This window comes from Lactuca sativa, chromosome 5 (genome assembly GCF_002870075.4).
Source record: "Lactuca sativa cultivar Salinas chromosome 5, Lsat_Salinas_v11, whole genome shotgun sequence".
NCBI lineage: Eukaryota > Viridiplantae > Streptophyta > Magnoliopsida > Asterales > Asteraceae > Lactuca > Lactuca sativa.
Genome location: NC_056627.2, coordinates 112,278,072 through 112,350,160, shown reverse-complemented (window position 1 = coordinate 112,350,160; position 72,089 = coordinate 112,278,072). Strand labels below are relative to the sequence as shown.

Here is a 72,089-nt window from a genome sequence, read left to right as displayed (position 1 = left end):
TGTATCTTAATTATGAATTTCGGGACGAAATTCCCTCTAATGTGACAACCCGAAGTTCGTACCATTATTTTTAATCCTTTTCGTAATCCTTTTCGTGAATCCATTCGTCGTTTTCAAAAATTCGTTTCCGTTTATGTTATTAAATTAAGTCATTAATTTAAGATTGCTATTATGACTTAATGGGTGTCCCAAAGCGTTTAGAACTCATATTAACACCCCATTCTAGTAATCGGAAGATTTTTAGAATTGACCATATCGGGTTACGACAACTTGATCGGGTGCGACCAAAAGCCACGACTAACGTCGATATCGGGTAGAATTCCACCGTATCCAAATCTTAGTCCCCTTTTAAAGAGTATTAAGCTTCCATTTGAAGCTTTTGCTCTCTCTCACTACTCTCTCTCTCTCTCTCTAACCTCTTGTGACAACCCAAGTTGTCCCATTACATTTCCCCGTTACCGTTAACGGAATATTCCACTGTATAAAAGTTCCGTTAATTAGAGGGCGTCAATTTAATAAACATTCCATTTGGTTACATTTAACATGCCGTTAAGTTGTGATAAAAGGAAATGAAAACACAGGACACACATTTCCATTTATTTGGAAAATGTTAAGTTTTATTATTACGACCACTAAATCGGGTGCGACCAAAAGCCCCGTTTAACGGCAGTATCGGGTAAAATTCCACTAAGCCCCGACTATGAACCCTATATAAGGGTGAGTGGAGTCCATTGGAGACTTTTTACACTCTCTCTCTATACTCTCTCTCTAGACCCGTTTTCGCCCCGAATCCGCAACCAAACGCTTCCAAATTGTAAGTCCGCCTACCCTAGCTTGTTCTAAACATTACTAGCTGTAGTTATAGCCCAAAAACCATCCAAGAAGGCATGGGATAAGGAGTTTACGGCCCAGGAACACTCTAGGGCCGTAAACCCCTAAAATGGTGCCAAACATGCCTTTAAACTTGCCCTTAAACTTGGAAACTAATTAGGGATCTAGCCTAGGAGTGTTTAAACATCAAAACACAATGCTTGAGGGCATAAAAGAGATTTTAAGGCCCAAGCACATGCTTAGGCCTTAAACCCCTCTAAACCATGTCAAAATGCCCCAAAAACACTCCCAAACCACCCTTAGGCTTCATGCATAGATTAGGGACTTAGTATTTGGGGTTTGGATCAATTAAACACATTAAAATGAAGGATAAAAAGGAGTTTACGGCCCAGGTCTATACCAAGGCCGTAAACACCCCAAATCATGCCCAAAGTGTGGTTTTGCTTCCCCAAATGGCCTTAGACATTTACCATAAAATACTAGGAAGGATTTAAGGGCTTAAACACAAGAAATGGAGGGACTAAAAGGAGTTTATGGCCCAAGCAAGTGTCTAGGCCGTAAACTCCCAAAAACACATCCAAATGATAGTTTTAATCCCCCAAAATAGCACCACACTCCATTAGAAATTGCTAGAAAGGTAATAGGGGCTTGAAACTTCACAAAACTCTAAGGGTGAGAGTTTACGGCCGTAAACTCCCTTAGGAGTGTCCCTAGGCCGTAAACTCCAAGTTAATGCCCTTAGAAGCCTTAAAACCACTCATGCCTTTTATGAAAAGTACTTAGAATAATTCCATGATGCAAGTAGAAGCCTTAAACACCCTAGAACCCATCACCATGAGTTTACGGCTGTAAACTCATGGTGAGATGTCACTGGGCCATAAACTATGTGATAAGGGTTTACTCTCGGATAGCAAGCTCCATTCCTTAGCCATACACAACTTTAGACGCTACCCGGGACACCCAAACACTTAACCAAAGTGTTTTTCGCTCCTGTGAGCGCGTATATTTGTATTAAATATGCTAATTGTATGTGAACATATGTTAAATATGTCATTGTGTGTGTTCAAGTCCTTGCGTGACACCGAACGCCCAACCGGCACCTTCGTCGGACCTACTTACACCAGGTGAGTTCATACCCCTGAATGAACCTTTTAAATGTTTTTACATGTTTTATAGGGGGGGATACAAGTTAAACATGCCAGTTATCATATCAATCACATGTGATTGATAACCCGCATGCACAAGATTTTACCACTGTACACTGTTTTACCGAGTAGGACACTATAAATGGCTTTCAAAAAGGGTTTTTCACTTGTTCAAGTTCTTACTATTATTGTTTTATCAAAGTTCCATTTTCAAACTGATTTATGAAATATTCCCAAAGATTTTTAAAGGTTTTCACACTTATTTTACCAAAGAATACAAATGCGATTTTTCTGAGTAATAAGGTTTTTCCAAGGTTTTCATGAATACTTTTACTTGTTAGTTACTGCTGCTTCACTTATACTTATTTTTAAACTCCAACTCAATAACGCTTTCACTTTGTGATGTGTTTATACTTGGTATTGCCTCTATTTCGCTTATACTTGTAGTCGCTTATACTTGATAGACACTCTTACTTCACTTATCGTCGTCTCCACTTCGTGATACACTTACACTTGGTACACTTATACCTCATGATTCGATTATCCCACCCTGTACGCTTATACTTCACGACTCGGATGTCCCACTGTACGCTTATACTTCACGACTCGGATGTTCCACTGTACGCTTATACTTCACGACTCGGATGTTCCACTGTACACTTATACTTCACTGTATGATACCAATTGATACACACTCAAGCGTAGTTAGATGTATGTTTATGCTTGTATAGATGCATATAAATAATGATTGAAGGACTTAGGAAGGCTTGTCCGCCCTATTTCCTTTTCTTCGTTGAGATGTGGTCTGGTGGGATCAGATGTCCATCTGAAGGTCGTTCGATTCATTAGTTATATATTATGTACACGAGCATAGACATACGGGTTTTCTTCAGTCAATTCAGTTAAGAGTCTCTACCTCTAGGTCAGCACTTACATTAGAAACCCACTACCCACTGTTTGGAAGTCATTACCCATTATTTGGGATGCATCTTCGGGACACGGCCTTCTCTGTCGTCTAGTTGGTAACCAGAGTCTCCTGTAGGGAGAGCGGACATTGTGTGTATAGATCTATACGGGATTGACACCCCCGCACCCTGACTGCTAGCTACAGTCCACGGCTCACCAAGCCAGGGGGTGACAAATGTCACATTATATAGACGCTTGTAGGGCGTCTGGTACTCTAGTGTCGGTTAGTATGGTTACGAGTATCCCGGGTTACCTTATAATTCATGGCCTTAAGGTAACGGTATTTCGCCAGCAATTCACACTGTATGCTGGTAGCTCATTTTCAGAGTCACACTGTAGACCTTACAAGACGTATCTTTCATTTGATACCGTCTGGGGTCTGTCTCCTCTGTTTTGACCTTACAAGACGTATCCTTCATTTGATGCTGTCTGAGGTCTGTATCCACTGTATTCACAGAATCCACTGTATTCACTATATTCATTGTATTCACTGTGTTCACTATTTTAGACCTTGCTAGACGTATCTTTCATTTGATATTGTCTGCGGGCTGTATTCACTGTTTTAGACCTTACTAGTTGTACCTTTCATTTGGTACCTTCTGGGGTCTGTGTCTCCACTTGTTAGACTGAACCAGGCGTGTCGTTTGTTTGATACTTTCCTGGAGTCTATGGTTCCTTGCCTTAGTCAGCAGTCCTCACTGCTGAGGCATATGATATTCCCTGATGTCGTTTGCTTTCCTTAATAATCAAATTCAGTATTTTGATAATGATAGCAACTTAGGGAAAACTACTTTTTACCACACAACACTGACCAGCCTTGGTAGAAGGTTGCTTTATTAAAAGAAAATATAGGATTTTCTGGAAAGAACTCTAATACACAGTAAACACTTAAACTATTACTTATTTAAGTTATTTGAATAAAACGTCACTAAATGCTTATGAACTCACCAGCATTTGTAAAAATGTTGATACTCGCTTTTCAAATAACTTGTATTCTCAGGTTAGCATTAGACAGGTACACCTCGGAGCAGTTGACGAAGATAGCTTATTACCTTGCTGTACTTATTATATTTGTCTGTATTACTTTGATGTATTGTAATGTAACTATGTAAAAAATATTACTATTAATGCAATGTTTTGTTGTATTTCGATTACTATATGCATGTGTTGTGATACTTGACATGACGTCATCCACCCCATAACGTTTCCGCCGTTCCGGTTTTGGGGTGTGACAGATTGGTATCAGAACATTGTTTATAGTGAGCTAAGTATATCAATTCATAAAAGATATACAACCTATAAACACAATGGGATAAAACACTCTGACCAAGAATTATACTTTAAAATATAACCATATTTTACCAAAGTATAATAACATCCAAAATCTAAACACTCAAACAAACGTATCACAAGAAGAACAATAATAAAAGTCTTCGGATGTTGAGCCCTACAGTCAAACTTGGGCAGTTATGTAATCGTAAGTTGGGATAAATGTAACCTAATCAACTACATTTATCCGAGATGCGATGAACGTGTGCTCGGGAGTGATAGTGGTGTGCAACAGGTCTGAAACTTACAAACTAGGAATGCTAGAGCCAAACGTAAAGTTAAAATACTATAGGAGTATTTTGGAACGCTAAAAGATTCACAATAAACCCAGAATCATATTCAGAAGATAAGAATCAAACAAGAATTAAAATACCATAGGGGTATTTTAGAATACATAAGCAACCTTGCGTGAATAACTAAAAAGATCCTTATTGATATACCTACAACTACAGAGAGTATACTCCCAGAGTTATATATAATAAGGATCCCATAGGCTAAGAATGTGTGGTTTCGCTCTATTTCCTTTTCCTCGTTGGGATGTGGTTCTAGAGTAGTATCACATATTCGAAGGCCTATCGGATTTAAGCTATATATGATTTGTATACCCTGTGTAATCATAGCAGGACTCGATATGGATCATCCAGTGAAATGTTAATAATCTCTTAGGATTCTTTAGACATTTCCATTCTCGCGTGAACCCTGTAGAAAATCCTACCCACTTCAGTGCTTGACAGAAGAGTTGATTCCGACCCTGAAAAGGTTCATTGAGAAGATTTCCTGTTCGTAAATAAATGAACTGGGTCGAGACTATTGAATTCACCAGGTGCCTATATTCTTTTAGGGACATTCGGTGAGGAATTCACCTAAACCTTGGAGATTCCCAGTCATCCATCATGAAGTGATGACACCCACAGTTGGAATCAGAAGGAAGGCGGAGTAGAAATTCAATATGTCCATACGAGAAGAGAACCCTAGGAAACTACCCAAAGGAAACCAACGCCGATTCCAGTCAAAGATACGAGGCAGACAAAGGTAGCCAGTACATGAAACCCGAGAATTGTCTTTTCCTCGTATTCATCACGATAGTTCACCCTTAAAATAATACAATTTAGTGAGTTAGTGGTTACACTACTCACACTATGTGTTAGGTAAATCGTCGTTTCCCATTTCCAAATACATGATTAGGGCGGATCCCCGCATCTTTACTGAGAGAATTTTAGCCATCTGCCCTTGTGAGCCTCTCTTTCCGCAGTTTCGTTCCGAACTGTTCTCAAATATCTCCAGGCCGGTGAGTGAAACCTTCTCTAGTATAAAGGTAACTTAGTAGGAACGACTCGCATCTTATGGCCTTTTTCCGATACTCATACACTCACTTCGATTACCAGGACTACATCATAGGGATGTAGGTCGGCACTCAGACAACCAGTACCCGAGGCACGAGAAATATTTATGCCTAATACGTTCAGGACAGAAATGTCCAGGGTTAACTATCGTCCCTCATTATCTTGTATTCATTTCCATGTAGGAAAAACCATGCCACCGAAGAAGCGTAACCAAACCACAAGCAAGAAACCTGCTCTCTTATTCGATGAAGCTACGTTCCAAGCTGCAGTCTCAGCAGCCGTAGCAGCTGTCATGGCTCACCTGAATGCTAACACTGCCAATGTTAGCAAGGGCCCTGTCGGGATTTCCAATCCTGGCGATGGACAGCAGCAACCAACACTTTCATACCCAGTCATCCAAGAACCTCAATCGAACCCACTAAAGAGGAAACTCAAGATTGAGTAGGGAAGTACCTCGGCTCAAGGACCTTCCGAAGGGCGACGAGCTGAGACGGCCAATGCTCCTGTAAATCCTTCCCTCCCGACTCCAAGAAAACCATACCTAGGAGACCTTCCCCACTGCAGCAAGTGCAACTACCATCATCATGGTGCCTGCCGGGAACTCTATTGTGCTAGGTGCCACATGTTGGGGCATACTGCTCGCGTCTGCAGAACCCCAGTTGAGTTCATTACATCAACCACCAATGTGGCGACCCGTACAGTTTGCCACCTATGTGGTAAAATGGGACACTTCAAAAGGGATTGCCCAACTGAAAGAAACAACAAAGACACTGAAGGAGCCTGACACTACTGCTTAGGGAGAAGCAGCAAGGAACTCGTTAGATTTTTGGTACGTCTCTCGATCTCGGATAACTAAACTAAGAACAACAAAAGACTAATTCAAGTGTAAATTCTTCCCAGTAAGGCGAAAGTCGCAGCACTGTTATAAAATTTAAAATTTGTTAGGTAAAACTATAATGGCTAAACATATACGTTACGGCCATGTATATTTAAGATGGACAGACCTAGAGTGAGTGAATGCCGCCTCATTTCCTGTTCCTCGTTTGGTTGTGGATTTAGGGCGGGGTCGCTCAGTCAATAGTCCTCCCCACCTTAAATATACATGACTAGTATATGTGAGGCGATTATAGAAATGCCTCGTGAGAATCCGTTCATGAAAAGATACTCTATTTGGAAACACTTAGGGCTCTCTATAGTTCCGCGTCGACTCTATTGGTCCAAGTATCCGCGGTAGTGATACATAGGACGAAACCCCGAGACGCCTAGAACTTGTGTGCCTGTTCGGCACATGACTCTATCGATCTTCACTTTATATCAGATCGAAGTGTGCCAACTTTGACGACCCTATCAATCATGGTTTGACTTCGTTCAACCATGTGTTCACCTTTAGTGTTGTGTAAAAGAACTTTCTCCGTAGCCATGTCGGCAAATAAAGGTTCATCAGAACCTAAACCTAACACAAATAATCAAACCTAATGCGATCCGTCAATCGTCCCTCTTATCCCAAAACCTTCCGAAGTACCCAAGGGAAGGTACCGCACACTGTTGACCGACCCCTCGTAGTCAGATAAACACCGAAGCAAAAGGCACTGCAGATACTCTAAGAAGACGACCACCATCCGAAGCATACTCCGTAGAATCCCCCGGGAGACCCTATACCCACTAGATTTGACCTAGACCGAGAAAACTCAGAACCTTCGGAGGAGTAGTTGTAGATTATGCTCGCGTTACTCAGGCACTTCGTCCGCCCAGTTATAGACGAGCAGTGCCTATCATCCTCCACCCTCTCGTATGGAGGAAATCGTCGTCGCCCTTTAGACGATAGACTTCATTCTCTGAAGTGAACACTAGGATACCGAGAACCACAGGATAACCTTCGCAGCCAAGAATACTTGGTAAAGTGTGAACGTGGTTGCGTTAAGCCTCGTAACCCTGATCCCGAAGAGATTATAGACTCGACACCAGCCTTGGTGTTAGTCGAGGGGTTATGCAGGAGCATGCACTTTCCACACCAGAATAAACCGAAGTCTTAGAGATTCATTGGACTATTAGGTGTTCCACGAATACTATCTCACGTAGAGATAGTAGAACCACCTCCCGAGATAGTCCAACACCCGTTAGTGCATGTCCATTTTGCACAAACTTGAGATAGACACTCTACAGCAAACCGATAACCATAGTCACGCAACCCACTCGACGACCTAGAAAGTCTATATCAGCCAGTTGACAGAAAACATAAAACCAAAGACCACTTGAGATTTCTAAGAACCAACCTGAAGGACTACACTACCAATACGAGAGAGAACGTTAGGAACTTCGGAATGGCGATCACGCCAGTGATGATCTTGCCATAGACGTACACTATGTTCTTAGTACTGAGAAGCTCTACCCATTCCGAGAGCGTAGGACCATCCGAGAATCCTCATGGAGTCATGGTCCAACCCCTTTCAAGCCGTTACTACCCTCGGATATACCACAGGATTCACACCCGATCGATCCACTTCGTAGACTGGATATGTGATTCCCGACAACACTCTTCGTGCCTTAATCATCTTGATAGAATCCATTGAGATCTCTAACCCTATAGATACACAAGTTGGAAACCCACTAGCTACACTAGACGGAATCCGCATCCCGTACGTGAGGGTCTGTTGGAATGACAAACACAGACCAGAGATCACATGGGAATGCGAGGACAACCGTATAGGAAGTACTCTCTTACCTATACATGGCCATTCATACCTACTTCCTTCATTAGACCTGAATTTCGGGACAAAATTCCCTCTAACGGGGGGATGATGTGACAACCGAAATTGTCCCGTTACATTTCCCCGTTACCGTTAATGGAATATTCCACTGTATAAAAGTTCCGTTAATTAGAGGGCGTCAATTTAATAAACATTCCATTTGCTTACATTTAACATGCGATTAAGTCGTGATAAAAGGAAATGAAAACAAAGGACACACATTTCCATTTATTTGGAAAATGTTAAGTTTTATTATTACAACCACTAAATCGAGTGCGACCAAAAGCCTCGTTTAACGGTAGTATCGGGTAAAATTCCGCTGAGCCCCGACTATGAACCCTATATAAGGGTGAGTGGAGTCCATTGGAGACTTTTTACACTCTCTCTCTAGACCCGTTTTCGCCCAGAATTTGCAACCAAATGCTTCCAAATTGTAAGTCCGCTTACCCTAGCTTGTTCTAAACATTACTAGCTGTAGTTATAGCCCAAAAACCATCCAAGAAGGCATGGGATAAGGAGTTTACGGCCCAGGAACACTCTAGGGCCGTAAACCCCTAAAATGGTGCCAAACATGCCTTTAAACTTACCCTTAAGCTTGGAAACTAATTAGGGATCTAGCCTAGGAGTGTTTAAACATCAAAACACAATGATTGAGGGCATAAAAGAGAGTTTACGGCCCAAGCACATGCTTAGGCCGTAAACCCCTCTAAACCATGTCAAAATGCCCCAAAAACACTCCCAAACCACCCTTAGGCTTCATGCATAATTTAGGGACTTAGTATTTGGGGTTTGGATCAATTAAACACATTAAAATGAAGGATAAAAAGGAGTTTACGGCCCAGGTCTATACCAAGGCCGTAAACACCCCAAATCATGCCCAAAGTGTGGTTTTGCTTCCCCAAATGGCCTTAGACATTTACCATAAAATACTAGGAAGGATTTAAGGGCTTAAACACAAGAAATGGAGGGACTAAAAGGAGTTTACGGCCCAAGCAAGTGTCTAGGCCGTAAACTCCCCAAAACACACCCAAATGATAGTTTTAATCCCCCAAAATAGCATCACATTCCATTAGAAATTGCTAGAAAGGTAATAGGGGCTTGAAACTTCACAAAACTCTAAGGGTGAGAGTTTACGGCCGTAAACTCCCTTAGGAGTGTCCCTAGGCCGTAAACTCCAAGTTAATGCCCTTAGAAGCCTTAAAACCACTCATGCCTTTTATGAAAAGTACTTAGAATAATTCCATGATGCAAGTAGAAGCCTTAAACACCCTAGAACCCATCACCATGAGTTTACGGCCGTAAACTCATGGTGAGATGTCACTGGGCCATAAACTATGTGATAAGGGTTTACTCTCGGATAGCAAGCTCCATTCCTTAGCCATACACACCTTTAGACGCTACCCGGGACACCCAAACACTTAACCAAAGTGTTTTTTGCTCCTGTGAGTGCGTATATTTGTATTAAATATACTAATTGTATGTGAACATATGTTATCATATGTTAAATAGGTCATTGTGTGTGTTCAAGTCCTTGCGTGACACCGAACGCCCAACCGGCACCTTCGTCGGACCTACTTACACCAGGTGAGTTCATACCCCTGAATGAACCTTTTAAATGTTTTTACATGTTTTATAGGGGGGAATACAAGTTAAACATGCCAGTTATCATATCAATCACATGTGATTGATAACCCGCATGCACAAGATTTTACCACTGTACACTGTTTTACCGAGTAGGACACTATAAATGGCTTTCAAAAAGGGTTTTTTCACTTGTTCAAGTTCTTACTTTTATTGCTTTATCAAAGCTCCATTTTCAAACTGATTTATGAAAGATTCCCAAAGATTTTTAAAGGTTTTCACACTTATTTTACCAAAGAATACAAATGTGATTTTCCTGAGTAATAAGGTTTTTCCAAGGCTTTCATGAATACTTTTACTTGTTAGTTACTGCTGCTTCACTTATACTTATTTTTAAACTCCAACTCAATAACGCTTTCACTTTGTGATGCGTTTATACTTGGTATTGCCTCTATTTCGCTTATACTTGTAGTCGCTTATACTTGATAGTCGCTCTTACTTCACTTATCGTCGTCTCCACTTCGTGATACACTTACACTTGGTACACTTATACCTCACGATTCGATTATCCCACCCTGTACGCTTATACTTCACGACTCGGATGTCCCACTGTACGCTTATACTTCACGACTCGGATGTTCCACTGTACGCTTATACTTCACGACTCGGATGTTCCACTGTACACTTATACTTCACTGTATGATAGCACTTGATACACACTCAAGCGTAGTTAGATGTATGTTTATGCTTGTATAGATGCATATAAATAATGATTGAAGGACTTAGGAAGGCTTGTCCGTCCTATTTCCTTTTCTTCGTTGAGATGTGGTCTGGTGGGATCGGATGTCCATCTGAAGGTCGTTCGATTCATTAGTTATATATTATGTACACGAGCATAGACATACGGGTTTTCTTCAGTCAATTCAGTTAAGAGTCTCTACCTCTAGGTCAGCACTTACATTAGAAACCCACTACCCACTGTTTGGAAGTCATTACCCACTATTTGGGATGCATCTTCGGGACACGGCCTTCTCTGTCGTCTAGTTGGTAACCAGAGTCTCCTGTAGGGAGAGCGGACATTATGTGTATAGATCTATACGGGATTGACACCCCCGCACCCTGACTGCTAGCTACAGTCCACGACTCACCAAGCTAGGGGTGACAAATGTCACATTATATAGACGCTTGTAGGGCGTCTGGTACTCTAGTGTCGGTTAGTATGGTTACGAGTATCCCGGGTTACCTTATAATTCATGGCCTTAAGGTAACGGTATTTCGCCAGCAATTCACACTGTATGCTGGTAGCTCATTTTCAGAGTCACACTATAGACCTTACAAGACGTATCTTTCATTTGATACCGTCTGGGGTCTGTCTCCTCTGTTTTGACCTTACAAGACGTATCCTTCATTTGATGCTGTCTGAGGTCTGTATCCACTGTATTCACAGAATCCACTGTATTCACTATATTCATTGTATTCACTGTGTTCACTATTTTAGACCTTGCTAGACGTATCTTTCATTTGATATTGTCTGCGGGCTGTATTCACTGTTTTAGACCTTACTAGTTGTACCTTTCATTTGGTACCTTCTGGGGTCTGTGTCTCCACTTGTTAGACTGAACCAGGCGTGTCGTTTGTTTGATACTTTCCTGGAGTCTATGGTTCCTTGCCTTAGTCAGCAGTCCTCACTGCTGAGGCATATGATATTCCCTGATGTCGTTTGCTTTCCTTAATAATCAAATTCAGTATTTTGATAATGATAGCAACTTAGGGAAAACTACTTTTTACCACACAACACTGACCAGCCTTGGTAGAAGGTTGCTTTATTAAAAGAAAATATAGGATTTTCTGGAAAGAACTCTAATACACAGTAAACACTTAAACTATTACTTATTTAAGTTATTTGAATGAAACGTCACTAAATGCTTATGAACTCACCAGCATTTGTAAAAATGCTGATACTCGCTTTTCAAATAACTTGTATTCTCAGGTTAGCATTAGACAGGTACACCTCGGAGCAGTTGACGAAGATAGCTTATTACCTTGCTGTACTTATTATATTTGTTTGTATTACTTTGATGTATTGTAATGTAACCATGTAAAAATTATTACTATTAATGCAATGTTTTGTTGTACTTCGATTACTATATGCATGTGTTGTGATACTTGACATGACGTCATCCACCCCAGAACGTTTCCACCGTTCCGGTTTTGGGGTGTGACACCTCTCTCCTCAATCCAACTTAAGGTCCAAAATCATCCAATTTCAAGACCCAAAACATCAAGGTAATCATCCTAAGTTGTTGTTCAACCTTTTCAGATTTTAAATTCGAGTTGAATCTATGGTTAAGGACCATATTCATGAGTTTACGGCCCTAGAACATGCTTGGGCCGTAAACACATATAAAGAGGATTTTTGAGCCTTAAAACCCCTCCAAACCAACTTTGGGGCTTAGACATGACTTAATGGCTTACCAAATCGGACTTAGAACACCTTGAACATCATTTTTGAGGAGTAAACATGAGTTTACTACCCAAGAACATGCTTGGGCCGTAAACTCATCTTCATGGGGAGTAAACTCAAAATCAAGTGTTTAAATGCCACTTAAACACACCAATAGCCTTGGATTAAATTCTAGAACCAACCACAATCGATTTAGGGACCTTAAACATGATGAAAAACACTCCTTTGAGTGTTCACGGCCGTAAACCCCCCAAGAATGGGTTCCTGGGCCGTGAACTTACATACACAAGTCATATGATGCCCTAAACTCATTCTAAGGCTTGTATAATTGGTTTGAATCACTTGTGACTGAATTAGGACCACCAAAACACTTTGTGAATGGGCACACAAGAGCTTACGGCCGTAAACACATAGTTTACTGTCGTAAACTCCTCTAATGGTCCTTAAAATGTTTAAAATACTTTCCAATGCCTTAAAGCCAAACCTAGATTTAACCCCCAAGTGTTTCAAGGCCATTTAGCATCCAAAAACACCACTCATGATTTCACGGACGTGAACTCATGTGGGTGTGGTGTTTAGGGCCGAAAACTCTTCTAAGAGTTTACTCTTGAAGAGTAAACTCCATTCCTAAGCCATACATGTCCGTAGATGTCACCCGGGTCACTCCAAACACTTGATTTGAAGTGTTTTCGCGCATTGGAATGTATTATCATATCTAATTAGTGGTTTAAAGTCTAATTAGATACATTTGCATATCATTTGATATTACATAGGAACCTCATGCGTTATCAAGCCCCGAACCGACACTTAGCATCCAAACCGTCACGTTTTCTTATCTGGTGAGTTCATACCCCTACCCTTTTTCAATGTTTTTCACTATTTTCAGGGGGAATACAAGCAAAGTACAAGGGAATACTTGTACTCAAAACTTGTTTTTCATGTGTTGTGTTTCATATTACATATGCTTTTAACACTGATAATCGTAACAGACAACCACTTGAACTTACAGAACGCTTATACACAATATTTGTGAAATACATTATAAACTGTTATGTTTTATATTTCACAAATGGTTTTCCACAGTAAATCAGTTAAAAGCATGACATTTGAACTTTGAACATGAAACTTAGTACACTTTTTTGTCCTCGGTAACACTCCACAGAGATACGCGAGTGGAGGATTCATTGTTTGTAATAGGATCTTTCTGTATTATTACTAGTAAATTTGTTATTCCTATAAATTGGAGACACATCCTCAGTGAACACTCCATAGAGATACGTGAGTGGAGGACCGCACCCGTAACTAGAATCTCTTGGATAGGGAGCGTGACTTGAGTGTATAGATCTATTCGGGGCTGACTACCCCGCACCTGGTTGCTAGCTACAGACGAACCGAAAAGGTTCAAGGGTGACGAAAGTCATAAGGTGATTTGGACTATTTATTGCCATTTCTAGTGTATCGTATGGTTATGGAACTCGCAATTTAGATAACAAAGATTTACTAAATAGTAATAATGAATAAAGTAACTAGTTTACTTGGTACATATTAGTTTTATATACGTGTTAAAACTAATACATTTCATAAGGTCAACCAGGTTTTGGTATACATCTTTTACATTACAATTCGGATTGGTAACCAACATTTAGGAAAATATGGGATTTTCCTGGGATAACATTTATACATAACCAGAACGTGAAACTATTCAGACAACCAAACTTTACAATTCACAAGGGTAAACACATTTTCAGTATACATCTTTTACATTACACTTTGGATTCGATAACCAACTTTTAAGAAAATATGGGATTTTCTTGGTGTGTAACTTTTTCAGAAAACAGAAAGGAACTTGTACATTTTCAAAAAACAAAACCGCTTATGAACTCACCAGCGTTATGCTGATTTTCAAATTGCTTGTATTCTCAGGTCCGCATTAGACAGGTACCCGATGTTTCCTTTTGGCGAAGACGGAGTGCGTTGAAGACACGTCTTACTTTTGTTCATATATACTATGTATCACACTTGTACAACTTTACTTTTAAACAAATGTAAACTTTTATATGTAATGTAATGGTTGTTTACTTTACTTACTATGTGCATTGGATTTGATACTCAACGTGGAGTCCGCCCCGGAAATGTTTCCGCCTTCGGTTTTCGGGGTGTGACATGAGGATGATAGGTCGTGCTCATGTCTAGTTTAGTTCCAAGAGCCTTCTGGAGAGACTGCCAAAATCTGGAGGTAAACCTGCTATCTCGATCAGAGATAATGGACGCAGGTACACCGTGTAGTCGACCTACCTCCTGGATGTAGATCCGTGCGAGTCTTTCCATCTTGAACGATTCTTTAATCGGAATAAAGTGAGTGGATTTTGTCAAACGATTGATAATTACCCAAATGGTATCGTACCCACTCGGAGATTTGGGTAACTTGGTGATGAAATCCATGGTAATCATCTCCCATTTCCATTCAGGTATTTCGGGCTGTTGGAGCAGACCCGAGGGTTTCTGGTACTCGACTTTCACTTTGGCGCAAGTCAGACACTTGCCCATGAATGTAGCGATCTCGGCTTTCATGTTTGGCCACCAATATTGTTTCTTGAGATCCAAGTACATCTTGTCCGAACCTGGGTGAACAGAGTATCTAGTCTTGTGCGCTTCTTCCATGACAATCTCCCTGAATCCTCCGAACTTTGGAATCCAGATTCGGTCCATGGCACAGTAGACTCTATCACCTCTGATCTTAAGTTTCTTATCCATTCCCCTCAAGTCTTCTCTTGACACGTTCTCGGGTTTGAGGGCTTCTAATTGGGCGTCTCAGATTTGCATAGATAAATGGGAATGGATTGTCATCATCAACGTCTTCACTTTGCGGCTCGAACTTTCCTTTCGGGTAAGGGCATCTACTACCACATTGGCCTTGCCGGGATGGTAGCGGATTTCACACTCATAGTCACTGAGTAGCTCTACCCATCGCCGTTGCCTCATGTTTAAGTCTTTCTGATCGAAGATGTGCTGCAGGCTCTTATGGTCAGTGAAAATCGTACACTTGGTTCCGTAGAAATAATGTCTCCAAATCTTCAGTGCAAAGACTACAACACCTAACTCCAGGTCGTGCGTGGTATAGTTGACCTCGTGTGCCTTCAGCTGTCTCGAGGCATAAGCAATTACTTTTCCTCTTTGCATAAGCACACAGCCTAAGCCCTGATTAGACGCATCACAATAGACAACGAAGTCCTCTGTCCCTTCAGGTAGGGACAGAACAGGCGCGCTGCACAAGGCTTGCTTTAATGTCTAGAACGCTGTTTCTTGCTTTTCACTCCATCAAAAGGGTACACCTTTCTGTGTCAGAGTGGTTAGAGGTTTGACGATTTTGGAAAATTTTTGAATGAATCTCCGATAATAGCCGGCGAGACCCAAGAATTGACGGATTTTTGTGGGTGTCTTTGGTGCCAACCAATTCTCTATTGCTTTGATCTTGGAAGGATCCACGTGAATACCCTCCTTGCTTACCACATAACCGAGGAAAGTTACCTTCCGAATCCAGAATTCACACTTGGAAAACTTCGCATACAACTTCTCGGATCTAAGAGTCTCCAACACTAACCTCAAGTGTTGTTTGTGATCTTCTTCGCTTCAGGAGGAATTCCCGGTAGCTCTTTGGGAAAGACATCAGGAAAGTTACAGACTTCGAGGATGCTCGTGAGGTCTTTAACTTCCTGTTTTTCATTGATTACATGGGCTAGGAATGCTTGGCACTCGTTCCGCGGAAGCTTTTGAGCTTTGATGCAGGAAATGATGCGAAGATTGGAGCTAGGCTTATCGCCATAGATCATGAGAGTCTGACTAGAGGGGAGGTTGAGACGGATGGCTTTTTCGTAACAAAGGATATCAACATGATTAGGACTCAACCGATCCATGCCAATGATGACATCAAAGCTCTTTATGGAGACTGGCATAAGGTCAATGGGAAAAGAATGGTCGTTCAAGGTAAGAGTACAACCTATGAAGATATCGTTAGCGTTTTCTTTCTCACCGTTAGCCATCTCGACGGTAAACGTTTCGGTTATTGGTTGGGGATTAGGTTTAAGTTTATGCTTGAACGAATGACTAACAAAACTTCTTTCGACACCCGAATCGAAAAGAATACTAGCATAAGAGTTGTCGAAAAGGAACATACCCGAAACAACGGTGGGATCAGCAACTGCCTCCTCTTGTCCCATGGCTAGGACTCTCCCAGTGTTATTAGCTGTCGTCTTCTTGGGGCAGTTCCTCTTGAAAATGCCTGACTTCTCCATAATTGTAGCAGGCTTGACCAACACCTGCTCCAGAAGATTGATTCGCGGATTGGGCTGGTGCTTTGCAGAATCGGACCGTATGCCCCTTTTTACCACAGTTTATACATGTCAGCTCACGGCAGGGGCCAGGGTTGTGGTGGTATTTGCACTTGTCACACTGGGGAAGGTTACCAGCATACCTACTAGTGGGTGTTTGAGCTGTGTATCCCACAGCAGAAGTAGCTGCAACACGGGTAGTAGCAGCATGGACTGCTACAGTCTGCTATTTCTTTGAGGATCCTTGAGAAGATTGACCCTTCTTCTTCTTCCAAAACTTCCTTTTCTCACCACTCCTCTTGGTCGGTTAAGTAGTAGTGGTTGCCTCCTCGTGGTCATCACTGTGGTCAATCAGAGTCTAGGCTAAGCTTTTGGCACTGTCATATGTATCCGGCCTCACAAATAAGACATTTCCCTTGGTCGGTTGGGTCAGCCCCCAGATAAATCTCTCGATCTTTTTACACTCCGGGGTAACCAATCCCGGGCAGAGTAGTGCTAGGTCATTGAATCTAGAAGTGTAGGCGGCGATATCGGAACCTTTCATCTCCAGGTTCCAGAGCTCATGCTTCGACTTCTGTATTTCTCCCCGAGGGCAGTACTCAGCTAGAAGAACTTCTTTCATGTCTTCCCATCCCATAGCATTGGCTACAGGTAGAGTTAAGGATTTGACTCGGCCGTTCCACCAAGTCAAAACTTTACTTTGTCAGATTCCGAACAGGCACAGATTTCAAAGGTAGATTCGATTTTCTTGAACCATCTAGTGAGGGAAATGACACCTCCAGTGCCATCAAAGGACGTGGGTTTCGCGTTCATGAAATCTTTATAGGAACCCTCTTTTCGGTGTCCCTGGCTATCTTTTTGGTTTTGAGGCTGGGGACCACCTCCTGAACCATCGGGGTTCATTTGCGACATAGCAGCTGCCACCGCAGCAGTAATAGCTGCCTAGAACATCACAGGGTCAAATTGAGGAGGAGGTGGTGGCGGAGGAGGATTGTTGTTCTTTGAACTGGGTCTTTTTCTTGGAGGCATCTTGATCTATAAAGATTAGGAATGAGAGGATGGTAAGTCCTCTGAATTGAATCAAGAGATATGACAGATATTGAATTCTATTAAGCGATAAAGCAGGTATGAGTTATCAAAGCAGATAAATTATCGCTAAAAGAATGATAGAGGAGCAACGTTGGAATGAGGATTTCTCTAACGAAGCTGGCACTAGAAATACTCCCATAGTATTTCATGATTCACTACGACGACGGCTCATTTTTTGGGTATTGGGTAAGTTTTAGGCATGTCGCATACTATAGTCACTCCCAAGCACATGTTGGCCGTGTCTCGAATGAATATAGTTGGCCAGGCTATATTGACCCTAGACACGACTACATAACTGCCCAGGTTTAACCGCAGCATACAACACCCATTTACTTATGTTTTGTTCAACTTGTAGTTACAGATCTCGATGGTTAGGTATACTTATATACTTTTTGAAAATACTTATATTTTAAAGTATACTTTTAGTTCAGAGCACTTAGGCCCCTTAGTGTTTATAGTTTTATACCATGTAAGGTTTGGTATACTTAGTTCACTATAAACATGGGCTCTGATACCAATCTGTCACACCCCAAAACCCAAGGCAGAAACGTTTAAGGGGCGGACTCCACGTTGAGTATCAAATCCAATGTACATAGTAAGCGAAGTAAAAAACCATTACATTACATATAAATATTTTACATTTGTTTTAAAGTAAAAAGTATTACAAGTGTGATATATATATATATATATATATATATATATATATATATATATATATATATATATATATATATATATATATATATATATATATATATATATATATATATATATAGACAAAAGTAAGACGTGTCTTCTACGCAATCCGTCTTCGCCAAAAGGAATCACCGGGTACCTGTCTAATGCGGACCTGAGAATACAAGCAATTTGAAAATCAGCATAAAGCTGGTGAGTTCTTAAGCGGTTTTGTTTTCTGAAAATGTATTGTTTTTCCTTTATGTTTTTGAAAAGTTACGCACCAAGAAAATCCCATATTTTCTTAAAAGTTGGTTACTAATCTGAAATGTAATGTAAAAGATGTACACTGAAAACATGGTTACTCATGTGAATTGTAAGGTTTAGTTATCCGGTTTGTTACACAAATCTGGTTATGTACAAATGTTACCCCAGGAAAATCCCATATTTTCCTGAAAGTTGGTTACCAATCTGTAATGTGAAAGTTGTATACTGAAAATCTGGTTGTCCTTGTGAAATGTATTAGTTTTAACATGTATATAAAACTAATATGTACAAGTAAAATAGATACTTTATTCATTATTACTATCAAGTAAATCTCTGTTATCCAAATTGCGAGTTCCATAACCATACGATAGACTAGATATGGCAATAAGTAGTCCACATCACCTTATGACTTTCGTCACCCTTGAACCTTTTGGTTCGGCTGTGGCTAGCAGCCAGGTGTGGGGTAGTCAGCCCCGTATAGATCTATACACTCAAGTCACGCTCCCTATCTAAGAGATTCTGGTTACGGGTGCGGTCCTCCACTCGCGTATCTCTGTGGAGTGTTCTTCGAGGATGTGTCTCCAATTTATAGGAATAACAAATTTACTAGTAATAATACAGAAAGATACTATTACAAACAATGATCCTCCACTCGCATATCTCTGTAGAGTGTTACCGAGGACAAAACAGTGTACTAAGTTTCATGTTCAAAGTTCAAATGTTATGCTTTTAACTGATATAATGTGGAAAACCATTTGTGAAAATATAAAATACAACATTTTATAACGTTTTTCACAAATAATACGGTAATGTGTTCTGCAAGTTCAAACGGTTATCTGTTATGATTATCAGTGTTAAAAGCATATGTAATATGGAACACAACACATGTAAAAACAAGTTTTAAGTACATGTATTCTTTGTACTTTGCTTGTATTCTCCCCCTGAAAATAGTGAAAAACATTGAAAAAGGGTAGGGGAATGAAGTCACCAGGCGAGAAAACGTGACAGTTTGAGTGCTAAGCGTGAGTTCGGGGCTTGATAACGCGCGAGGTTCCTATGTAATATGGAATGATACACAAATATATTTAATTAGACTTCAAACCACTAATTAGATAAGAATATACACTCTGAGGAGCAAAAACACTTCAATTCAAGTGTTAGGAGTGATTCAGGTGGCATCTAAGGGTGTTTAGGGTTTAAGTATGGAGTTTACTCTTCAAGAGTAAACTCCTTGAAGATTTTACGGTCCATTGACCATATCCCCATGAGTTAACGGCCATAAGCTCATGGGTGGTGGGTTCTTGGGTGCCAAATGGTCATACAATGCACACGGGAAGGTTCTAGGGTTGATTTCATGGCTTAGGAAGTGTTCGGGACTTGAAATGGCTTTGGAAAATGAGTTTACGGTCTAAGGAGATGTTCTTGGGGAGTTTACTACCTTAAACTCATGAGTTTACAACCGTAAACTCATGTTTGTACATAATTCACGGCTTTTGGTAGTTGTAAGTCAATCACATGTGATTCTAGACCAACATACAAGCCATACAAGGTGTTAAGGGCACTTTAACACCCATTGAAAGAGTTTATGGTCTAAGGAGATGATTTTACGGTCTAAGAATGTTCTTGGACTGTAAACTCTAGTTTGTTCCATTTGTGCATGTTTTGGTGCATTTTTTGAAGGGTTACAAGGTTCTATGCACTCATGGAAGTTCATTGGAGGTGTTTAAGGGCATTTTGACACTTAAACATGAGTTTATGGCCCATGAATGAGGGTTTACGGTCTAAGAACATGCTTGGGCTGTAAACTCATGTCCATACATCAAATGATACAATTTTGGGGTCCTAAGCTCATGCATGCAAGTTTCTAAGTCGAATCTAAGCCCTAGAAGTGTTTTGGAGGGGTTTTGAGGCTTCAAAACCCTCATAAGAGGTGTTCACGGTTTTGGGAGGGTCCCCAAACCGTAAACACATGTTCATATGTGTTTTGGGTGATTCCAACATGAATTTGCATACTATACAAGTTAAACAACAAGTTTAGGATGGATTCCTTACCAAATGATGCTTGAAATGAGGTCTTTGGGCCAATTTCGAGTTCTAGAGAGAGAGTGTAGTGAGAGAAAGTTTTTAGAGAGAGAGAGTAAAAGCCTCAAAATGATGTCACTCAATCCCTTATATAGGGGTTGAGTTTGTGGCCCGGAGGAATTCTACCCGATACTAACGTTAGACGCGACTTTTGGTTGTACCCGATAAATTTTGTTGTAACTCAACTTGGATGAAACTAATAATTTTCCAAATAAATATGGAAAATATTTTAATGTTTATAACTCATCCCGACACTTATGGAACCGAATTAAAAGTCGCGATTAACTTAATTTAACTCAAAAGTTAACGTATCAGATTGAATTTAACGGTTTTACTTAACGGGAATGGTTTTAGTGACGAAATAAATTACAAGTTGTCATAGAACAAATCCATACAAGGGAAAACAAAAAACAAAGTAAAAACATGAAGAAATTCTTGAACTACCCACCTCGATCTGATTATTGGTAGCAACTATGTGAAGATCATAATGACGATCACTGATGACCGTTTGTTGAATAAGATCGGGCCTCTCTCCAAAACACTTCTGGCAGGCAGTAAAATAGTTGAAGAACTATGAGAAATTTGTCTATATTAATCAGAACCGAGTAGTATGTGTTCTTGGAGAGATTAATTAAGTTGGAATACTCTCGTCATTCATCAGGACTTGTTGGATCACTTTGTTGTGTTGGATAGGCTGCATCAAGAAGAAATGTAAACACAAAAACCCTTCCCCTTCGTGGAAATGACATGTCTTTGGTAGTAACAACAACAAGAAGCAATTTAGAACAAGTGTACCCAAAACTACATTTACAAATTACAAGCATAATAATTATCTTAATTTTAGATCAATTCTTGTTGATTGAAAACCAAAATTGAAAAGAAGAAAGTTTATTTTACCAAAAACCATACCAGGATTGAAAGATTTCAGTAGATGATAGTAATGGGCTTTTGGTTTTATATGTCAACAATGGGACAGAAATTAGGAGAAAAGGGAATAATTTACCAAAAGACGACAACAACCATCGCAGGAGTCCATTCCTCTCCTTCGTCATCATCATCATCATCACCATCGAGAGAGAGAGAGAGAGAGAGCGAGAGAGAGAGAGAGAGAGAGAAAGAGAAGAGGGAAACTAATGAGTGGTGCGATGTTGTTAGCTGGATTAGTGTTTCAAAAGTTCGATCTTCATTACCATTTCCTTGAGCAGAGACATAGGTACAACATCCTCTCTTTAAAAAAAAGACATAGGTACAACATCTAAACTTTTTTTTTTTTTTTGTCATTGATCAGGTGGCAATTGTGGTTTAGATAAAAGAAACAGAAGGGGGGGGGGAGAGAGAGAGAGAGAGAGAGAGAGAGAGAGAGAGAGAGAGAGTCCGTGAGTGATGAGAGGTGCGATGGCGTTGGCTAGATTGGGGTTTGAAAAGTTGGATATTCATTACATTTTTTCTGAGTAGAAACACATGTGCGATTGTAGTTTTTAGAAGATAAACAGAGGTAGAAAAGATTAATGGAGGAAAGGTTGGCTGGTGACCTATTATAGGTTGTAGCGACAACGTGAGGAGGGTGGTGATACCGGAGGGTTGCCAGAAACTAGAGATCGTAAGGAGAGAGACAGAAGAGATGTAGGTTTGAGGGCATTGAATGTGTATAGAGGAGGTTAGGGTTTAGTGCTTTCAAGATCTAGAGATAGCGTAGGGTACATTGTTAGATGTAAAGCTTAATAAGGTTGTATGTTATGTTGTAAAGGGTATACCTCTTAAATTTCAAGAAATATCTAAAATGTTTTATATAATTATATAAATATGTAAGATAAAGATAAACAATTCCAAACGCCCCGTAGAAATGAGCATAAAATTCAAGACAACCAATTATGGTATATCCCCTAAATGTACTCTTTAAAAGATTGAACTTTGCTATACAAAAAGGCTTAACGGCGCAGATTGTTGCCCGTTTGTCATCAAACTTGTTGTACGATGATAATTAAATCTAAGGAAATACAAATTCGTAAAATAATTAACAAAAAAAATAAATAAATAACATCACACCTTTTATTTCTATTGATAATTGATAATAAGATTACAGGCGATGTTTACTAGAAATACACACATACAAAATCTTAATTTATGAATGAAGAGACTCCAAGAGTTTATTGTGGGATTCCAATCTCAACAACAAAATCAAACCCTCGATGGGTTTCACTCCAAAATCAAAACCATTTGATGCAAACTTCAAACATCACTTTTGCCACCCGATCGCCTCTCACACAACAGAAAGCAGTGATGAAGCAGTACCGCGGATTACGTGGCGCCGGTGAGCGGATAAACTACCATCGCCGTCGGATCCACAGTAATTTCTGACGGCGGTAAGTTCGTATGGTGACGTGTCGGTAGCAAGCCACTGTTCAACCGTGAATGTCTGTTGTGCGCAGGGGATGTGTGCTCCGGTAGTCGTTACCTCAATGTAATTACAATACCAACCATGATGAGCCCCGGTGCCGTCGGAGGTGATGTTCATCTCACACGGTGCTCCGGTCAAACAAGGGCCTCTTCCACTGAAAATGTCCAGATTGCTCCTCTCGAAATAGTTGTACCCAGGACCCATCAAACCCCCCCAAGCTTCTAGATTGTTGATCCTGATGCCATAGCCGGCGGCGTCGTATAGTGTTAACGTCATGTTGGAATCTGTTCCGGCTTTAAGTATCGATCCAGTTCTGACGTAAATGGTGTACACACAATCCGGATCAGACTGCAATTATTCGAAAAAGCTTAATAAGATTTTAAATGTTTTGAATGAATGCAGAGAGGAATAGGAGCTTACAGATCTGACGACGGCGGCGATGATGAAGACGATGAGGAGATTGAAGAACAAACGGTTGACTTTAGGAGCCATGGTTCCCTTGTTGGTAATGGTGCCGATGGGCAGATAGATCTGTGATGAATGGGGGAGTGGAGCGGGTGATATATGATATGGATGAAAATGAGGACATAGTGGTAGGGCCGGTCAATCCACGTGATACGTATATTTTCATCACACGTTGAGTTTCCATATATCTTTTTAGGAGTAGGGAGTCATATCTTTTAAAAATCGGTTTTTTTAGCTGAATCGGTATTGCGAACAGTTTTCAGTTTAATCGGTTCAGCCGTTGAATAAACCAGTTTTTATAATTTTTATTTTTTTATACATAAATACATACAAAAATAAATAATTTGATGTCCACAAGTGCAAATATTAAAATACACATGAAAACAAGTTCTAGATCAATCTAAATACATTAAAATAATTTATAACCATAAGTTTTACATCAATTCACATACATTAAAAAGAAAATAAAATCCTAGATGAATATAAACACATCAAAAAACTTCATAACATTTATCTTGTGTTTTTATTAAGATTTTTTTTAATAAATGTGAAAAAATACTAACGTTTATTATGCAAACAGTTTCATATCCATGTGTTTTTATTCAATTTATCAGTTCAATCAGATTTTTGTAAAAACCGACCGGTTTGATCCAGTTAAAAAATCGATAGAAAACCGGTGATAGTTGAACCGCTCCTTTCCCCGATTCCCAGTTCAAACTAGTTTTTAAAACATTGGTACCCATTTAAGCCACTCCCACATTATTTTTTATTGTTTATTTTTTGTCATCTTTCTTAACCCACAACACACAAAAACACTATTTTTTTAACCCACTTAACCCATTCAATTAAAAAAAAATATATACAAAACAAGCAAAGTAAAATCTTAATTAGCAATAGAGTTACCTCCGATACCACTCCTCTTCAGCGGATTGTTTAATTGGTTTTACTAACCCACTTCATCCTCTCTTTACTTTCTTTCTCTCATTTTTTCTTATACCATATGTTTTAATACGTATGCCTTAGTTGTTTTGTATTCTTTTTAAATTGAGTGGGTTGAATGAGTTGAGAAAAATAAGATTTCTGTGTATTGTGGGTTAGAAAAGTTGAAGAAAAAAGAGAAACAAAAACTGATGTGACGGTGGGTTCAGTCGGTTGGAAGGGAATGACTCTCTCATCCCTTATAAAGAATAAGAACATAAAATTTGATTTTAAATGAAGATATTAGATGGATAATAACTGATGTCTTTTTCCATTCTCAAATTAAACGAATAAATTATAAAATAAAATATATAGTTAAAAGGATACGATGAAATATATAAAAGAGAAATTAAATATCTTTATATTTTTTCTTCCTTCGCATTCTTCTATGAGTTTAAGATAATAATAATAAAGAAAGTCAACTTATACTGAGGATAAGTTTTTGTTTCATTCATGCAAAATCGTCCATTTAGGTTACATCAGAAAAGATAAATAAATAGCCACAAAGAATGTAACAAACTAGCATATCGTATTGGATCAGAAGCCTATCTAGAATAAGATAAACATGACATAAAGATAATAACAATTCCCTCAAGTTGAAGCATGAAGATTATGATGGGTTTTATGCATAAGAAACAGTCCTATGTGCTCATACAAACCCTAATGCTTGGATCTAGGTTTCTCTATTGTACATGCTTTGAATCCAAGACTAATAAACTTAGATCTAACATATTATAAACTGAATTAGGGTTTATAGAATCACCTTTGATTGTTATATAGCAATAACAATCAATTCCTGGCTTGGATTGGCCTTAGAAAGCTTAGTGCCTCAAGTGCTGCACCTCTAATGGAGTCACAAACACCATATGCAACTTGGATGAAGAGGAGAAGAAGAGAGGCTGCCCAAAAACGGCTGGAAACCCTAATGGAAGACTTGTCCACGTTTTTGGGGCATAGGGGCCCTTTATATACATGTAGGCTATTAGGGTTTACAACTAGGAAACCCTAATATGACTGCTTAGGCCCTAAGCAGCCCATGGACTCCTTAAACATATCCCTTGGACGATTTCTAATGGGCTTCCCATAGAATTCGTCCAACCTATATATTATTAGGTGATCCATAGCCCAATTATAATTATCTTATAATTACAACTTCAGTCCCCTAAGTTTAATTAATCCCTTTTAGCCACAAAATTAATTATCAATTAATTCTTGACTAATACTAATTAAACAATATGATTTCTCCTTTAATATATTATTCTCATAATATATTAATAAATCATATTTAAACCTTTCTCTCCTTAAATCATCCTACATATTGCTATGGTGAAGGCAACCCAAAAGGACCATGCTCATAATCGGGTCAAGTACATACCAAAATAGTTATGGACTTAGACACTAATCCAACAGATTACGAATGTTCAACTTGACCATGAGAGATTGTAGTCGTTCCGCGCCAAGTGGTTTAGTGAGTAAGTCCGCCAGTTGATCTTTGGTGTGAACCCAAACATGAGCGATCTCTTTTGATTCCACCCTTTCCCGAACAAATTAGCAATCCATTTCCACGTGTTTTGTGCGTTCATGGAAAACTGGATTGTGTGCTATGTGCTTTGCAGATTCATTGTCACACATGAGAGTGGTAGGCGAATTAATGACAACACCTAAATTAGTGAGTAGCCAACGAACCCAAAGGATCTCACTCACTGTCGTTGCCATCTCACGATATTCAGCCTCAGCGGAAGACCTTGAAACCACCGATTGTTTCTTGGATTTCCAATAAACAGGAGCTCCTCCAAGGAGAAGTAAGTATCATGTTCGAGAACGGCGCGAATAGGGACATCCCAACCAATCGGAGTCACTATAAGCTACTAGATTAGTAGACCCATCATTTGGAAGCAAAATACCTTGTCCGATTATGGTCTTCAAATAACGTAAAACACGTAAAGCTGCATCCCAGTGTGGCTGTTTAGGATCGGATACGAATTGACTCAAAATGTTAACCGAATATGTTATATCGGGGTGAGTGGCTTGTAAATACAAAAGACGACCAATGAGACGCCTATACATATTTGCATCAACCCGGTTTTCATTGTCACCTTTATCGAGTTTAAGGTTCTGCTCCATTGGAAAACGGCTTGGCCTGCACCCCAGCATACCCGAATCGTCCAAGATATCCATGGTGTATTTGTGTTGACTGAGAACTAAACCTTCTTCCGTACGTGACACCTCGATCCCCAAAAAAATATTTTAAGCTACCAAGATCTTTGATACTAAATTGGGTATGGAGATTAGCTTTTGTACTCTCAATCTTTTCTTCATTATTACCAACAATGACTACATCATCTACATAAATGAGAGCCACCACAAAAATATCGTTATTTTTCTAAATAAAAAGAGAATGGTCAGCATGAGATTGTATGAAACCAAGAGCACGAATAGCTGTGGTAAACTTGTGATGCCAATTGCGACTTGCTTGCTTTAAGCCATACAGTGACTTTTTAAGTTTACACACTCGCGTGTCTCCTTCTTTGCAAAATCCTTGGGGAATCTTCATGTATACATCTTCTTCCAAGTCACCATGCAAGAATGCATTATTCACATCGAGTTGGTGAATAATCCAATTCTTTTTTACCGCAACAATTAATAAAATTCGAATCGTAACAAGTTTAGCCACCGGAGCAAAGGTATCGTGAAAATCTACTCCTTCCATTTGCGTGTAGCCCTTTGCAACAAGACGGGCTTTGTGCCTCTCTATCTCACCATTTGGTTTGAATTTAGTCTTGAAAACCCATTTGGAATCAATGACACGTTTGCCTTTAGGAAGAGAGGTGAGCTCCCACGTGTCATTGTCTTCCAAAGCTTTTATTTCACGTTGCATTGCAAGCCACCATTCGGGTTGTCTAGCAGCCTGTTTAAAACTTTTTGGCTCATTGTGAAGAACAATAGCCGCTAGAAAGGCCTTATGTGAAGGTGAAAATTTTTTATATGAAACATAATGAGTTAGAGGATGTACCGTAGAAGCGACTCGATCGGACGGAGGTGGTAGATGATTGATCGATGGGGGAAGGTCAACTTCAAAATCTTGGAACCGGGTTGGTTGACTTCTTGTTCGAGTGGCACGGTGATTATCAGGGGGTTCTAAATGTGTTGGTTGTGTCTCTACTTCAGTGACGTCATCATGCATGTTGATGGCGCCAGCATCTTCTAAAGTTGCTGAAGAGTCAATAAGGGCCTCATGGGTTACGTCAGCCCCATCATCATGTGATCCGTTCTCGTCGTCATGCATGGAAGGGTTGGGAATATCACCATGCAACGTGAATAAATCTTCATTTTGTGATTGTTTATTTGTTCCAACATAATTCATTGGAAATTCATTCTCTAAGAACCGTACATCACGAGAGACTATTATCTTTTTACTTTCCAAATCATATATTTTATATCCCTTAGTGCCATGGGGATATCCAACAAATATGCCGGGCTTACCCCGTTTCTCAAATTTGTCTCCCCCGGTGTCTGTGTTTCTATGATAAGTCAAACACCTAAACACCCACATGTGTTCATATGAGGGTTTTCGCTGGAACAGTACCTCATAAGGCGTGGCACCATGTAAAACTTTGGTGGGCATTCTATTAATGACATATGTGGCTGTCAATATACAACCCCCCCCCCCCCACCCAAAAGGTTGTGGGCAAATTAGCTTGAAAGCGTAAGGCATGTGCAGTTTCAAGTAAATGTCGATGCTTGCGTTCGACGACCCCGTTTTGTTGCGGGGTGTGCGGGCAAGATGTTTCTAAAATAATTCCTTCTTGTGCATAAAAATCGTCCATGTCATTTAATACAAACTCCCCCCATTATCACACCTTACACGCTTTATTTGAATACCAAATTGTGTTTTGACCAGTTTGTGAAAATCCATGAGGCATGTGCTTGCCTTATGTTTGTGTTTAATTAAAAAGGTCCATATAGGCCTACTGAAATCATCTATAATGGTAAGAAATTAAGACGCTTTGCTCATAGACAAGGTTCTATATTTCCCCCACATGTCACAGTGCACCAAATCAAAACATGAAAGAGTTTTTATTTCACTAATGGGAAAAGGGAGGCGTGTGTGTTTAGCTTTAAAACAAGCATCACATATGTTATTGTCTTTAGAAACATCAATAAAATTTAATTTCGAAATCTTCTTGGTGGATGGATGACCTAGGCGTTTATGCCAAACCTCAAATGTCGTTAGTAGAGCTTTGATTGGCTTCGCTTTCTCTTTGTTGTCGGGCCACCAATCAGGATATCCTATCAGTTTAAAACATCCTTCTTTACTGTGCCCTTCACGCCGACAGTGGGAGCACTTTTCTTTTCTTTCGTTTTTCTGCCTTAGGGTTTTTCTGGATCACCTTGTTGACTGATGTTGAGTTCGTCTTTGCTGGAATCTGTCTGGAGCTTCTCTGTCCGTTGTAATCTGCTTGAAACGTTGCAGCTTCTACTCTGGTTCTTTTGGAATTGCCTGTAATGGCTCGCTGTTGTTCACTTTCGGCTACCAGGTGGTAGATAGTGCTTAACGATGGTGTCGGTTTCATGGCTAAAATTTGGGTTCGAACCACAGAAAAGTCATCGTCTAACCCCATCAAAAATTCATAGGATCTCTCTTTCTCTTTCACTTCGTTGAGCTGTTTGCCGATCCCATAGTGGCACCCTTCACACGTGCAATAAGGGTTAGGAAGAACAGTTTGGAGTTCATCCCAAGCAGTCCTCAACTTGGTGTAATATGTTGAAACAGATGCACCACCTTACCGCAAGGCGTTGAGGCTTTGTTTCAATTCGTAGGCTCGAGGTGCTCCTTCTTTCTCGAATCGTTCTTCTAGATCACGCCAAATCTCAGATGACGTGTTAGCATATCTGACGCTGGTGCGTATCTCTCTTTCCATAGCTGTCGTTATCCACCCCTTTATCATCGCATCAGCTCGAGTTCAAGCCAAGTTCAAGGAAAACTTTGCATCGGGTTTCTTGATTGTGCCATGCACAAACCCCATCTTGTTCTTTGCAAGTAAGAAATTCATCATCTCTTGCTTCCACTCTCCGTAATTACTATCGTTTAACGCATCATTTACCTGCATCTGCTTGGGGTAATCGGATGGATGAATGTAGTATGGAGAGCTTGTATCTATCTCATTTTTCTTGTCATCACCAGACGATTCCGCCTTGTCTCCTGCCATTGGAACTCTGGTTATGTATGGATCCGACGCTCTGATACCATAAAGAAAGTCAGCTTATACTGAGGATAAGTTTTTGTTTCATTCATGCAAAATCGTCCCTTTAGGTTACATCAGAAAAGATAAATAAATAGCCACAAAGAATGTAACAAACTAGCCTATCGTATTGGATCAAAAGCCTATCTAGAATAAGATAAACATGACATAAAGATAATAACAATTCCTTTAAATAAATGTACCAAAAAATTATTAATTTTATTAAATATGAGAAATGTCACAATATTAAGTGTCTAGGAAAATAGTATGAAGAAAAAAAGAGAAGAATATTTGATTTTCTATATAAAATAGGGCTAAACATTAAACAACCTAAACAAAGCAAATTTACCGATGGTTTTCTATTGTTGAACGAGTTGGTACTCATATAGATGGGTCATTGCTGAAGTAGAAAATCATTGCTTTCGAAGGCGAAGAAGAATAGAGTTCTCAAAGAAGGATATAAATGTAGCAACGTTCTGCAACAACGTTAGAAACACCTCAATGGTTGGATTTTAACCTTCCAATCTAACTAATTTAATCATGGTTGGATCAATGATGCTTAGACTGTTTCATAACAAAAATTCATTTTTTATTAAGGCGATGTTGGGTGCGTCACAGCTAGTTGATAAGTTAGCTTATTTTTCAAGCTTTTTAAATTATCATGTTAGGCAAGCTAAAAAGTAGCTGATAAGCTAGCTTATAAGCAAACTTTTTAAAACGCTACTTATGTTGTGTTTAGCGCACCACAACTAGCTAATAAGGTAAATTATTTTTCAAAGTTTTTAAAATTGTCATGTTCGCAAATCAAAAAGTAGCTGATAAGGTAGTTTATAAGTCATATTTTTTAAAAAAGCTACTTAAACTAGCTTTTCAGAAGTTTTTTTTCTAAAATTCCCCGAATATAGCATTAACTAATTATACAAGACATATTTGTGACAACAGGAAATTTTTTTGTCAACGACCATCACTAGAGACAAATTGTAGCAATAAAGTTTTTCATATTTTGAGAAAATAGAATCATATAAGTTATGATTTATAAGTAAAAAAATGTTAATAGGATAAAAATTGAGTGATAAAAAAGTTATACCGCTATTAATAAAGGTTAATGTATTCGAAAAGTACACACTAACGTGATCCCAAAGATATAAACTTCGTAAAAATCTAACTCCAATCGGAGGAGTCATGATTTTATAAAAAGTAAAAATCAACTGTGTCGTTAACGTAATTAACGTCAAAATAGTATAAAGAAAAGGGTTGCGTTGTGACTGAAGTCATTAAAAGGAAAAGCATAGTACTCCGACAGATAAGAACTTTGAAATGAAAAAGGTCAAAAATAGAGTTTGTATAAGAAAGATATGATTTTTGGAAAAATATAAAATACGGGTTAAAAATAAAATTTAAAATTTTACAACGCGACCTTAAGGAAAGTTATAGTACTCAATGATATCTACACAAATATATAAAAAGGATAAGAAATAAGATTCATATGAGGAAGATAAGAATTTTTTTATAGAAAATTTAGCGATGCACGTAAAGTACGTGTCATGCTCGATGCGCACGTCTGACACCTGGATTTGTCAGGATTGGAGAGACGTGGAACACTAGAAGTGTGACGTGTGGCAAGCTTTGGATGGAGCCACGAGTCGAGTGCACGACACACATAAGGTGCGTCGCGTGTATATGCACTATAAATACAGATGCTCACTTTTTGATTTCTCCACACCCAAAAACCTAAAAATCTATCTCTTTCTCTTGATCTATCTCAAAAATCCTCCCAATGACATGAAGCTTCAGGTGTAGCAGCAAGGATATTTCTGATCACACTCCTAAGGTGAGTTCACGACCCCATTTTATTATTTGAAAGGTTTTAAGGGGGAATACATGCTTAACAAACTGCTTTATCAAAAAAATATTATATATATATATATATATATATATATAGTTATATAAAGCATGAAAACTTTAGAATAATGTAACCATAGATACTTTACCTATTTGTAAGCTATGATACTGTCGCACCCCAAACCAGAATGCGCGGAAACGTTCGGGGGTGGATGACTTCATGTGGTAGCATAACAAATGAATACATAGTAAAGAAAGCAATACAACCATCATATATATAATTGAAAGTTTACATTTTTAAAAGGTACATGTTCAAAACCAATTACAATATGATGCCAAAATATGAATTTAAGCTGACGATGCACATGAAGTTAAGCATATTTTGGCATGTTCGAGAATCCCTCCAAGGGATTCTAGTATATAATACAGGACTTGAAATGTGTACTCGAACGTACGTGAAGTTGATGTCTCACAAAACTTAGTATAAAAACAGATTCACGTGTTAAAATGTTCATTTGTTCTTGTATGCGAAAGTGACTTCTTGAAAATAGTGTTTCTAGTATGTAAGAGTTAGTAATGTTCTCGTAAAACTATACCTATTATAGTTTTCTAAAAGTGTGTCTCGTTTGTTTAGAAATCCCTAGAAAATGAATCACTTGTTGTGAAAGTATAAATTTTCATAGTGTCTAAGTTGGACACATATACATGCAATCTAAGCAGAGTGTTTAATTTATACATATATAACAACATTTTTCATTTCAAAAGATATAATGTTATCGTGATATATTTTACATACGAAAGTTCCCTATAAAGTTTATAAATCACATATGATTCTGTTGAATAAAAGTGTATAATAAAACTTTATATAACACACGATAATAATCGCGTGTTTTACTTGTATTCCCCCCTTTGAAAGCATATAAAAGCATTTATAGAATATTTAAAAGGTTAATTAAGGGGTATGAACTCACTTGAAAGATCGAAGAAAGTCGAGATGAAAAACGGGCATAATTTCTTCTCGGGAAAGCGGATTTTCTCGGGATTCTCGGGAATCTCGGGAGTACAAACGACCTTCGGGACTTGACCCAAGTGACCGGGGCTTCGGGTTAGCAAAGGCACGAAAAACGAGGCAACAACGCAAGAGAAATGAGAGAGAATGGCCCTTTTCTTCAGAACCTTCGCATCCCTTTTATAAGGGGTGGGAACCGCCTCGGTACGCTGGGCGTACGCGTGCGTCACGCATGAGCGCATCCTCGACTGCATTGGACTCCGGATGGGACGGGGCGTAGCCTCGCATAGGGCGAGACGTGGACGATCCGAGGCCTAGGCCTTGAGTACGCTGGGCATACGAGCTTACGCTGGGCGTAACTCGGCCCTATCTGATGACTCGCCTTCGGATAATACCAAGGTTAAATAATAAAATTTATATTTTATTTATTTAATAAATTTCTAAAATTCATATCTTCTTCATACGAACTCCGTTTTCGATGTTCTTTATATCCACGCGTAGGTGAGACTACGCTCTACAACTTTCGTTTAGATTCCGTCAGCAAATTTTGAAATTATTTTTATTATTTATTTTTAAAAGGTCGCGTTAAGAAAATATCGTTAGAAATTCATAACTTCTTTATCTGACGTCTGTTTTTGCCAGACTTTTTACCGCTGAAATACCATTGTTGATACCTTCGATTCTCGTTTAAGTCATTTCGGCCAAAAGTCGCTTGATCTCTGATTCAAGTTTTTAGGTGTCTGTCGCTAAGCTGAACTTGGAAAAATCATAACTTCAACATACGAAGTCGGATTTGGGCGTTCTTTTTACATACGATCACGGTTTAATGACATCAAACATAGTAGGTAATTAAATAGAAACTTTTTGGATATTTTATTTTCGAAGTTAATTTCATTATCACAAAATTGGTTACAATACTTGAATCTTTAGGTCATTACATAGAGTTGAAATATCGGGTTGTCACAGATACTATGCTTAAACGTTATTATGTCCGATATTCTACGAAAGGATTTTACCTAGAGGTTATATAGGCCAATTTCATAGGATAACATAGTACCTAGAAGTTATGCTAGTCAATTATATAGATATGCGTTGTACCTAGTTGTTACTCTGCCCGAATATCTTATTTTCAAATCAATCATAATTAGGGTGTGTATATATATATATATATATATATATATATATATATATATATATATATATATATATATATATATATATATATATGGTAAAATAATTGTAACGACCCAAAATTATGATGTAAAATTTTCATTTTTAATTCAAACAAAACATTAATTATCTTTAAGTCAAAATTCAATATCCGCTTATCTAAATATTCAAAAGTACTTTTATAAGAAAACAATTATCAAAGTACAATCCCAAAATCATCATGATGCAGAAACATGGGTGGATGCGCTATAATCAAGTCGGACCATTCCCTTTCGAACCGGAAGTACCTGAAATCATAACCATAACAATTGTAAGAACAAAGCTTAGTGAGTTCTCCAAAGTACCACATACCATACATACCATTGGTCCTAGTCCTCATATTGGGCATAGCCCGCATATTGGACCCAACCCACCATAATGGGCCTAGCCCTGCCAAACCATTAGGCCTAGCCCGATCATACAAATGAGGATACTCACCTCAATCCGTTGATAACCAAAAACTGCTCGGACCGTTGAACCGGATACCCTCGCGCCAACTAACAATAAATACAATCTTAATTAATAAATAATCCAATAACCCAAAATCCGAGGCCCACTCCATAAACCAACCCCCTAAAGGGTAAAAGACCATTTTACCCTTTTGCCTTACTTGTTCGATAACCAAGGCCCGACCCAAAATGCATAAAAGGCCCCCAAACCCAAAATGGCAATCCAAATGCCAAATGAAAAACAACAAAAGCCCATTATTGACCAATAACCCGATTGGGACCCAAAACCATCATGGACCTATTTCCAAGAAAACCCTAAGTCTATCCATGGCGCAAAGTCAGAAGTTGAATGGCCCAACAAGGCCCAAACCTCAAAATGCCCAAAACGGCAAACTAGGGAGTACACCCAGCATACCAGAATGGTACCCCCAACATACTCACCTTCAAAGCATATAGTACATTCGGTTGATGCACAAAACCTTCATTAAGCTGAGCGTACTTCATGTGTACGCCCAACTTACTCACCAGGGACCAAAAATCCATATTAAGCTCTTAATGGTTAAGCCAATGACTTCCAAACTTAGGTATGACCCTAATGAGATGTCTTAAGACGTAAAGTTGGCAACTTTACTCCGTTTCATGGGTTAATGGGACCAAAATCCTTAATGACATCCATAACAAACATCTAAACTCATGCATGGTCCAAGATAACTCACCAAGATGACATTTTTATAAACAAGGACCTCTCAAAGGCCAAGATCCATCACTCTTAGCTCTTGGAGTAGCTCATACTCACAAGGGTGACTCTAAGGACCAAAAAGAACCCAAAATACACCTTAAACTAGATCTAACTCCTAGAGTCATCAAGTTAGAAACTTTATACCTCCAAAATGTAGATCAAGATGCAACGAGCCTGGATCCAAAAGCTTCAAGGAATCCTACACTTCTTTAAAATTTTCCTTCTTCTTCTATAAACACCAAAAAGCATGAAATACCACCAAAAGCTCAAAAGCCACTCAAATGGTGGCTAGGTTTTTGTTTCTAGGGTTTAGAGGGATAGAGGCCGAAGATAATAGGATTTGGTGCTGAGTTAAGGAGCTTAAATAGGGTCCACGACCCTAAATATCGTTTGGGTTTGACTGGATTACGCCCAACGTACTTCTGGTACGCCCATCATACTCCTTAAGAACCGCAATCATTTTGCTTAATACGCCCAACGTATGCCAATCTATGCCCCACATATTGGCCTTCTCATTAGTACGCCTCGCGTACACTTGTGTATGCCGCGCGTACTCGGTTTAGCCCTAAAACCATGAATCTTCCAAAGGCCATAACTTCTTCGTTATAAGTCTATTTCTGATGATCCTTATATCCATGAAGAGGTAATGAGAAGCTATACACTTATATCGACTCATACTTTCCTTAAAACTTCCTGAACAAAAACCTAATTTCCATATAAGCCCAAACTGATAGTTTACCGAAATACCCCTTGGCTCTAAAACACAAACTGAACTCCTGGATCATCCAAATTACATTACCCACACCCAAATAGGTCTAAATCTCTTTTCCTCAAAGGACCTAAGCCTGATGATACTCGGTCTTCGAGTCACCACCCGCATTAGGAAACGATTCGAGATAGGGCGTTACAATAATATATATATATATATATATATATATATATATATATATATATACACACACACATACACACACACAAAGATAATTATGAACTATATCGATTTTAATTATCAAATATAAAGTACAAAGATTATATAGTGATAATTAAAGATTTTATAAAACAGTTAAAGAAAAGATAAAACACCTAAGGTTAATGTGTTAGTGAAATTTTATTATTCATCCTTAGCCTGGTTAAACTTGGCTACCACTAACCTATAATCGTTAATCTTATGAGAGCCAGAAAGAAATGTATAGATCTATACAGGGATAACACCCCACCTACGATTTCTAGCTACAATCCCAACAGGATAATTTTCTTTATATAGAAGTATTATTCGATGTCCAATGAAGCGCCGTGCGGGGAAAATTATTATTCCACAATGATGATTATGGTGGCTCATGGTAATACAAATCGAAAACCTTAAGGAACCAACCTAGACGGACGCCTTCGAGTAATTAATATTATAATAGAGTAAGATAGATAAAATATCCAAAATATTATAACAAAAATTAGGATTAGTAAAATGTCCTAGAAAGTATTTAAGTTAGGAATGGTAGAATATCCTAAGAATATATTAATAAGTTAGGATTTGTGAAATATCCTAGAATATTAAAACAAGCTAGGATTGGTAAAATGTCCTAAAAGTGAAAGAAAAAAGATATAGAAAATTAGGATTGACTATACATCCTAAAAAATATGTTTTGAGAAATAAAAGGAATTCAAAGCTATGAAATGGAAAACCTAGGAATTGATAAATAAGAAAACACTCTTATTCATAAACAAAGATCCCAAAAAGTTTTCAAAAAGACTTTTATCGATATCTGTTAAACGTGTGAACTTACCAACAATAAGTTTACGTTTTCAAAACCGCATGTATTCCTAGGAAGGAGAAGAAATCAACGCAAGGAAGGAAAAATAGCTCGAAGACAAATAGTTTTCTTTTATTTATCCATGTAATATACATCATTATAAATAAAAGGTATTATAGTTTGTACTCTGCAATTTGGGAAATCTATGTACCATTGTCACCCCTCGACACTTTTGCCACCGGCCGGGGGAGGTGTGACAAAATGGTATCAGAGCTACTTGCTTTAGCGAACTAGTACTTCCTTAGGAATTACGACTATAGCCTAGGGACATATACTCCGATAAGGTTTTTCCTAAAACATATAAATAAAAATATTATTATAAATTACCCTATAAACTACTTTCTGGAGAGGTGACTAGTTTAAACTATAATTTGGGTTGTTAAATTTCATAATGGTTATATGCTAAAACTATACTGCCCCTAGGCACTTCCTATTTGGCTGATCCTTATTTGATAGTCTAGAAGCACAAAACAATAATAATCGCCAACCCTAAACAATTAGGGATACAAATAAAGAATGCAAAATATGTAAGTCAATTATCTAGGTTGATTCAGTGTCTAAAGGTTGAGTCACAACTAAATATAACCTGATCACCTATGTTTAGTCTTGGTTGGAACAATACACCAACTAAATTTGGACTCGATAATTGATAAAATAGAAACCAAACATACCTATACAATACAAACCAAAGTAAAGAGTATAAATATACATAAGTGTACCAAAAGATATCCTACAAAATAAGTAAAAACAAGTATCAAAATACAAACCAACACATCAACCCTCCCACCTACTCATCACTGCTCTCGTCCTCATCCTCCGTACCTTCCTTAATGTCATAAGTATCTCCATGATGTGTGCTTGAAGCACCAACACCATCATGACCAGCACCCCTCGAGTGAGCACGAGGGGGAACAACATGACTTGCCTGAGGAAAGGGTGGATGATCCATCCCCAGGTGCTGCCTCACCCCAAAAATCGATGTTATAATCCAACGATGCTCCTCATGTATACCGTCTAAACGCTGCATCACATTGCATAGATTTGGCTCTCGATCAGTCTCCACGTACCTAGGTCTCTAACGTCTCGAAGGCAGGCTCAGGGATATGCTTTGGCTCCACCTGTCTGATCGGTTCCACAATATCATCATTACGAACCCTCCATTGTTGATCATCTCCTTGAACCAACACCTGCATCTTACCTAGATATGTCGTACCTATGTATATGATAGGAATAGGAACCATCCCACTAGTATCGACCTCGAAAGATTGGGCCAATTGAGTGACCCAAAGGCCACCACAAATCCTGCTCGAAGGCATGGTACCTAGAGCCATACTAGACAACTAGAGAGCAAAAGCGAAGGGAAGATTGAGGTGAACCTCAGTATAAGCAAGGAACCAAATGTAGAATAGGTCTCCAGAAGGAACCTTTTCACGCTCCTTGTGACGACAAACAGTAGAAGCGACCAATCGGTGAAGCAACCAGTAAGTTGGAGATTTGAAGGAACTCTCCTTAGCCGTCGTAGAAACATAGGTCCCCCTAGCATGACCCCAAACCTGCATATATCTATACTCCTTTGGTGGATCAATAATACAGTTGTCAAGATAAGCAAAGAAATGAGGACTAGCAGTCTTCTCTTCTATATACATCCCTAGTTGTCTCCCCAACTCAATCAAGTTGCAGGATTGGGATACGCCTCCCAAGCAAAAAGAGAAAACCAATCTATTAGCCCAGTTTTCCGATGCCTTGTCGATGTAAACTGTAGAAAAGAATGAGACATAGGTGTTGGATTAGTGTCTAAGTCCATAACTATTTTGGTATGTACTTGACCCGGTGGTGCAAGGTCCTTTTGAGTTGCCTTCACCAATGCAACTTATAGGATGAATTAAGGAGAGAAAGGTTTAATTATGATTGAATAATATATTAAAGGAGAAATCATATTGTTTAATTAATACTAGTCAAGAATTAATTAAGAATTAATTTTGTGACTAAAAGAGATTAATTAAACTTAAGGGGACTGGAATTGTAATTATAAGATAATTGCAATTGGCTATGAATCACCTAGGAATATAGGTTGGAGATAATCTATGGGAATCCCATATGATTTTCATCCAAGGCATGTTCCAGAAGGGGTCCATGGGCTGCTTAGGGCTTAAGCAGTCAAATTAGGGTTTCCTTGTTAGATAACCCTAATTGCCTACCTATTTAAAGAACCCTTGAGACCTAAAAACGTGGCTTATCTTTGCAAGAGGGTTTCTGGACGTTTTTGTAGTTCTCATTCTCTTTCTTCTTCATCCTTATTGCTTATGGTGTTTGTAACTCCATTAGAGGTGCAACACTTGAGGCACTAAGCTTTCTGAAGCCAATGAATAGATTGTTATTGCTACATAATAATCAAAGGTAATTTCTAAACTCTTAATTCAGTTCATATTATGTCACACCCCCAAACCAGAAAGGTGGAAACATTAGGGGGTGGGTGACTTCACGTAGTATCATAACAGTTGAATATTGTAAAGAAAGTAAACACAACCATCATATATATAACAAAAACTTACATTGTTGCATGTAATACATGTTTCAAAAGAATATACAAATATGATGATTTAAAATGTTTTGATAATAGACGCCTTAGCGTTCCTTCCCAAAAGCTGATGGTTACCTGTATTACTGATTCCCTGAGAAATACAAGTAGTTTTGAAGAAGTGTCAACAATTAAGTTGGTGAGTTCATAAGTGTTTTTGTATTGAAATTTGTATTTCATAGTTTGAAAAAGTTCCAAAGGTTGGAGTGCATTAGTATCTTTCGTGCTCAAATGATGAAAGTGAATTTATACTCAAAGTAATGTATTTACTGAATGCATTCAAGAGTCTCATAAATCAAATTTATTTAATACTTCTGTGTGAGTTTTATAACCATGCGATTGACCCAGACTGCCTGTAACAACGTTCTTCAGGCGTTGTAGTGTTATGACGTTTGTCACCCCAGACCTGCCGGTCTAACTATAGCTAACAGTTTAGGTGCGGGATTGTCAGTCCCGTATGGATCTATACACAAGTATCACGCTCTCCCTCCAAGAGATTATGGTTTATAATACAGGGCTTGAAATACGTACATGAGAGTACGTTGAAGTCAAATGTCTCACAACACTTAGTATTAATAGATTTATGAAAGAACCTTCTATATTTCATGTAGATGAAAGTATTTCATTTTCACAATGTTTACGTAAAGATGGAATGAATAACTTGTAAACTACACCTATTATAGTTTTTCCGAAAGTGTGTACCATTTGGTGATAAAAAAAAAACTCGATGTGATACTAACTTTTTATATTGTTTATACGTTGATATCGAAGTTGTTTAACATTTATAAAAATGTAGGTGGTTTATTTGAATCTGTTTAAAACGATAATTTTCTCTCGTATTACACTTGTATCGCCCCCTAAAATATGAAAAAAGATGTGAAAAGAAAGTAGGGGTGTGAACTCACTTGGAAAGTGTGGCGATTCGAAGAAAGCGAGCGTTTTCTCAGGCGACACTTCAACCGGAAAGTGGCAAGATTCTCGTGAATCTCGGGGCTTCGGACCTTCGTCGGGGCTGGGGTATGAAACTGAGGTGTCGGGGTCGTCTCAGGATGCTAAACGGGGAGTTAATGTGAGAGTGAAGAGAAAAATGAGCAAGGAAAGTCGGATGTCTTGCAAGGTATTTATAGGTGGGCTGCCAGGCCTCGTACGCTGGGCGTACTCCGAAGTATGTTGGGCGTACCTCGTACGCTGGGCGTACCCTCGTACGCGGGGCGTACGTCAGCAATGACGTCTCCGGTCTTTAGTCTTTGGATGAGACTGTCGTAGAGGGTGTAGGGGCGACATGGCCGGTTCGAGTCCGTGCATCGTGTATGCTGGGCGTACTCCAAAGTATGCTGGGCATACTCCTTTGGATAAGCTTTGAAATGCGTGCCAAAAACTTCAAAAATGCGTAACTTTCGCATACGAGCTCCGTTTTTGACGTTCTTTATATCCACGCGTAGGCGACAAAATACTCTACACCTTTCATTTAGACTTCGTCGGTTAATTTTGACTTTAATTTTTAATATTTTATTTTAAATAGGCCGGGATATGATAATTTCGTTAAAAATCCATAACTTCTTTATCTGATGTCCATTTTCGTCTGTCTTTTTACCATTGTACTACTATTGTAGAGACCTTCAACTCTCGTTTAGGTTGCATCGGCTAAAAATTGCTCGATCTTTATTCCGAGTTTGTAGCTGTCTACCGTTGTTCTGAAACTTAGAAAAATTGTAACTTCTTCATACGAAGTCAGATTTGGACGTTCTTTTTATGCACGTTCACGGTTTAAAGTAATCTACGACTTTCGTTTAGGTGTCTAGGGTTAAAAAGTATTTTATTGAAGTTTCACTTTTACACTTATCAGTGTTTTACTGGGTGTGTTGTGGATTTTCGATTGGTCATAAGTTCATCGTTATAACTTGGATTTGAGTGTTCTTTATATTTTTGGAAACCTTGGCATGATATCTAACACTTTATGCATCCCAATTTAGATTTTAGAACACTTCATTTTTGATGCTGATTTATTTGACTTTTTGAATGTTACATTGGTTTGAAAATATCGGGTTGTCACATCATCCCCCTGTTAGAGGGAATTTCATCCCGAAATTTAATCTAAGATAGAGTGCTAGGAAAAAGATGCGGGTACTTTTGTTTCATCTGATTCTCACGTTCCCAGGTGTATTCTGGTCCTCGCTTGGTGTTCTAACGAACCTTCACAATGGGTATGCGGCTTTGTTTAGTTCTTTTAATTTCCCGATCCATGATCTCTACTGGCTGTTCTACGAATTGGAGATTCTCTTTGATTTCAATTTTTTCCAGAGGGATAACGAGGGTCTCATCGGAAAAGCATTTCTTTAGGTTCGATACGTGAAATGTAGGGTGTACGTTGTTGAGTTCCTGTGGTAATCGAAGTTTGTAAGCCACCGGGCCGATCCTGGCAAGGATCTCGAATGGTCCGATGTACCTTGGGTTTAGCTTTCCATGCTTTCAGAAACATATCAATCCCTTCCAGGGCGAGACTTTTAGTAGTACCCGGTCTCCAACCTGGAACTCCAAGGGTTTCCGTCTTTTATCCGCATAACTCTTTTGTCTGTCTCTTGAAGCCTTTAGTCACTCACGGATTTGAACAATCTTCCCCATAGTTTCTGTTATGATTTCTGGTCCAGTGAGAGTGTTGTTCGTTGCCTGTCCTCTTGCTAGTTGTGTGTCACCCACTTCAGCACAACACAGATGTGATCTGCACTTTCGGCCGTAGAGGGCTTTGAGTGGGGAAACCTTGATGCTAGTGTGGTAGCTATTGTTGTATGAAAAATCGACCAATGGTAAATGGGTGTCCCACGCCATGCCTAAATCGATCACGCAAGCTCTCAACATATCTTCTACGGTTTGTATGGTTCTCTCACTCTGGCCGTCGGTCTGTGGGTGATAAGCGGTACTCATGTCCAACCGCATTCCTAGAGATCTTTGTAGCGACTGCCAAAACCTCGAGGTGAATGTACTATCTCGGTCTGAGATAATGGATATTGGCACACCATGCAGTCGTACAATCTCCTTGATGTATGTTCTAGTTAGCTTCTCCAGTTTATCCATTTCTTTGATAGGTAGGAAGTGCGCATATTTAGTTAACCTGTCGACGATCACCCAGATGGTGCCGAGTCCGCTTGCCGTCTTGGGTAACTTGGTTATGAAGTCCATGGTTATCCGCTCCCACTTCCATTCGGGTATTTCTGGTTGCTGCAACAATGCTGAGGGCTTTTGGTATTCCACTTTGACTTTGGCGCAGGTCAGACATTTGCCTACATATGTAGCAATTTCGGCTTTCATGTTCGGCCACCAATACAGTTTCTTGAGGTCCAAATACATCTTATCTGTACCGGGATGTATGGAGTATCGTGTCTTATGGGCTTCGTCCATGACAAATTTTATGAATCCGCCAAACTTCGGCGTCCAGATCCGATTCATGAAGTAATAAACTCCGTCATCCTTGACTTCAAGATTCTTATCCATTCCCCTTAAGGATTCCCCTGCCACATTTTCGAAATTCAAGGCTTCTATTTGAACTTCCTTGATTTGTGTGGACAGGTGTGAATGGATTATCATAGTTAAAGATTTCACTCGGCGGCCCGAGTATTCCTTCCTGCTGAGTGCATCAGCTACCACATTAGCTTTTCCGGGATGATAATGAATTTCGCATTCGTAACCGTTTAATAGTTCTACCCATCGTCTTTGTCTCATGTTGAGTTCTTTCTGGTTGAGGATATGCTGTAGGCTTTTATGATCGGTGAAGATTGTACATTTCGTGCCGTAGAGATAGTGCCTCCAGATCTTTAGAATGAAAACGACTGCTCCTAGCTCGAGATCCTGCGTCGTGTAGTTTACCTCGTGCGCTGCAATAGAACGCATCCAAGTCCTTGGTTTGACGCATCATAGTAGACCACAAAGACTTCTATTCCTTTTGGTAAGGTTAAAATAAGTGCACTGTACAGGGCTCACTTTAGTGTTTGGAATGCGATGTCTTGTTTTTCTCCCTAGTCGAAGGTTACACTCTTCTGATTTAGGGTGGTAAGCGGCTTAGCAATCTTTGATAAGTTTTGTATGAACCTTCGGTAATACCCGGCGAGGCCCAAGAATTGCTGGATTTCCGTTGGATTCCTCAGAGTTGTCCAGTTCTCGATTGCCTTGATTTTGGATGGGTCCACGTGTATCCTCTACTTGCTGACCACGTGACCTAGGAAATCTACTTCCCGAATCCAAAATTCGCACTTTGAGAATTTTGCATATAGCTTCTCTGTCCTTAATGTTTCCAAAACTTGGTGGAGGTGTTGGCTATGTTCTTCCTTGCTCCTTGAATACATGAGTATATAATCTATGAACACGATCACAAATTTATCTAGGAAGGGACGACATACTCGGTTCATCAAGTCCATGAACACCGCTGGTGCATTTGTCAACCCAAAGGGCATCACTACAAACTCGTAGTGACCATAGCGAGTTCGGAATGCCGTTTTGGGAATGTCTCCTTCCAGGACTCGCAGCTGGTGATACCTAGATCTTAGATCGATCTTTTAAAATTACCTTGCTCCTTGTAGTTGGTTGAACAGATCGTCTATGCGCGGTAAGGGATATCGGTTCTTGATCGTGAGTTTGTTCAGTTCCCGGTAATCGATGCACATGTGAAAAGATCTGTCCTTCTTCTTTACGAATAGGACCGGTGCTCCCCATGGTGAGAAGCTCGGTCTGATGAAGCCTTTGCTTAGCAGCTCGTTTAGTTGACTGGACAGTTCCTGCATCACGGCTAGGGCTAGACGGTATGGCGATTTTGCTACTAGGGTAGCTCCAGGAATCAAGTCCATCCTGAACTCGACTTGGCACTCTGGTGGGACTCCTGGAAGATCTTCTGGGAAGACGTCTGGGAAATTGCAAACTTCCGGAATGTCTTTAATGTCTTTCGATTCTCGTTTCTTGTCTACCACGTCGGCTAGAAAGGCATGATATTCCTTGCAAAGGTATTTTTTGGCTTTGACGCAGGAGATGATTTGTAAATTTGTACTAGGTTTGTCACCATAAATGACAAGAGTTTTGCCGCTTGGCAGATTGAGGCGAATGGCCCTTTCGTGGGAATGTATATTGGCTTGGTGAAGGCTTAACCAGTCCATACCGATGATGACATCAAAACTTCTTATAGTAATTGGCATAAGATCGATTTGGAACAAGTGCTCATTTAAATTTAATGTACAGCCTATGTACATATCGTTTGCGCTTTCCGTTTTACCGTTTGCCATTTCTACTGTGAATATTTTATTGAGTGCTTGGGGTTTTTGATTAAGTAAGTATTTGACTTTATGACTCATGAAGCTTCTCTCCGCACCACAGTCAAAGAGTATGCATGCATAAATGTTGTTGAGGAGAAACGTACCCGTAACCACTATGGGAACGGCTATTGCCTCGTTCTGCCCTATTTCCAGCACTCTTCCTACACTGCCAACATTCTTTGCTTTAGGGCAGTCCTTCTTGTAGTGCCCAGCTTCCCCACACCCATAACATGTCTGGCTCACTCTATTACCAGGAACTTGGGTGATTGGTCGCGCCAGTGCCTTATAGAAACGGGCAGTGTACCCTTTCCTGTCACAGTTTTTATAGTGCATCTCTCGGCAATTACCGTGGTGATGGTAATTGCATTTGTTGCACTTTGTCAGGTTCCCAACATATTGCTTCGTTGGCGCGGGGGTAGCGGGAACAACAGTGGGGGCAGTAGCGGCATGGACCGCCACTATTTGTTTCTTTGAAGGTTCCTGCGAAGTTTGACCTTTCCTCTTGTTCCAAACCTTCTTCTTGTTGTTGTTGTTGTTGCTCCCTTTGGTTGGTTCTGGGATGACGGTTGTGACACTTTGGTAGACTCCATGATCAACGAGAGATTGTGCCAGTTCCTTGGCGCTGTCGAACGTTGTGGGTTTGGAAGCTAGCACACTTTCTCGAAGCTGGGGTGACAGCCCCCAGATGTACCTTTCCACCTTCTGGCTTTCCAGAATCATCATTCCTTGACAAAGTATCGTCAAGTCACTGAATTTATTTGTATAGCTTGTGATGTCTGAGCCTACCATCGTAAGGCCCCAAAGCTCCTGTTCGAGCTTCTGAATCTCGCCCCTTGGGCAATACTCTCGTAGTAGCAGCCGTTTCAGGTTCTCCTAACCCATGGAGTTTGCCACCACCAGAGTTAGTGACTTGACGTGGCCATTCCACCACGTTAGGGCTCTCTTGGAGAAAGTACAGGTAGCAAATTTTACTTTGCTTTCTTCGGGGCATGAGCATATCTTGAACACAACTTCTGTTTTCTCTATCCATTGGGATAGAGCCATCACTCCCCCAGTTCCATTAAAGGGGATGGGTTTGCTGTTGGAGAAGTCTTTATAGGTACATTCCCCGGAACGCCCTTGGGTTTGGCCATTTGTAAAGCTGTTTATCCCTCCTCCTGATCCGTTGTTACTCATTTGTGCCATTGCTGTAGTTACGGCGGCTGTTACAGCAGCCTGAAAGGTAGCAGCATCCATCGATGGAGGGGGTGGTGGAGGTGGTGTTGGTGCTTCGTTTGTATTGAAACATCGGGGATTCCTTCTTGGTGGCATGATTCTGCCACAAGTTAAGAGACGAATACTTGATAAGTCATTTGAAATGATTAAGGAAGGTTTATAAATATTAGTTCTGAACATTTCTGGTTTTTGTATGTTAATGGAAACTTTCAAAAGAAAACAAGCATATGATTAATGGGATACTCAAGGAAGTAATAATTGCCTGTCGATTTCATTGATATTAGTATATGATACAACAATCAGGAAAATTTGACCTTTAATAGGTCTAGGGTACATCAATGAAAATGGGAAAATTTGACAGCATTCCGGCCTCCGAATTGTGTGTTCACAATCCGTCGGGTTTACATTTATACAAGAAAAGATAACACCAACACTTAGCCGATAGATATAAATATAGCGTCAGAAGTACGCGTTCTATTCCGAGTAGGTAGGGCGTTGCGGACCATGGTAGGTAGTTGTGGAAGTCTTAGCTCGGGCTACTTGACGTTCAACCTCGATGATACGCCTTTCCATAGTGGCCTGTTGCTCACGGAACTCCCTTACTTTGGCCCTAGTAGCAGTAATGTATTTCTGAAGGGAAAAGGTATGCTCTATTGTCCGATCGTGTTCTTCGTCCAGACGACGAAGACGTACCGCAATGACAGCATTGGTAGCCCCAATGTCCAATAGTTGGTTGGCATTTGCTCTTACTTGCTAGCCTTGGTTGGCAATGTGACGAACCATGAAAGGGAGTGCCCTGTCAGCCGAACCCCCATTGCGGAGGATATAAACGCTTCGTGCCATGCCGTAGGGTGGGCGTTGCCCTTGTTCCCTGCTCCATTGCTTCATATCCATAGCCCAGCGAGGCGTGGGGCCCTGAAAGTCTCGTCGAGGAATTACTGCTCCTCGGGGAGGGTTGTAGATCTCAGGTTCCGAGTCTGTGCTCCCACCATCTCCTTCCTCTTCTGATTCTTCGTTTTTGGTCTTCCTCAGGATCCTTTTCGGATTCCTCTTCTGGTTCTTCCTCGGGAATTTCCTCTTCGGAATCCTCTTCTGGGTCATCCTCAATCCAACCTCCATTTCCTTGGTTGGGATAGTAGGGGTCCCCGGGAATGTGAAATCCTTCCATTTTGTCTGGTCGAGAAGTAGAGGTAAGAAAACTTGGGAGAAAAAGTAATTTTTGATAAGAAAATATTTATTTGACGATTTCCTAATTTTAACTAAATATTGGGGTTTGAACGATTTTTTGTAGCTCTTAAGGCTCTATAAAATACTCCTATAGTATTTCAAATTTGTAAGTTTGATTCTAGTAATTACTTTGGTAAGTTTTCGACTTGTTACTCACTACGACCATTCCTCGACACATGTTGGTCACATCCAGGATAAATATAGTTGATCAGACTATATTTATTCTTGATTTGATTACATATCCTGAGGCCTAGTCGTAGTGTTGCGACTTGTCTTAATAGTTTTATAAAATTTTGTTATGATACGAGATCGATGCATGCTAGTACTTATACTTTTATAAAAAGGAAGTGTATATCACTTTAATTTATCAAAAGTATCGTTTATGAAAAATGTTTTGTTAGAGGGTTTTTGGTCCCTTTGCATTTATAGTTTGTATATCTTATGTGGTTTGATATACTTAGTTCACTATAAACAATGCTCTGATACCCATCTGTCACACCCCCAAACCAGAATGGCAGAAACATTCGGGGGTGGGTGACTTCACGTAGTATCATAACAGTTGAATATTATAAAGAAAGTAAACACAACAATCATATATATAACAAAAACTTACATTGTTGCATGTAATACATGTTTCAAAAGAATATTACAAATATGATGATTTAAAATGTTTTGATAATAGACGCCTTAGCGTTCCTTCCCAAAAGCTGATGGTTACCTGTATTACTGATTCCCTGAGAAATACAAGTAGTTTTGAAGAAGTGTCAACAATTAAGTTGGTGAGTTTATAAGTGTTTTTGTACTAAAATTTTTATCTCTTTTAGTAAAAATAAATGAATGTGTTTTCCAGAAAATCCAATATTTCCTTTTCATAGTTTGAAAAAGTTCCAAAGGTTGGAGTGCATTAGTATCTTTCGTGCTCAAATGATGAAAGTGAATTTATACTCAAAGTAATGTATTTACTGAATGCATTCAAGAGTCTCATAAATCAAGATTATTTAATACTTCTGTGTGAGTTTTATAACCATGCTATTGACCCGGACTGCCTGTAACAACGTTCTTCAGGCATTGTAGTGTTATGACGTTTGTCACCCCAGACCTGCCGGTCTAACTATAGCTAACAGTTTAGGTGCGGGATTGTCATTCCCGTATAGATCTATACACAAGTATCATGCTATCCCTCCAATAGATTATTGTTTATAATACAGGGCTTGAAATACATACTTGAGAGTACGTTGAAGTCGAATGTCTCACAACACTTAGTATTAATAGATTTATTAAAGAACCTTCTATATTTCATGTACATAAAAGTATTTCATTTCCACAATGTTTACGTAAAGATGTAATGAATAACTTGTAAATTACACCTATTATAGTTTTTCCAAAAGTGTGTACCATTTGGTGATAAAAAAAACTCGATGTGATACTAACTTTGTATATAGTTTATACGTTGATATCGAAGTTGTTTAACATTTATAAAAATGTAGGTGGTGTATTTGAATCTGCATAAAACGATAAGTTTTTCTCGTATTACACTTGTATCCCCCCTAAAATATGAAAAAAGATGTGAAAAGAAAGTAGGGGTGTGAACTAACTTGGATAGTGTGACGATTTGAAGAAAGCAAGCTTTTTCTCGGGTGGCACTTCGAACGAAAAGTGGCGAGATTCTCGGGAATCACGGGGCTTCGGACCTTCGTCAGGGCTGGGGTTTGAAACCGGGGTGTCTGGCTCGTCTTAGGATGCTAAACGGGGAGTAAATGTGACAACCGTCAATTTCCGGTCAAGTCAAAGTCAACTAAAGTCAACAAGTCAAACTGGTCGACTCAATTAACCCTTGGGTACTAGGGCTTACGTTAGGTAATTACTATACAACTCGTTATTCTAATGAGAAATCATCAATTGAAAAGTTCATGTATCTAGATTTCATTAACCTAAAACTGCGTTAAGTAATGAACCAAACCGATAAAACAATGTTGCATACCCATCAGGAGTGTGTAGGACCCTTAAGCATGGCTTAACAAGGTTTACGGACCTTGCGTTGCGAAGTCGGGCACTCACATGTGTCACACACGAAACCTCTCTCAATCGTTTTCACTCTATCTCTCTATTTAGAATCTCTCCCAAATCTCTCCATGTATGTGAAATCTCTCCCAAATCTCTCTAAGTATGAGAAATCTCTCCAAGTATGTCAAATCCCCAAATCTCTCCAAGTATGTGAAATCTCTCCAAGTACGTGAAATCTCTCCAAAATCTCTCTCAAAAGTTCCCTTAACTTTTTATAGTCTTTTAGGCCATCCTGACCCTTAACCAGGTCAAAAACAGCTTAAAACGGTGTAAAAACGGATAAAATAGACTTAAGGACCCGAAACCCCTCTTAAGGAGCCGAACCCTCTTAGGAACCGAACTTGTCAGAAACGAAGGTGTCAGAAGCGAAGGCATCAGAAGCGAAGACATTAGAAGCAAAATGCACCACCTCGGACCGAAGTTCAGCAGACCGAACCGAACCCTCCCTTTCGGGCCCGAACCTCGGACGAACCGAACTGACCAGCTTCGCTCCATTTCGCCTCCAGACTCACCCGTGCCTTCGGTCCCATCCTTCCAAGGACAGAACCTAGCCACCTTCGGCCCCCCATGCGAGAAGCCTCGCAGAAAGAGCATTTCTTCCCGGTTTTCGACCACGATTTCATTTTAAACCCGTTTTTCATCATTTTAACGTGAGATTTTCACCCAAAACTTTATTTTAACATATAAGGCCCCATATTTATTAATTAATCACGTTTTTGGGGATAAAACCTTATCCAAGAAGAGTGGGTGAAGTACAAGAGGTGGACTCTTGACTTTCCTTTAGTTAATGACACAAGCAACCACCCCCACACCCACTCCATGACCAGCCACACTCCTCCCACCATACCTAGTCACATCCTTGTAATTTATCATCATTTCCATCCATTCTCACGTTCTAAGAGCTGGGAAAAACTCCTCACTTCACTCATTTTCTCTCATATCCACCAAAAGATCAAACACTTTTCTCTCAACTCTTCTCTCTCAATTTCGAAATTTCCAAGTCATTTTCCAAGGCTTTTCTTCTACTTTTGGTAAGTATACTCATCTTCCATATAATTATTTCACTTCCTTCTACTAAAATCATAGATATTTTGCACAAACGTCATCTCATTCATGTTAGATCTTCGAACCTTCAAGACATCTTCTTAGTGTTCTTGAATGGAACACTACCTTTCTCCATCATCCATCTACTGAAATCATATAAGGTGAGTTCATACCCCTATGTTTTCATGTTTTTCTTAAGTTTTAAGGGGGGGGGGGGGGGGGAGAATACAAGTTAAAACACCAAGAACACAACTAAACTTTTCCAACAGCTTTCATCAAGAAAGTTTAACTCCATTCACGGACTGTTTTGGTCAACTTAAACATTTTAGTTTTCAAAACTATATTAGATGCAAATAGTTCAGGTTTATACCTTTAAAATGACTACTTTCACATCTTCATACGATTTTTCTACGATTTATGGTGATTTTTACAAAACAGCCTATCATTTCAAGAACAAATCCAGACCTGTTTGTGAATATGGACATTTTAACCCAAGTTAAAGACTTCCAAAAATCATAATAAAAATTATGGATAAATTAGACAGATTTTATGAACTCTTAAAATTTATGATTTTTATAAAACAGTGCTGAAAGGCTAAAAACTAGTTAACAGCTTATAACTTTCATAACACTTTGTATTATGTTGAGCAAAGTGTATAATAATAAGTACTAAATATTGAATGTGTTTTCTTGTTAGTTTATCATCATAAACTGAAATTTAGTCATTCATGATAAGTTTCTTTATTCATTTAGAACACTTATAAGAAGCTATAATAAGCATAGTTTATGGATTCGTAGCACTAATGCATTTTCATAAAAGAGTTCTTTTACATTATAAACGTTTCAGATAAACTATAATAGGTATAGCTTATGTATCTTTTACATTTCAAACTTATTTACCAAAGGTTTTCAGTTCAGTTCACGTAAATCTGTTAATGAATAAATTTGTGAGTCATTCCCTTTGTGTTACCTTCATGGTAACAAAGTCAAAAGTCGTGTAAATTATAACCAGAGTCTCTTGTAGGGAGAGCGTGATAGTTGTGTATAGATCTATATCAGGTCTGACAAACCCGCACCTGAGCTGCTTGCAGCAGCTAGACCGACAGGTCTGGGGTGACAAGTGTCATTTCGCGGAGACGCCTGAAGAACGTCGTATTACGAGGCCATCGGAGTTTAGCATGGTTATAATAGCTCACTTGTAGTATCAAAAAATCATAAGATTTACGGGTTCTACTTTTAAATTAGCGTGTTATGTCGATTTAACTCACAAGAATTACTTTAAGTATGGAAAAATACTTGTACACTTTCATATCAAAAAGGGTTTTATGCCGATTTAAAATCACTTTTATATCTTTAAGTATGGAAAATAATTGTTTACTTTTGGTCCTGGGATTTAGGACTACCTGACTCTTATAAGGAAAATATTGGATTTTTTTTGGAAACATATTTCTGTTAAAACTACATTCATCTAGAATTGCTAGGCTTCGGTTATAATTGCTAAGTGTATATGTTAGAGTTATATAAGAATCTATTCATAATCGACTTAGAATTGGTGTGTCCGTCTTTCCTCCTATTCCTTGTTTGGTTGTGGATCTAGGGTAGACCCATTATATTCGACAGTTTATTTAATTTAAATCTTATATAGTTTATATACGCTGAGTGATTATAGAAGGAATCCATGGGTCTTTCTAGGGTTCATCATCGCATAACATAGAGGCATTCATTTCATACATAATAAAGAAAATATTGGATTTTCTAGAAACATACTTTGTCGCTTTTACAAGGAAAACAGTTTCGTTCTCAAACTAAACTCTTATGAACTCACCAACTTAATTGTTGACACTTTTTCAAAACTACTTGTATTCTCAGGAAATCAGTGAAACAGGAAAACCGACAGCATTTTGAGGATGGGACGTTAAATCGTCAAACAGTTCATTTTGTCATCATAATGTAATTGATTTGAAACATGTAAAAATATACTTTGGTTTAACTTTTTCAATTATATTTATGATGGTTGTATCTACTTTGAGCACTATTATACGCATTGTTGTGATACTATACATGAAGTCCTCTACCCCCGAACGTTTCCGCCATCCTTGGTTTGGGGGTGTGACAGATTGGTATCAGAGCATTGTTTATAGTGAACTAAGTATATCGAACCACATAAGATATACAAACTATAAATGCTTTGGGACTAAGTTCTCTGATTTAACATTTTCAAATAACTATACTTTTAGAAATAAATAGTTTCTGGTTAAAAGTATACATGCATGCATACATATTAAGGTCAACATAATTCTAGAACAAAACAAAAGTAATGATTGTTGAATGGCACAAGTAGGCTTGGGGATGTATAGTCAGGTCTGGGAATGACATAGCCTGATCAACTATGTCTAACCCAGAAGTGATTAGCATATTCCCAGGATTGGTTGTCACATTGCAACAAGTCTTAAAACTTAACAATTCTATCTACAAACAAACATTGAAAAGCATAAGTCAAACATTAAAATACTATAGGAGTATTTTGTAATACTATAACCAACTTATGTGAAAATTAAAGACCCCTATTAGTAGGTCCTTAACGATTGAGTGCGTACGCTAAGGTTATACATAATTGAAGATATTATAGACTCAGAATCTATGACTATTACTCTACTTCCTGTTCCTTGTTTGGTTATGGATTTAGAGTAGATTCATTTATTCAAAGGTCTATTCTATCTCAGATTATGTGTAACTGGTATGCACTAAGTGATTATAGACATGACTGACAAGGATCACCCCTATAAGTAATTAATTATAGAGTCAGACGCCAAGTAATTATCTCTTCCACTCCTATTCTCGCACGTATAACATAGCAAGATCCTACTTACTAGGCGACCCCAACTTTCCCAACCAGAGAAATGGAGGATGCTTATGAGAAGAATCAGAAGCGGAACTGGAGGTAATCATCCCTCCATGCATAGCCAGGGTTCCCGCGAACCGTTTCGACTACATCGAACCTGTGCCCCGTTGGGTAACCATGATTGAGGGTTGGAGTCGACAGCAAGAACAACAATCACCATGTGGAGACCAACGAGGGTGCTATGACCTCAACCACGGGGGACCGACTGACAGAGCCCTCCCGACGAAGACCCGGTAGATCGCGAACATCGGGGATTAAAACAGGGAGACTGCAAACCGAGTTCGAAAACTGCACACTACTACGGATCCTACCGTCTCACGTACCCGAGACTCGGAAACAGACTACTATTTCAAAGACCAACTCTATTTTTAGGACCTTATCGCCGCTCGAGCAGAGGCAGGAGAATAACATGGCAGACACACGACATTCCAAGAGAGGAGGATTGCAACCAAACATCGATTGGCAGAGCTGCAAGGTGCATCGACTTTGCCTCAGGCATCGCGAGAGACGGATCGTCATGAGTAGAGTTCATACCGCTCTCAAGACCTTGTAAATTAGATTCATGCGTATGCATTGGTACTACTCTATTCTAGGTGTAAGCATGACACTGTGATCTAAGCGATCACACTAATCGAGAGATCTAGTTGCTATCAAAACTTTTCCTTGTGTGGATGTGAGACAGACTTGCATCGAGGTCAAAATTTTTCGCTAAAAGCATAACTACTAGAATCATATTAACAAGATGGGCTTAGAACATTCCTAACAGACTCGAAAGTATATTTAGTCTTAATTATATAACTAAGCATACATCAATTGGTCATAATAAGGACCTAGCTTGGGTCAAATTACTAGGTTTCACTTGGATACAAAACTAGTAAAACACATGAGTTTATCATATATAGACTCGCGTCATGAATTGTTTTCAGAACACCATAAAACAACCGAAATATGTTACAAATTGAACCAAGATAAACTTAGTTAGAAAACTCACGACGTATAGCCATTCTAAAAGATTCATTACCGTCTCTCCCTTAAACAATATGGTTGAGGGGTGCCTTCTTCGTAGACCTATAGGGCGCGATCATACCAGTACTAATACACCGGATCCCATCAAAACTCCTCAGCTAAGTGTGTTTAGACAAACATGATTCTAAGATAAATAAAGCTTAACGCCTGTACGAAACCTACTTCTACCCACTACCATATTGCGTCTTAGGGACGTTAGCAGAAACACCGAGAATAGTTCAGTAAAGTGAGAAATTTATATATATGTATATAAATGGTAAGGATATAACTAGAGATAATCTTCCCTACTCATGACATCGTGTATCCTCATGCAACATGATTATGTCTTCATAAGAAGGTAACCAGCCAACAAGCAAGGTAGCAATCCTGCAGATAGATCCTGCTACTTTTCTAGCTGCAGTCACAGTAGTCGTGACAGCTGTCATGGAGCAACTCAATGCTAACAACGCCATAAGAGATGGAAGCGGTACCGACAATACAGATTGTTTTAATAATCAGGAACACCGGCGGGTGTCTGCCAACGAAGGCGCCTCCGGCCACAAACCTACGGACAAGAAGCGAAAGTTCTGGGACGAAAACAAGTGTAACCTACCTCAAAAATTCGCTGGAAGAAAGCAATCCGTGGCTGCACCTGCCAGTACAATAGCAGTCACGACACATGCATCGACACTAGCCACAAGGTCTGTCACCCAAGTGCCGGAAAGACCATATAAGGGATCACTCCCAAGGTGTAACAAGTGTGGCTTCCATCACAATGGGGTTTGCCGGGTGATGCACTGTAAAAACTGCGGCAAGGACGGACATACTGCCCGCTTCTGCAAAAACCAAACCCAGCACCTCCCTTCAATCACCAGCACCAAGGTAGGCCCAGTATGCTACCTATGCGGTGAAACGGGACACTTCAAGAGAGAATGTCCAACTGAGAAGAATGACGGGGGAGCAGGAGGAGTGTGATGAACACACCAACAAGAGCAGCAAGGGAACCATATTAGGACTTTTTGTAATGTTTCCAACGACAAAAAAACGTTTAAGTACCATATGTTTGTAATGAATTTGGTATGCTTGCTAAAATTACTGTCTTTCTAGAAGTAGTTAAAATACTCTCTCGTTCAAATCAAACCAAAGACACTTATATATGACCTTAGGACCATTACATGTAAGCTGTGATGACTTTGTACATACATTGGGGTTAATTATAATCAAAATACTAAAGACTTGAAACAAATAATCCCATCCTAACTCCTGTTCCATGTCTAGTAGTAGGATTAGAGTGGAGCCACCCACTCGACGATTTCGCCAATATCAAATTTCATACAACGTGCATATACCGCAATACTCTCTCGTTCAAATCAAACCAAAGACACTTATATATGACCTTAGGACCATTACATGTAAGCTGTGATGACTTTGTACATACATTGGGGTTAATTATAATCAAAATACTAAAGACTTGAAACAAATAATCCCATCCTAACTCCTGTTCCATGTCTAGTAGTAGGATTAGAGTGGAGCCACCCACTCGACGATTTCGCCAATATCAAATTTCATACAACGTGCATATACCGCTCGATCATAGAGTGACCGGTCGGAAATCATGATACCAAGTATCATTGCTAACTATTAGAACACACTCACTACCAGTGCTAGACGCTGAGGTATGAATCAACTGCAGTAATAATAACATCGAGCAAAATGGAACACACTGAAAAGAAACACAAAATACTCTATCGCTCTAATGAGCACTCTTTCGAATACAGCTTAAAACATGTTTTACCTAAAAAGATACTGTTATCACCATTCAATTTCGATTAGTGTAGTCCTCATCTTCCCGATTTAACGGCTATGAAAGGACCTTTCACCTAACCCACCGAATATCGGAACCTTCGTCTCTCTTAAACATAAACCCAACACGGACCTCCGAGTCATCTCTCGCTGTGAAACCCCAAAACACTCACCAGAGGAGTATTATACCTTCCGAAACCTTACCACAAGTATTTCTAGGAGACCCTTGAAGCAATAGATAAAGTTCAAGCACAGTAGCTTGGGACGAATACGGTTAGTCTATCACTACTAAGTATATACGTGAGGATAATGTATAATTAAGATTCTATGGATGTTGGATGTGTAATTCCGCCCTATTTCATGTTCCTTGTCTGGTTGTGGACTTGGGGCAGAGTCACCCATCCAACTGTATTGCCAACCTTAAGTACATACGACCTATATGCGCAAATTAATGATAGATGGACCAGGTACTTGTCCTACCATGAACTTCGGGTCAAGGCTACCTAGGAGAGCGAGTGAACGTTCCATCATCCGAATAAGTTTAGCCGTGTAAACCGAACCCATATGTTCCCTTCCGATCTAATCAAACGAGAAACACTAAAGCAGACCCCATGCAGCACTCCGAGGAGAAGCTATCACTTATGACTTAGTATAAATATGAGAAAGGCTGGAAGCATCTCGAGATCACGGCAAATCCCGATTAAGTCTTATCGTCTATACAGAAACGCAAAGTTTTTACTGGAGAATCTATGATGGCTAGTGTAAACATTATGATCATATATTAATAAGATTCTATGGACTTAGAATCTGTGATTCCGCCTCATTTCCTGATCCTTGTTTGGTTGTGGGCTTAAGGCGGAGTCACTCATTCGACTACCCTTGCAACCTTAATGATATACGGCTAGTTTACACCAAGCGATTATAAAAGAGTTGGTAGGACTTACAATGCAAATTTCCGGACAAAATTCCCTCTAACGGGGGGATGATGTGACAACCGTCAATTTCCGGTCAAGTCAAAGTCAACTAAAGTCAACAAGTCAAACTGGTCGACTCAATTAACCCTTGGGTACTAGGGCATACGTTAGGTAATTACTATACAACGCATTATTCTAATGAGAAATCATCAATTGAAAAGCTCGTGTATCTAGATTTCATTAACCTAAAACTGCGTTAAGTAATGAACCAAACCGATAAAACAATGTTGCATACCCATCAGGAGTGTGTAGGACCCTTAAGCATGGCTTAACGGGGTTTATGGGCCTTGTGTTGTGAAGCCGGGCACTCAAAAATGTCACACACGAAACCTCTCTCAATCGTTTTCACTCTATCTCTCTCTATTTAGAATCTCTCCCAAATCTCTCCAAGTATGTGAAATCTCTCCCAAATCTCTCTAAGTATGAGAAATCTCTCCAAGTATGTGAAATCTCCCCCAAATCTCTCTAAGTATGAGAAATCTCTCCAAGTATGTGAAATCTCTCCCAAATCTCTCTAAGTATGAGAAATCTCTCCAAGTATGTCAAATCTCTCCCAAATCTCTCCAAGTATGTGAAATCTCTCCCAAATCTCTCTCAAAAGTTCATTTAACTTTTTATAGTCTTTCGGGCCATCCCGACCCTTAACCAAGTCAAAAACCGCTTAAAACGGGGTAAAACGGATAAAATAGAGTTAAGGACCCGAAACCCTTCTTAAGGAGCCGGACCCTCTTAGGTACCGAACTTGTTAGAAGCGAAGGTGTCAGAAGCGAAGGCATCAGAAGCGAAGGCATCAGAAGCAAAATGCACCACCTCGGACCGAAGTTCAGCAGACCGAACCGAACCCTCCCTCTCGGGCCGGAACCTCAGACGAACCGAACTGACCAGCTTCGCTCCATTTCGCCTCCAAACTCACCCGCGCCTTCGGTCCCAGCCTTCTAAGGACCGAACCTAGCCACCTTCGGCCCCCCATGCGAGAAGCCTCGCAGAAAGAGCATTTCTTCCCGGTTTTCGACCACGATTTCATTTTAAACCTGTTTTTCATCATTTTAACGTGAGATTTTCACCCAAAACTTTATTTTAACATATAAGGCCCCATATTTATTAATTAATCACGTTTTTGGGGATAAAACCTTATCCAAGAAGAGTGGGTGAAGTACAAGAGGTGGACTCTTGACTTTCCTTTAGTTAATGACACAAGCAACCACCCCCACACCCACTCCATGACCAGCCACACTCCTCCCACCATACCTAGTCACATCCTTGTAATTTATCATCATTTCCATCCATTCTCACGTTCTAAGAGCTGGGAAAAACTCCTCACTTCACTCATTTTCTCTCATATCCACCAAAAGATCAAACACTTTTCTCTCAACTCTTCTCTCTCAATTTCGAAATTTCCAAGTCATTTTCCAAGGCTTTTCTTCTACTTTTGGTAAGTATACTCATCCTCCATATAATTATTTCACTTCCTTCTACTAAAATCATAGATATTTTGCACAAACGTCATCTCATTCATGTTAGATCTTCAAACCTTCAAGACATCTTCTTAGTGTTCTTGAATGGAACACTACCTTTCTCCATCATCCATCTACTGAAATCATATAAGGTGAGTTCATACCCCTATATTTTCATGTTTTTCTTAAGTTTTAAGGGGGGGGGGGGGGGGGGGGGGGAATACAAGTTAAAACACCAAGAACACAACTAAACTTTTCCAACAGCTTTCATCAAGAAAGTTTAACTCCATTCACGGACTGTTTTGGTCAACTTAAACATTTTAGTTTTCAAAACTATATTAGATGCAAATAGTTCAGGTTTATACCTTTAAAATGACTACTTTCACATCTCCATACGATTTTTCTACGATTTATGGTGATTTTTACAAAATAGCCTATCATTTCAAGAACAAATCCAGACCAGTCTGTGAATATGGACATTTTAACCCAAGTTAAAGACTTCCAAAAATCATAATAAAAATTATGGATAAATTAGACACATTTTATGAACTCTCAAAATTTACGGATTCAGTTTTCGACTTTGTATGATTTTTCTAAAACAGTGCTGAAAGGTTAAACACTAGTTAACAGCTTATAACTTTCATAACACTTTGTATTATGTTGAGCAAAGTGTATAATACTAAGTACTAAATATTGAATGTGTTTTCTTGTTAGTTTATCATCATAAACTGAAATTTAGTCATTCATGATAAGTTTCTTCATTCATTTATAACACTTATAATAAGCTATAATAAGCATAGTTTATGGATTCATAGCACTAATGCATTTTCATAAAAGAGTTCTTTTACATTATAAATGTTTCGGATAAACAATAATAGGTATAGTTTAAGTATCATTTACATTTCAAATTTATTTACCAAATGTTTTTAGTTTTGTTCAAGTAAATCTGTTAATGAATAAATTTGTGAGTCATTCCCTCTGTGTTACCTTCATTTGTATCAAAAGTTGAACCGAAGACAGTGAACACTGCCCTCGATCACTCTGATTGGGTTCAAGCAATGCAAGACGAACTAAACGAGTTTAAAAGGAACAAAGTCTGGCGCCTCATTCCAACTCCTCCGGATGCTTCAGTTGTTGGTCTCAAATGGGTTTTTAGAAACAAAATGGACAAGGAAGGTAATGTCATAAGGAACAAGGCTCGTCTGGTTGTCAAAGGATACTGTCAGGAGGAAGGGATAGATTACGAAGAGACGTTCGCTCCAGTAGCTAGGCTAGAATCGGTTAGAATATTTCTGGCCTATGCTGCTCACAAAAGCTTTGAGGTCTTCCAAATGGACGTCAAGTGCGCATTTCTCAATGGAGAACTTGAAGAAACTGTGTATGTGGAGCAACCTCCTGGGTTCGTGAACGAAAAGTATCCAAATCATTGCTACATTCTGGATAAAGCTGTGTACGGCCTCAAACAAGCTCCGAGAGCCTGGTATGAAACGCTTACAAAATTTTTAAAGATGTCCAAATTCAAACAAGGTTCGGTTGACCCAACCTTCTTTCGCAAAAAGGAAGGTAATCACCTTATGATAGTTCAAATTTATGTCGATGACATCATCTTTGGCTCTACGAATCCCAGCTTAACAGCTGAATTCAGAAAGTTGATGGAGACTAAGTTTGAAATGAGCTCAATGGGTCCTATTAATTTTTTCCTTGGTTTAAATATAAGACAGGGACCCGAAGGCATCTTTATCAATCAGGAAGCTTACACAAAGACTCTCCTAGCGAAGTTTGGAATGATGGGAGACTCAAAAGTCAAAGTCCCAATGGCATTCGGCACCAAACTTACCCCTTCGCTGGATAAACCGGCTGTCGACATCACGCTCTATCGTCAAATGATAGGCTCACTGATGTATCTAACTGCTAGCAGGCCTGATATCATGTTTTCTGTATGTTATTGTGCTCGATTTCAGGCTAACCCACGCGAACCTCACATGCTGGCAGTGAAGAACATCCTACGCTATCTTAAGCGAACCGCCTCCTTAGGTCTATGGTATCCATCTAACTCTGGCTTCTTCGTTCAAGCCTATTCTGATGCTGACCTTGGAGGATGTGGACTCGACCGCAAAAGCACAACTGGTGGCTGTCAATTTCTTGATGGGAAGTTGGTCAGCTGGCAATCCAAGAAACAAACATGTGTGTCGCTGTCTACTGCTGAAGCGGAATACATTGCCGCTGCATCCTGCACATCACAAGTGATTTGGATCCAGAGTCAACTTCGAGACTATGGACTCAATATGAAGAAGATCCCTCTATATTGTGACTCTGAAAGTGCAATTAGGATCTGTCATAACCCGGTGCAACACTCTAAAACCAAACACATAGCACTGAGGTATCACTTCATCAAAGATCACGTGGAAGATGGAAATGTCGAAGTTCACTTCGTAAGAACCACTGATCAACTGGCTGACGTCTTCACCAAAGCTCTTCCAGAAGCATCATTCAATAAAATTTTGCAAGGGCTAGGTATGATGGAATCAGAGTCAGTACCTCACACTACCTCTCGATCTCAAACGTAAGAAGCGAATCCAACCGAACGTTCGGGTTCGGTTCCACCATTTCACTCGCTCATTTCTTCAATGGTAGTTTTTCTGAGTTGTATATTTCTTGTGCAAAATTTGTTTTTCTTTATATGAAAAGTTTTTTTTTATTGCATATCTAAACTCCTTGGTTTCTTAAAAATTTTCCTGAACCGAAACCTCCAGATGGTTCGGGTTCGGTTTTCCAAAATTTTGTTGAACCGAAACCAACCGAAGGTTCGGGTTCGTTTTTCAAAATTTTTCTGAACCGAAACCAACCGAAGGTTCGGGTTCGGTTTCTCAAAATTTTCCTGAACCGAAACCAACCGAACGCTCGGGTTCGGTTTTTCAACTTTTTCCAACCGAAACCAACCGAACGTTCGGGTTCGGTTTTTCAATTTTTTTCTTTCTTCTCTATTCCAAAGTTTTTTTTTAATTCAATTTCAAAAACTCCAAAAATATTTTAATTTTTTGTTTTGTGTGCTCATTCGTTTATAAGGATATATTTGATAACTTACTTAAGTGTCCCTAGAAGCATGCTGTATGTGTCCCAAGCCTCATAAGATTTTGAATAATAGCCTTCATGACCTGGTATACACAAACCTTGTCTTCCCAATAAGGCTAACTCATTTATTCTAATCATGAGCTACCTCACTCTTTTCTCACATGAGTTTAGAGTCTCCTGCTTGGTCCTTATGTTCGCAGCAGAGGTACTATGTCTTCTTTCACCATCCCCATTATACTTCTCCATAACATTCGTATCCTCACTGTAACCCTTGAGACTCTCAGCAACTACCACTGAGGTTTATGGTTACACAACATCTGTGTTTATGATCTTAGCTTCGTGCCACTACGAGCTGAGTGAAACCCAAAATTCAACACCAATGAATTGACGGTGACCAATTAACTTGATCAAGTTTTCACCAATGAATTAACGAATGTACCTTCATGAAATCTCATTTTTTTCCTTTTTGCGTGGTTCCAATGAAATTGTTACACACCATGACATTTCTTCCCAAGGGATCCAGTTTTAAATTTTTATCTGAGATTTCATATTAATCCAAGCCACTACAAAATTAACTCAAACCTACTTGTTCAACAGACTACACTGGTCTCACAAGTACTTTGTTCACGTTCGTTCTTATATCAGGAATTGAATTATTGAATCAAAGCGAAACCACCCTTAATTTGCCTTATTTAAAGAAGCCTTTCAACATTTATTGATAAATGTTTGATCGAAATTCAACAGGATTCCACACTAACTGTAACACCAATATTTCCAAAAACAAAATTTTCGTTTAATTAATCAATTTAATATTTAAAACACTTGTTTAAAATCTTATTCACATTCGGATTACAAAACGTAGTTTCATTTCCATTATAATAGAAGACCAGGATCCTCCAAAACACAACTCTTTCTTCGGTGTGTACAATCGAACCGTTGCCATCCCGCGTTACTGTAAGAACCTGAAACAACATAACATAAACAACGTAAGCACGAAGCTTAGTGAGTTCCCCAATATACCTTACGCACATACGCCTTCCGGCCCGGACCTTTCGGTCCACATAACATTGCCTTCCGGCCCGGACCTTTCGGTCCACATAACATTGCCTTCCGGCCCGGACCTTTCGGTCCACATAACATTGCCTTCCGGCCCGGACATTTCGGTCCACATAACATTGCCTTCCGGCCCGGACCTTTCGGTCCACATAACATTGCCTTCCGGCCCGTAATAGTATCGCCTTCCGGCCCATAATATATATCGCCTTCCGGCCCATACACATATATAACACATAATACAAATACTCTAACACATAAAGCACATATATCATATATTATACCTGACCTTTCTGTCACATAATACCTTGCCTTCCGGCCCATATATAAGCATGTATATCACGCGTAGCAGCTAACTTTCCATTTATAGCATATAAACATAACACATAACATACTTGACCTTCCGGTCACACAATCATACCCTTCCGGGTGAGGTATAGTGAGAAGACTCACCTCGCGGACACTGGAAGATAGCAACTCCTAAAATTCCTTGCACTTGATCCTCCGAGCTACAAGCTCCCTGTAACATCATATATCCCTTATTAATACTTCTATCTTCCACGTTAACTGGCCCTAAGAAATCACCCCAGTCAACTCTGGTCAACAGTCCATTGTCAGCTCGACTGGACTCGGCGAGTTCCCTGGCGACTCGGCGAGTCTGGTCGTCCTTCAATCCTCTAAGATTCCCCTTCTACTCGTCGAGTATCCTCTTTGACTCGACGAGTCACTCCTGGAAGAATCGCGGGGCCACCCCGACTCCACTCGCCGAGTCTGAAGAACAACTCGGCGAGTCCCAGTGAATCTTCAAGCTACTCGCCGAGTCTGATCATCCGACTCGGCGAGTCCACGCCATGCAGTCGATCAAACTGCTTCCTGAGATACATATTTTCCGAATATACAACCATAGGACCTTCTGAACCTCTAAGGGGTACTAATACAGGGTTATAAACATTGGGTAACGACACAACAATCCATCTAATCTCCAAATGGGTTTCATAAACCCTAAATTCGTGCACACATCAATATAGCAGAAATGATCCGAAATATTACCTGAATAACACCCTCTCTGTGTCTCCAAACCTCAGAACTCGATCCCCTTGATATTCCTTTGGCCAAAACTCTTCTTCTTCTTGCCTAACAAATTCTTCAAGGTTCCAAAAGCTTCCTCTCCTGCTCTAGACGTCCACAACGATTAGGGTTCTTCTCAATCGGCCAAAAGACGGACAATGACGGCCTAAGAGGCATTATATACGATCCAAAACCAAACGACTAGGGTTTCTGCTGAACAGCGTCGACTCGCCGAGTCCATATCTGGACTCGTCGAGTCCAGTCGCGAACCCGCGACCAAGTCTGCGGTCCTACTCGGCGAGTCTGGCTCCAACTCGTCGAGTCTCCCCTTTAAAACACCCCCAAAATGCAACTTAACAATACTTGAGGTTTTGGGCTGTTACAATTCTCCCCCACTAGAATTAGACTTCGCCCTCGAAGTCTCACTCTGAAAATAGTTCTGGATGCTGCTCCCGCATCACACGTTTCGGCTTCCCTAGACACTACCGATCTCTCCCGAGGCCGCTACTGAACCAATACCAGAGGTACCTCCTTGTTCCTCAGAACCTTGATCTTCCGATCTCCGACGGCCACTGGCCTCTCGACGTAACACAGGCTCGCATCCACCTAATCGTTCTCTAGCAGAACCACTGCTGACCCATCCGCTATACACCTCTTCAACTGCGACACATACCAGTGTCATGGATCCGTCCCAATTCCGTTGACAGCTCCAAACGATAGGCCACCCTTCCTACCTTCGCACCTTCACGAAAAGACCCAACATACCGGGGCCCCCCATTTACCCCTCTTCCTAAATCGAAGCACCCCGTCAGAAATACGAAGTCGCTGACCTGAATCACATGCTCGTAACGTCGTCTGCCTGCATAACTTTCCTGTTAACTCTAGACGATCACTAACTCTCTTTAACCTGCTGAGTCTGCTTTGTCAACTAAAGTACGAACTCTGAACTGCTCATCACTCTCTGAAATCGGAAATTACCCAAGATGCACTCTGCTCCAAATCTCAACGATCACTCAACCCATAAGGGTTAGGAAACCCTGAACCACCGGATCCCCGATCCAAAGCCCACTTTGCCCATTCCGGACCGACTGAGAGGTCCGTTCTCCCTCTCAGATCAACTCTCACAAGTTCCCTCTTGCCATCACATACACATACTGAACTAGTCCCAACACCCGCAGGTGGAAAGACCCAATACACTGATGATATCCTCGAACATCTCCCAAGATGAACCACTACATCCACCCTACACTCTGGTCAGATTCACACCGAGAATTTAAAATTTTCTCTCTCCATGCATCCCTTCTGAGCCTCAACAGACATCCCAACCCGGATGGGTTCCTACTACACTGCCGCAAACACGATGCTCGAAACCATACTTGAAATACTCTAACCATAACTCTGCTCTGCAGCTTTCACTTTCGTGAACTTGCACCCCTTCGGAGTTACACCTTCCTCTTTTCCTTTTTCCAAGGAACCCTCTTGGCCATAATGCCACTCCACCCGGTGCCACGGTGCTCGCCCCAAGCGACACCACCCTTTTCGCGTAACCGCTATCCACATACTCTGGTTCCCATTGCAGGGGCTCTCAATCCCATGCACTCTCTCCACTCATCAGAATCACTGCCTCAGCTAAACAAGATCACTAACCCGGGGCCAGACCTTCCAATGCAATCACACTGCACATACGCGACCCGCAAATCTCAAACTAATCCAGCAATACCAACAGAGTCTCCAGTATGACTGGACCGACTCTCATATCACATACTAGCCACTCGAGGCTATATCTCTGTGGGTCCGTACACCCAACTCTGCGAACCCTTAGGTTCTAACTCTGGGAACCTTCCGGTTCCAGCTCTAGAAACATGCACAACATAATCCCGTGGGATTAATGTAGTACAACCCATCACGTATCTCAAACGTACCAATACTCTGATCGCAAAATTCCGATTACTTACTCAACTTGATCCCGACCTCCTCTCAGGCCTCCACAATCAAATTCCCTAGGTCTGTATCTCGCCCCGCATACCCAACACTCGCTCTCGTCGGCCTATACTTGCGCTGACAAACACTGCTGAATCCCAACAGCTAAGCACCCTCACATACTCATCGATCTCCCGGAGAATTTTACAATTCTCCCCCACTAAAGCACTGACTAACTGCCACCGATCGTCATTAACGACCTTTCAGAACCATCCTGCACAAAGAGAACATTTACCCACTGACTGCTTCCCACAAGCGTAAGCAACCCTCAGCAAAACACATCTCCTCCCTGATCAATCCGCTCAAAAGAATCCGATCTTTCAATTATCCACTTCACAACTGCAGATGCTACCCGACATTCAACCCAGTGCCGCATCTCCACTATCAACCCTCACGAACGATGACCAATGGAATTCCTAAGCAATAACCCATAACCAAACCCACAACCTGCCAAAGGTTGAATATCGCATCGAAAACCACACAAGGCTACCGGCACCAAAACACCAAACTATAATCATACTAAACCATCAGGGAACAACGAATGCCAAGCGAAAACCTGAAGCACCAATCCATAACCATGCCAAACCCGCGAAACAACGAATACCGCATCGAAATCCACACCAGACACCAGCACAAACAATACGCCACAATCAACGCAAGCTACTCAAGACATCAAGAGAGCATCATACCCGCAGCTGCCTCCGGCACTGCTCCGTCTCCCTCTGCCGCAAGCCGTTAAGCACGACCCTGAGCCCTTGGGCTCTGCTCCATCCTGTCCTCCTCCTGAACTCCTCAAGGTGGCCGATGCTAGAGCCTGCACCGGTCCTGCAGGAAACTGAGGACGGTTGACCCTCAAATGTCCAACCTACCGACACTGATAACAAATCCTGAAATCCCGAATTGGCACTGACTGCCGACAATCCCGTGCACCATGCCCCTCCTTTCCGCACTTGCGGTATGCACCACTGGGCCAACAAGCTCCGGTGCCATCTCTCTCACACTTCCCACAAGTGTGACCGCTCCGATCCCCCATTCTAACGTCTACGGTCATGGACCGTTTCGGCGCCGGCTGCGACTGCATCGGGGCCTGCCTCATCTCACGCTACTGCAACTCAACCTCTAACTCACGCCACATGGCGGCCTCCTGCGATACCAACACGGTCTCGCGTCTCTGCGCAGACACGAACTGTCTGATACCCCCCCCTCTTGAGCATACTCGGATATCGGGACATCTGAGCCTGCTCCGAAGCGAACTCAGGGCAAAACATCGCCCTCTCAATAAACATCCCGGTGCTCTCAGTCACCGACTCCAAATCCTACCTCAGCTTAAAGAACTTCCGAGCCAATTTCTCCTTTTCATCCCGCGGAACATAGCGAGTACTAAACATCCCTCTGAATTGATCCCATGAAACCGCAGCCCTCTGCCATCGGAAAAATGACCTCGTGGTCAATCTCCACCAATCCTTCGTCCCGAGCCTCAACAGGTTCAGAGCACACCCCACCCTCTGATCAGCAGGGCATAAACTCGTGGAGAAACACCCCTCCATGTCTGATAACCATCTCATAGCAACAATCGAGTCCCGAACTCCATCGAATGTGGGAGGCTTCGCATAATAGAAGTCCCGATACTGAAAACCCCGACTAGCCCCTTTCTTTGCCGTTGCTACAGCCGCTGTAACCGCCGCGGCAGCCGTCTCTGCGAAAGCCGCATATCGCTCATCAAACTACTTCAATCATAGTGGTCCTGATCGACCCAAACAATTCTGGCGACTCAGCCCGCAACAATGCAGCAACCTCATCACGCCTGATCTCGCGAATCCTCGCATCCCGCTCGCTCGTGCTCGTCCGATCGATAACCGGATAACAAGATAGCCACAAGCATCATCCACTACGAACCCTGGTACTCATCCCATGACATCCCTCCTCAACATGCTTCGGTGTATGGTACCTGAACCATAGCACCACTCCTCAATCTGCTCCAATGTATAGCACTCGAACCACAACATCTATCTCAAACTGTTCCGATGTATGGTGCCCTGACCATAACATCACTCTGTATCCACTCCGATGTATGGTATTCGAACCATAACATCACTCCTCAATCTGTTCCTTAGGACCTTCAGAATGCCCCCTGTATCAAGTATGGGTCCTCTGCTTTCAGTAGTACGGGCCCATACTACCTGCCACATCTACCCATACTTTCCACACGGACCATCCCAGAGTTCCTAAGTAGCTGATAAACCTGCTCTTTCACCCATCTCATCGCGCGTGCTCGCTTTCCAGCGAAATCCTCTACTCTACCAGCGCACTCATTTGGCTAGGTTTACTCCCTAGTCCCTTCCGCTGTCCTCCCACTTCTTTGCTATCAGCTGCTGAAGAGTTCCTAATGATGCCAGCCCTCTACCTCCTGAGTATCGTCATACTCACTTAGTAGCTGACTCCCATCATCGACAACTCCACAAAGCACAAAGCAAGCAACATTCGAGCATTGAAGCATACATAGGACTCCCCATCTGTGGTAGCTCCATCTTCTCGGCTCATCCTCGGAAGTACCTCTGTACCCCGTAGCTTTACCCCTTGTGCGTTCTAACTAGATGCTCTCACTCATCACATACACACAAAAGCATAACGCACATATAACAGCAAACCCTAGACTAAGGCATCACAAATCAGGCCACTCTAGTCCTAAGATGTGAAATACCTAGCCTGTCTCTAGCATGCAATAATGTCTCATAAAGTGCATAATAGATATTTCATAATACAAAAGTAAGGGTATTTTGGGAAATCACCGTTTGGCTCTGGCTGATTGTACACACTGCTCTTTCTTGCTTTCTCTTTGAACTCTTATTCACTTTTAGAAAACCATTTATTTGGAAAACTTTTTCTTACTTCCTCAGTTTGAGTCCAGATTTACCCGTAGGTGCGTCCGAATCCCTCAAACCAAGGCTCTGATACCAATTTGTAACACCAATATTTCCAAAAACAAAATTTTCGTTTAATTAATCAATTTAATATTTAAAACACTTGTTTAAAATCTTATTCACATTCGGATTACAAAACGTAGTTTCATTTCCATTATAATAGAAGACCAGGATCCTCCAAAACACAACTCTTTCTTCGGTGTGTACAATCGAACCGTTGCCATCCCGCGTTACTGTAAGAACCTGAAACAACATAACATAAACAACGTAAGCACGAAGCTTAGTGAGTTCCCCAATATACCTTACGCACATACGCCTTCCGGCCCGGACCTTTCGGTCCACATAACATTGCCTTCCGGCCCGGACCTTTCGGTCCACATAACATTGCCTTCCGGCCCGGACCTTTCGGTCCACATAACATTGCCTTCCGGCCCGGACATTTCGGTCCACATAACATTGCCTTCCGGCCCGGACCTTTCGGTCCACATAACATTGCCTTCCGGCCCGTAATAGTATCGCCTTCCGGCCCATAATATATATCGCCTTCCGGCCCATACACATATATAACACATAATACAAATACTCTAACACATAAAGCACATATATCATATATTATACCTGACCTTTCTGTCACATAATACCTTGCCTTCCGGCCCATATATAAGCATGTATATCACGCGTAGCAGCTAACTTTCCATTTATAGCATATAAACATAACACATAACATACTTGACCTTCCGGTCACACAATCATACCCTTCCGGGTGAGGTATAGTGAGAAGACTCACCTCGCGGACACTGGAAGATAGCAACTCCTAAAATTCCTTGCACTTGATCCTCCGAGCTACAAGCTCCCTGTAACATCATATATCCCTTATTAATACTTCTATCTTCCACGTTAACTGGCCCTAAGAAATCACCCCAGTCAACTCTGGTCAACAGTCCATTGTCAGCTCGACTGGACTCGGCGAGTTCCCTGGCGACTCGGCGAGTCTGGTCGTCCTTCAATCCTCTAAGATTCCCCTTCTACTCGTCGAGTATCCTCTTTGACTCGACGAGTCACTCCTGGAAGAATCGCGGGGCCACCCCGACTCCACTCGCCGAGTCTGAAGAACAACTCGGCGAGTCCCAGTGAATCTTCAAGCTACTCGCCGAGTCTGATCATCCGACTCGGCGAGTCCACGCCATGCAGTCGATCAAACTGCTTCCTGAGATACATATTTTCCGAATATACAACCATAGGACCTTCTGAACCTCTAAGGGGTACTAATACAGGGTTATAAACATTGGGTAACGACACAACAATCCATCTAATCTCCAAATGGGTTTCATAAACCCTAAATTCGTGCACACATCAATATAGCAGAAATGATCCGAAATATTACCTGAATAACACCCTCTCTGTGTCTCCAAACCTCAGAACTCGATCCCCTTGATATTCCTTTGGCCAAAACTCTTCTTCTTCTTGCCTAACAAATTCTTCAAGGTTCCAAAAGCTTCCTCTCCTGCTCTAGACGTCCACAACGATTAGGGTTCTTCTCAATCGGCCAAAAGACGGACAATGACGGCCTAAGAGGCATTATATACGATCCAAAACCAAACGGCTAGGGTTTCTGCTGAACAGCGTCGACTCGCCGAGTCCATATCTGGACTCGTCGAGTCCAGTCGCGAACCCGCGACCAAGTCTGCGGTCCTACTCGGCGAGTCTGGCTCCAACTCGTCGAGTCTCCCCTTTAAAACACCCCCAAAATGCAACTTAACAATACTTGAGGTTTTGGGCTGTTACACTAACACTTTGAGGTCTCTCTTGACCTTGAAGGAAGAGATTCGTGCCCGGGATCATCAGTTTCGTGTCATAATTGACATCACAGATCATTCCAAAAAGAGTTGCTTTATTTCTTTATCTTTTACACTCTTTGCACGAAAATCCTAGATTTTCAAAAATTCCGTTACTAATTATTTTACAGGATGGATAATCAATGGATGGTTAATACTGAAGTTGTGGTTGCCAATAATCCACGTGGGCATTTTATTCAAAAGGTGGCGTTTAAAAGAAAAGGGATAAGTTCAAAAGGTTGCTGACGCGGCGGGAGTTCAAAGGATAGATATTCAAACGACGGTAAAAAGGAGGGCGCGTGAATTTGAAGAAGCCACGCTTTTTCTGACACTTATTGGACGCGTGTGCAGTATTGAAGCGTCATCCATCTGGCATTAATGGCGCGTGTGGAAATGGAAACGGTTTCTCTCTCTGAACCGGCGCTTATTGGGCGGCGTGATACTAGGAATCTGACACTCTCTCTCCTACGTGATCATCGCACGTCCCAACTGTCACCAATCAGTCACTCAAAAACCCTTCCGTATTTCAATAAGAGATTTGAAACGATCTTTCTCTCTCCTGTTACCTACTATAAAAAGCCATCCACACCACCTTTTACCTCTTTACTGCCCCCATAATTCCCAAAGCAAAATTACTCCCAAAACTCTCTCCCGGTCATCTTCTTCTCCACACCTGCAACAATGGCTGAATCTTCATCCGTTCATGCTACTTCTCAGATTCTTCCCATCAGACCTCAACAATGCCTTGTCATTGATCTGAACCCACTAGCCTATGATCCCTACATGTCGCCGGTTATCGAATGCCTCAAGTTCTCCCAGCTTGCTCCGGCATTGTCCAGAATTGAAACGGTGCCAATGGTGGCTCTATCTCAGGTCTATGCGACGGCCTACTACGACAAGGGCGTCGACCGGATATTTTTCGAAGTGGCGGAACACAAGACGTCGATTTCTCGTCCCCGCTTCAGCACCATGCTTGGGTTTGCTGCAGACCCATCACGTGTTAACCCGGAGACGATTCCGGTTGGCATGTTATACAGCATGTTCTACAACATGGGCTACACGGAAGTTCTAACCTCCGTCGCAAGGTTCAAGAAGTCATGCCTACCGCCCCTGTGGAATGGGCTATTTACAGTTCTCTTCAAGGGACTGTCTGAGAGGAGTTCAGGATCGGACGGGGCCAGTCGTCTTTTCCTGACAATCATGTATGGGGTGTACAACGGGATCAACCTCGATTATGGGTTTGTCCTTTGGCAACAGCTGATTCAGAGCCTTTCTTCCATTTCTCGACACTCTGAAGTGTCGCTGGCCCGGTTCTGGATCCTGATCACAAGATGGGCCATGGACAAGTTTGAGGTCCCAACTGCTGACGGTGTACCGACGTCTTCTGTTGGCACGTTCCACACCAAGAAGATCATCGTATCTGATGCATCGAAATTCTCCTTCATTGGCTCTATCCCGGAGTCGATGTATGGAAGTGTGCCATCAGACAGCAGTATGATCAAGGCGATCAAGGAGTTAGGGCCATCTGGTCCGAGGGAACTGACACCGGACATGCTGCGATCAATTCATGATGCCGACAAACCGGTGGCCAGGGGTAAGAAATCAGACAAGGGG

General features: G+C 40.5%; 2 protein-coding genes across 2 annotated transcripts; one reads left to right on the top strand and one right to left on the bottom strand.

Moving 5' to 3' along the window:
- Positions 1 to 22,874: 22,874 nt before the first annotated feature.
- On the bottom strand, positions 22,875 to 23,824 carry LOC111883685 (PLAT domain-containing protein 3). Its single transcript, XM_023880006.3, has 2 exons — positions 23,666 to 23,824; positions 22,875 to 23,593 (listed from the first exon to the last, which is right to left on the bottom strand). The coding sequence occupies exons 1-2, from the start codon at positions 23,735 to 23,737 to the stop codon at positions 23,108 to 23,110; spliced, it is 558 nt and encodes a 185-aa protein (XP_023735774.1). The 5' UTR covers positions 23,738 to 23,824; the 3' UTR covers positions 22,875 to 23,107.
- Positions 23,825 to 54,759: 30,935 nt separating this feature from the next.
- LOC111883683 (cellular nucleic acid-binding protein homolog) lies at positions 54,760 to 55,290 on the top strand. The gene has a single exon (XM_023880005.2). It carries the CDS (start codon positions 54,760 to 54,762, stop codon positions 55,288 to 55,290), a length of 531 nt encoding a protein of 176 aa, XP_023735773.2.
- The last annotated feature ends 16,799 nt before the right edge of the window (positions 55,291 to 72,089 follow it).

Coding starts and splice junctions, on each gene's coding strand:
- LOC111883685 (XM_023880006.3), bottom strand. CDS start 23,737: ATGGCTCCTAAAGTCAACCGTTTGTTCTTCAATCTCCTCATCGTCTTC. Junction 23,594..23,665: donor TCGCCGCCGTCGTCAGATCT/GTAAGCTCCTAT, acceptor GAATAATTGCAG/TCTGATCCGGATTGTGTGTA.
- LOC111883683 (XM_023880005.2), top strand. CDS start 54,760: ATGGAGCAACTCAATGCTAACAACGCCATAAGAGATGGAAGCGGTACC.